The 72,089-nt window shown below is 33.0% G+C and overlaps 7 protein-coding genes across 9 annotated transcripts in view; 2 read left to right on the top strand and 5 right to left on the bottom strand.

Annotated features, from left to right (window-relative positions):
• Positions 1-571, bottom strand: part of LOC123268138 (protein maelstrom 2-like) — a 3,757-nt gene extending 3,186 nt beyond the window's left edge. The window contains exon 1 of the mRNA XM_044733005.1: positions 164-571. Coding sequence (XP_044588940.1) covers positions 164-295 — 132 coding nt within the window. The 5' untranslated portion in view covers positions 296-571. The remainder of the gene's footprint in view (positions 1-163) is intronic.
• Positions 572-12,857: 12,286 nt separating this feature from the next.
• LOC123268137 (catalase) lies at positions 12,858-30,436 on the bottom strand. The gene is made up of 7 exons (XM_044733004.1): positions 30,237-30,436; positions 15,298-15,472; positions 15,096-15,237; positions 14,637-14,967; positions 14,320-14,511; positions 13,397-13,633; positions 12,858-13,312 (listed from the first exon to the last, which is right to left on the bottom strand). Exons 1-7 carry the CDS (start codon positions 30,288-30,290, stop codon positions 12,911-12,913), a joined length of 1,533 nt encoding a protein of 510 aa, XP_044588939.1. The 5' UTR covers positions 30,291-30,436; the 3' UTR covers positions 12,858-12,910.
• Positions 30,437-38,868: 8,432 nt separating this feature from the next.
• Positions 38,869-42,458, bottom strand: LOC123267195. Of its 2 annotated transcripts, none has more exons than XM_044731739.1 (5): positions 42,366-42,458; positions 41,923-42,219; positions 41,602-41,676; positions 41,327-41,404; positions 38,869-41,216 (listed from the first exon to the last, which is right to left on the bottom strand). In XM_044731739.1, exons 2-5 carry the CDS (start codon positions 42,034-42,036, stop codon positions 39,561-39,563), a joined length of 1,923 nt encoding a protein of 640 aa, XP_044587674.1. In that variant the 5' UTR covers positions 42,037-42,219; positions 42,366-42,458; the 3' UTR covers positions 38,869-39,560. The 2 variants fall into 2 exon arrangements, with proteins under 2 accessions (XP_044587674.1, XP_044587675.1); XM_044731740.1 differs by having other exon boundaries at positions 42,281-42,376.
• Positions 42,384-44,358, top strand: LOC123267196. Of its 2 annotated transcripts, XM_044731742.1 has the most exons (5): positions 42,384-42,687; positions 42,884-43,011; positions 43,076-43,337; positions 43,419-43,565; positions 43,647-44,358. In XM_044731742.1, the coding sequence occupies exons 1-5, from the start codon at positions 42,492-42,494 to the stop codon at positions 43,664-43,666; spliced, it is 753 nt and encodes a 250-aa protein (XP_044587677.1). In that variant the 5' UTR covers positions 42,384-42,491; the 3' UTR covers positions 43,667-44,358. The 2 variants fall into 2 exon arrangements, with proteins under 2 accessions (XP_044587677.1, XP_044587676.1); XM_044731741.1 differs by having other exon boundaries at positions 42,387-42,687; positions 43,419-44,358.
• Positions 44,359-45,374: 1,016 nt separating this feature from the next.
• Positions 45,375-46,948, bottom strand: LOC123268036. Its single transcript, XM_044732916.1, has 4 exons — positions 46,854-46,948; positions 46,435-46,540; positions 46,109-46,370; positions 45,375-46,027 (listed from the first exon to the last, which is right to left on the bottom strand). Exons 1-4 carry the CDS (start codon positions 46,946-46,948, stop codon positions 45,837-45,839), a joined length of 654 nt encoding a protein of 217 aa, XP_044588851.1. The 3' UTR covers positions 45,375-45,836.
• Positions 46,949-50,726: 3,778 nt separating this feature from the next.
• LOC123267095 lies at positions 50,727-52,468 on the top strand. Its single transcript, XM_044731598.1, has 2 exons — positions 50,727-51,123; positions 51,204-52,468. The coding sequence occupies exons 1-2, from the start codon at positions 50,832-50,834 to the stop codon at positions 52,454-52,456; spliced, it is 1,545 nt and encodes a 514-aa protein (XP_044587533.1). The 5' UTR covers positions 50,727-50,831; the 3' UTR covers positions 52,457-52,468.
• A 1,283-nt stretch (positions 52,469-53,751) lies between these two features.
• On the bottom strand, positions 53,752-61,639 carry LOC123266839. The gene is made up of 5 exons (XM_044731279.1): positions 61,459-61,639; positions 55,419-55,694; positions 54,695-55,343; positions 54,077-54,609; positions 53,752-53,995 (listed from the first exon to the last, which is right to left on the bottom strand). The coding sequence occupies exons 2-3, from the start codon at positions 55,680-55,682 to the stop codon at positions 54,807-54,809; spliced, it is 801 nt and encodes a 266-aa protein (XP_044587214.1). The 5' UTR covers positions 55,683-55,694; positions 61,459-61,639; the 3' UTR covers positions 53,752-53,995; positions 54,077-54,609; positions 54,695-54,806.
• Positions 61,640-72,089: the final 10,450 nt, after the last annotated feature.

Below are 72,089 nucleotides of genomic sequence, written 5' to 3'. Positions count from 1 at the left end.
ATTTGTAGAAAAATTGAAAAACTATAAGTGCAATTTTTAAAAAATAATTGTTAGTTCTAATTTATTAAATTAAGCAAAATCAAAAAATCAAAGATGTCGGTTAACTTTATTATTATAACTATAAAAGTAAATAAAAATTTTTGACAAAATCCTTTGTTCTTACCTTCCACTCTTGCTCGCATTTACGATCGTCTTGAATTTGGTTCAAGTCGATAGTTTTACCATTTTTTTCTTCAGCTTTTTTAAAATCCAACATAAAATAATAAAATCCACTTTTCTTCTTTTTTTCTGGCATTTTAACAATTATTTTTTTACTAATTGTTAATAATGATTTAAAAACTCTTTGTAACAGTTGAGTATTTAAGCAAATAGTTGATTCAGAACCAGCTACTGAGTAACAATAGGACGTCACGCAAGCTTGTGTTGATATGTGCTTGAACTCGAACTGGGAGCTGACTAAAACAACAAAGAGGGGAGGAGATACAGTGGAATAGGGCGATTGTTGCTGGTGTCTAGCGCTCGGCTCTCAGCTCGGTATTAATGGTGGTAGTTCGATTTTGGTCACACGCTTTACCCAACCACATACGATTCTTTCTTCAATAACTGAATTGTCATTCGTGAATACTTTTCGCAGCTCAATTCAACTCTCAACTCTTGCTCCCGATTCCTAATATAAACCGCACAGTTGATTTTTCTTTCAACGCATTTAATAATAATAATAATAATAATAATAATAATAATAATAATAATAATAATAATAATAATAATAATAATAATAATAATAATAATAATAATAATAATAATAATAATAATAATAATAATAATAATAATAATAATAATAATAATAATAATAATAATAGTTTCTTTATTTAGCTTTAAGCTACAAATATATACAATATAAAAAATAAAAAATTTATAAAAGATCTTAGATCTTTTATTACAGATCACACTTGCTTCCCGTCTACATTTTAAATTTTTCCTTCTCTTATTTCTTCTCTTAACAATTTTTTAAAATTTACTAAATTTCTTGCATTTTTTGTGTTTATATTTAACTTGTTGAATAATGAAAAACCATACACATTTATTGTTTTTTGAGCACTCACAGTTCTTGTTCTTTGTACTAGTAGTCTATTTTTGTATCTTGTATTATAATTATGTTCATTATCAACAACAGTTCTATTTAAATATTCTGGTAACAAATTATTTTTCATCTTATATACAAACACACATACATTAAATTTAATTCTTTCTTCCACAGACAGAAAACATAGTGTATCTAGCATACATCTAATTGGCGTATATCTATTCACTCTTAATATTATTCTCATCGCTTTATTCTGACATTTTTGTAATTTTTTCACACATTCCTCATTAATATTAATCAAAATAGTTGAACAATAGTCAAAATATGGAGCGATCATCGCTTTGTAAATTAATACTTTTGTGTAATCACTTACATAACTACTCAGTCTGTACATCAAATTAATTCTAGTATTAATTTTTTTAATAATATAATATATATGACTATCAAAACATAAGAATTCATCTAGCATTACGCCTAAGTATTTAGTTTGACTACATTGCACAATCTTTTCCCCTGTTAAAAACAATTCTAAACTTTTAACATTCCTTTTTCTTCTATCTCTAACTAGCATAAAAACAGTCTTCTTAACATTTGGTTTAAGTGAATTAACATTAAGCCATACTCCAAGATCATCTAGTGTCTTATTTAAAACATTTTCTATTTCTGTTTCATCCTTAGCACTGTAATATAACATCTTATCATCTGCAAATAATTTGCATTGACAGCCATATTTTTTTGCAATATCTACAACATCGTTTATATATAAAATAAAGAGCAAGGGCCCCAAAATAGACCCTTGCGGCACACCGTGATTAACAGAAATCTTATCAGAGGTAGCCTCACCAAATTTTACCTGTTGAGTTCTATCATTTAAGTAACATTTGAACCACTCCAGTGCACTACCACTCACACCATACATTTTTAGCTTTTTTAACAATCTATTTCTATCAATCGTCTCAAATGCTCTTTTAAAATCTATAAAAACTACTCCTATCATATTGCCTTGATCTATCTCATTTCTCCATTCACACATTGTTTTTTGTAATGCTGTTTCACATGAATGTTGTACTCTAAAGCCAGACTGTTCCTCTTTTAAAATATTATTGCTATCAAGATGTTTTATTAATCTATTTTTAACCACTTCTTCTAAAATTTTTTCTAATTCAGGTAGGGTGTTAATCGGTCTGTACTCTTCTGCCTTATTAGTACCCTTAACTTTAGGTATCGGGTGAATTAATGAGTTCTTCCATTCACTTGGGATTTCTGATGACTCTAAACTGCAATTAATCAACTTTGTAATTATGATTTTATCTACACTCCATATTTTACTGATTATATCATAAGACAATACATTTCCTTTACCTTTATTTTTATCTAATTTTTTAATTATAGAATTCAATTCCTTCTCATCAACTTCTATTAACTTATCAAGTTTTGTCACTGATTCACCATACCCAAAGTCATCAACAATATAATTATACTTATCAATATGATTAACAATTTCATCAATACTTTGAACAAAATACTTATTAAATTTATCAGCAATAACTGTAGCTTCTTTGATTAGTTCATTACCAAAAACAATGTCTAATTTAGTATCTACTTGACTTTTATTTCCTAATATAGATTTCATATTTTTCCACAATTTTTTTGAATTACTTTTTTGAGAGTCGATCAAATTCTCATAATATTCTTTTTTTACCTTTCTTATTTCATTCACTACAGTATTTCTAAGACTTTTGTAATTTTCCCACGCTTCATCACAATTATCCTTTTTAAAAACTCTATAAGAATTATCCCTCATACTTATCAAATTTTTAATATGGCTATTAAACCATCTACTATTCTGCCATTTATTTTTAATTACATATTCTTTTACTGGAGCTACTGAATCTATACTATTAACAATAACATCTGTTAAAAGACTGATTTTTACCTCCGCACTTCCATTCTCATACTCTATATTATTATTACAAAAATTATCATAATAATTATGTATAATATTTCCTAAATTAGCATAATTGAATTGACTATAGTCTCTTTTATATTTAATAATATCTGCATCAATATTTGAACATTTTATTTTATTTTTAATTTTTGGAAGAGACACTTTCACTATAAAATGATCTGAGATTCTTGGCACCTCCAAAATTTTAGTATTTATACTTTCATTCGAGAAAACTAAATCAATTATTGTTTTGGAGTTTGATGTCACACGAGTATATTCCTTTACCCACTGATACATACCAACGCTGTTCATTTCTCTAATTAACTTTCTTGAATATTGTGAATCTTTACTCACGTCTATATTAAAATCACCCACTAGTATAACTTGTCCTTTTTCACTTAAATTTTCATATTCTTGTATCAATCTTTCAATAAATATACCATCACTCTGATTAGGAGAATGGTACACGTTACTTACTATTGTTTTTTTAAATATACCTTTCAATAATATGCTACACATCCACATATTCAGTTCGTACTCAACATTGTCAGTCACTGTATCTATTACATCGTATTCAACATCTTTTCTTACATATATAACTACTCCTCCTGTTCTTTTATTACATGAAAACATCTTAACATTATTATAATTACTAATCTCATATTCATATTCATTCACATCAGCTGTCAAATGTGTTTCATTTACACATACTATATCGGGCCTTTTGTTTACTAACAAACTTTTCAGCTCATCCAGATGCCATAGTAAACCCTGAATGTTTATAACCAACATCTGACCTCCTAGTGAATGCCTTCTACTTGTTATTCTTTGCTATTCAGTATAGTATTTGATACTTTTCTGCGCTCTGTTTCTCATTCTTTTGTAGTACTCACAATTAGTGTCATTCGCACAATGATTAACCTCAACATCATCCACTTTAAATACTTCTTTCATTTTTATACAGTTTACACACTTCTTATCCGTACTGCTACACTCCTCTTCCTTGTGATCACCAGCACACTTTCTACATTTAGTTCCTGTTTTACAATCTTTCGCAAAATGATAATAACCCCAGCATTTGTAACATCTTAATACACTAACACAGTCTGAGACACGGCATTTGTTCCACCCAAGTTTTATCCTGTTTACATCTAACAATTTTTTATGGATTATTGGATCGACTTCTAAAATAATATATCCATCTTTTTTCCTTCCAGCTGCTTTCTTTTTTATTTCCATTTTGCTGTTTTGATCCAATGTCAAATCATTTTGTTTTTGTATCATTTTTATAATTTCGTCTTCACTTTTCTCTGAAATTATATCCTCCTCTATATCAATTATCTTTACCTTGGGAAGTTTTTTATCATTTAATTTAATATTGTAATCCTTTCCAATATTCTTTTTTAATTCTTCTACTAAAACATGTGAATCTTTCGTTTGTTTACATCCAATGATCACTTTCCCACTCTTTGTCTTATTCAATCGGTCTACACCCAGCCCCAGTTTTCCAACATCCACACTCTTCTTAAGTTTCTCTACAGTAACTGTCGTATCTTGCTGTTTCTTTGGTTCAACGGTGATACTGTTCAACTGTGATTTCTTTAGCCGCTCCGCATAGGTGTCACTAGTTTCCTTTCCCGCCACTGTATTACGGTTCACTTCCAATAGTTCCTTGCGCACTACACTAGTTACTGCTTTAGTTACCTCACTAACTATATCTTTTGTAGCTGACTGCATCTCCCTCCTAACCTCTCTCTTAACTTCCTCCTTAATAAGTTGCTTGACTTCCATTTTGAAGGCATCGTAATTCACTTCAATATTATCATGAATGTTTAACAACAAATCCAGTTTATGATCTATATCACTTTCCTCTCCTTCTGTTCTTTTCCTTTTTACACTCCTCGAGCTTGAACTTTCCGTAGACCTAACACTCTCCGTATCCATGTTGTCATCTAAATCATGACCTGGACATTGCACCTTCTCACCCAGCATGTTTACATATCTGTGACTTTTAGTCCTACATCCCTTGTGGAAAACATTCTTACAAGATGAGCAGATGTATGGATTTTTCACTGTGTTCTGTTTACAATGACCACAAATCTGACTCATTGTCTGTTATTTATTTGTACTGGTTACCCAGCACCCACACACACAAAACAACAGCACTCTAACCTCACCGAGTTCAGTTTTACTTATTATTAGAATAACAATAAAACGATTAAGTTAATCAACCAAATTATTATGTTATATTGTTCAGTATCACTTTATTATCACAATAGTACATAATTTTCTTTTATTAATACACTATTATCTATAAAACTCTACAATTTTCAGAGCACTCCAAAAATCACATCCTCTCACGATAATAATAATAATAATAATAATAATAATAATAATAATAATAATAATAATAATAATAATAATAATAATAATAAGCGGTGCTTGCTACGTGGCCTCCAAGCGGCGCATCGCGGGAAACGCAGACCATAACACCAGGTCTGTAGGCGAACGACGTAGCCGATGCAGTGGGCCAACTACCCACTGCATTGAAATACTGAGTTACAACAAGGCGTAATCTCAGAAGTGCTCCCCACAACCGGTCCTTTTCGGATGAGGACCATTCATCAGGTGGGAGGAGCACGCCGGACCCGATGAACGATGACGACCCTGGCGCTTTAAGGACTTTCTTTAAGTGGACGGAGGAACTACGAGTCGACCTCTTGGTGTGCTACCAACGTAGCGAGCCGGGGGTGAGCGGTTATATGGCCCGGATGCACACTCTTTGGAGTGATATGCATCCGGAGCTAGAGCATTTTACGCCTAAACACCTGCGTAATTATGCCGCTTATCTTCGGCGTAATAGAAGATCGCTTGTGCCGGATAGAAGGCAGTCTAATAGACTTTCCTTTCCGGCGCAATTACACCAAGAGCGACGCCGTTCCTCCTTGGATGACAACAATCCCTTTATAGGACGGCAAGTAAGTATATCTAAAAAGATAACTTACTCCCAACAACAGCTAGAAGCGGTAAATGAAGATCTCCGTGCAAACATCCTGGAGGATTCCACCCTGCTCACTGTGAGCCAGGTTGTGTATGGTGCAGCAGTTTCGGCTTTTCCGAGAGAGAGACATTGTCTCTCGATCGAGGCAAGGTTGAGACAGCGCATCTCACAACTTGGACTCAAAATTGACAGATCCCGGAAACAGGTCTCCCGCATTCAGTGTGTGATTGAGTTTGAAACAACTCAAAGAGCATACACGCCCCGAATTCGGCGCATTGCTGCTGAACTTCGGTGGCGTCATCACACACTGAATAAGAGTACTCTTCTTGTCATCAAGGAAGAGTCTCTCAATAAATTGCGGGCTTTAGTGACTGCCAAAAAGTCACTAGAGAAAAGGCTGAAGCGGTTGGTCGACAACTCGTTGTTTCGATCCAGCCCTTCACGCTTTCTGACACCAAAGACCGATGTTACCGGGAATTATCCAACACCTGAGCGGGTGGAAGCTTTTGGACTGAGTTGTATGGAGATCAACCAAACGTGAACGCCAATACTCCAGCTCTGCACGACTTTAAAGCATTCTGTCGGGAACACCGTAGACAGAATGCTGATGAAGAGAGCCCTGCAGTCAGTGTGAATGAAGTTCGTTCAGCTCTAAATGGCAGCAAAAATTGGGCTGCCCCGGGACCAGATGGCATAAATGTCTTTTGGTGGAAGAAGTTTACTTCTACCCACCTCCATCTGGCCCGTATATTTACATCGTACATTAGAGCTGACGAACCGATTCCAGACTGGCTCGTGGAAGGGCGAACCGTACTGATACCAAAAAAGGTGACTTGTCTGACCCAAAGAATTACAGGCCTATCACCTGCTTGAATGCGGTTTATAAAATTTTTACAAAAATTTTAAACAACCGTATTTTGCATGAGATAGAACCTGTATGGCAACAGATATATGAACAGCGTGGCAGCAAAGGAGGCCTGTCAGGTTGCAAAGAGAACTTGATAGTTGATCGATGTGTCACACAAGATGCGATCTACTATCAACGCAACCTGTCAATGGCCTGGATCGACTATCGCAAGGCATTTGACTCAACTTCTCATGAGTTGATTTTATATCTCCTCAAATGCCTGGGGGTCAATCCTGAAATAGTGGAATGCATTCGGCGTACAATGCAGCTCTGGCGAACGCGTTTTCACATTGGAAGTGGAAACGCATTGCACATAACCGGAGTTGTAGAGTACAAACGAGGGGTCTTCCAAGGTGATTCCTTGAGCCCTCTGCTGTTTTGCATCTCACTGCTGCCTATATCTGTTGCTCTCCGTAAAACTCGTGGGTACTCTGTGGGGCCTCCGGGTGATCGAAAATACTCGATTACCCATCTGCTTTATATGGATGACCTGAAGCTGTATAGTGCTGATGAAGATCATCTACAGGCGGCCCTTAACATCGTAGCAGAGTACACGCGGGATGCCGGAATGTCTTTTGGGTTGGACAAGTGTGCGGTCGTACATCTGGCGAGGGGTAAGTGCTCTGTTACGGGTGATGATGTCGAGTTGGTAGATGGGAGCGTTTTAAGACAATTAGACGCCGGAGAGTTGTATAGATATCTAGGAATGGAAGAGCACCGCATGCATGCGGTCTCCGAAGTCCAAGCAACTCTCCGTAGCGAGTATGTTAGGAGACTCCGGAAAATTTGGTCCTCCGAACTTTCCGGCAAAAATAAAGTCTCCGCTACTAACACGCTCGCTGTCCCAGTCTTACTATACTCTTTCGGTGTCTTAAAATGGGCCCGAAAGGATCTGCGAGATCTCGACATCAGAACCCGTAAGACTATCAACATGAACCGGAGCATGCACCCCAATTCATCAGTCGCCAGATTATACCTCTCCCGGTCGATCGGTGGGAGAGGTTTGCAGAGCTTGGAGCGGCTTCATGATCGTTTAGTCCTGGGTTTAACACACGAAGTTGTCAATTTCACTGCAGATGAGGATGACTTTCTTATGCAAATTGTTCATAAACATGAGAATGCGCATAAGGGGTCGTTCTTATATAAGGCAGCAATATATGCGGCAAGAACCCTTGGTCTTGGAGAAATAAACGCTCTTATGGAACTCCGAAAGGAGGAATTCAAGAGCGCCATCAGGAACGCCGAGGAAAAACTACTCCTAGGCAAACTGATGGACAAGTCTATGCACAGCGTGTTCTTTAAACACGTGCGTGATCATGGCTTGTCCACCCAGCTGACGTTTTCCTTCTTAAAGTCAGCTGGCCTGATGTCCGAGACTGAAGGGTTCATATTTGCTTGCCAAGATGGTGTCATTAACACTCTAGAGTACCGTAGCAGGGTGCTCCAGGTGCAGCTCCCGGACACGACCTGCAGGGCGTGTAAACAACATCCGGAGACGCTTATGCACATTTTGTCAGCATGTCCTGTGCTGGCGAGAGGTGCATACATCCAGCGTCACAATGCTGCCCTGAGAGTACTGTACTACTATCTTCGTCACCGCTACGGTATTGACGTGACACCGGTGCTGCCTTATCTGCCAGGAGATATTCCCCAGGTTGTTGAGAATGACAGTTGCAAAATTTATTGGAACATGCCGTTTGCAACAACTCGGCGGATAGATCACAACAAACCTGATATTGTGCTCTTCGACAAGGCTACTCGTGACATTTATGTCATTGAGTTCTCGGCCCCGGCTGAATACAACATCTCAGCCAAAGAAGAGCACAAAAGACAGATATATCAGGATCTCCTATTTGAAATTGGCAAACTTTACCCAGGTTACCGTGTCAAACTAGTCGTCCTAATCGTTGGCGTCCTTGGAGGGATGAAACAGTCTTTTGTATCCTCACTTGCCAAAGTTCCAGCTTGCACGTCAAAATCTGAGTTCTTGGCTGTCAGGATGCAGAAGGCTGTAATATTAGGTTCCCTCCGTCTACTTAGGGAAATGACTTTGGCCTGCTGTGGCCGCTAACCGCCTTGTTGTGCGGAGTGGTCCAGCAGTAATGGATGGAGCTCAGGTTGGGCCCTCGGAGAGTCGGACTTCGGGGACAACCCCCCCTGAGCATTTAATAACATAATAATAATAATAATAATAATAATAATAATAATAATAATAATAATAATAATTAATTGTAACAGGGAAAATCGAACTTCCCGGGGTCATTATCGACCACTTAATTAACGCACGGTAGGTCAGGGCTTTCCCTTACCTTTCGATTTTTGACAAGTAGTTTCGACTTGTCACTGGGCGTGCTAATCGAAAGTCCCCACTACAGTCCCCGTAAAATAAAGCGGGGCATAGCAATAGGAAAGTTCGAGAGCCGGAGTTGGAGGGTTATAAAAGAGCCGACAGGAGGGACATCGAGGCTTTTTCCCTTCTGGAAGCCAGTGGCCTTTTGCCCTTGTGAATCAGTGACCTTGTTGAGATCAGTTTAAGTCAATAGAGTGCAAATTTGGACGTCGAGAATAAAGAGCAACTGCAGAGGAAGTTATCGGGGCATTTTTTTGGAATTAGACAACTCTGCCGCACCCTGGTTCAAGACGACAAGACGCCAAGCAGCTAAGCCCGCCAAGTTGGATCGGAGTATCAGTCGTCGTTGAATAAAACAATAATTGAGTCTCCAGGTATTTTTGATTATTGTAGACCAGATTTGATTATTGATTTAATTAAGAGGCTGAAATAATTAAATTTAATTTCTCAAGCGGTCATTTTTATATTAACGAATTCGTACTTTAGTTTTTATTGTCAAGGTCAAGTAGTTAGTTTTGTCGCTGAACTTTTATATTTAATGGATAAATTGTTAATTTATTGGTAAAGAATTTATTAGTAATTTATTATAGGCCTGTTGGCTATAATAAATTAATTTTAGTTAGGAATTTTCGAGACAGAATTTAATTAAGAAATATCGCTTAGAATTTATTTAAGGAGGATTAAGAATTAAAATCGAGGGTCGGAATTTTGTGTCAAGTAATTGTTAGGCGTAATTTTGGTAATTTTGGAAAATGCGAAGTTTTGAGATTCAGTTTTATTGGTAATTAAGATGTATGAATAAAGTAGAGAACTCTATAGAATGAAGTTAGCGTCGGTGGACGATTTTATATGGAAGTTAGGTAATTATGGTATTATATGGTATTTCGTCAGGTAGACGAGGTTGTTTATGTGAAATTAGTTCAGATAATTGAATAATTAAGAAGTTTTTATTGGGTAAAATATGTTGTTTGTTATTCCGTCAGTTGGACGAGGGTTTAAGAAATTAAGAATCTAGATGCGTAATGGTCTATGATTAAATTAAGAAATTAAGAATCTAGATGCTTAATGGTCTATGATTGAATTAGGAAATTAAAGATAGATGCGTAATGGTCTATGATTGAATTAGAAATTGAAGATAGATGCGTAATGGTCTATGTTGAGTTAAGAAATTGAAGATAGATGCGTAATGGTCTATGTTGAATTAAGAAATTGAAGATAGATGCGTAATGGTCTAAAAGTGAATTAGGAAATTAAGAAGATAGATGCGTAATGGTCTATGTTGAGTTAAGAAATTAAGAAGATAGATGCGTAATGATCTATGTTTAAAAGAATTTAATGATATTTAGTTGTAAGTTTTGGCAAGTGCCTGCGTAGGTGAGAGGTTCTCAAATTTAGTGATTGATAGGTTAATTTTACGGTCAATATTTTAAGAAATTTCGTTAGAATTAAATTGTTTATATTAAATAAATAATTGAATTGTTAATTGTTAATAATTGTTTCTCAGCATTACTTTTACAGCCTTTCTCAACTTCTCACGACCCGATCTTTCCTTCTCATGCTCCCCGGTTTCTGGGACACCGAGTATAAAATCCCAGTGGCGCCTTTTTCAAAGAGGAAAGGGGTGACCAATTGGACAGGGCTAACCACCCCGTTACATAATAATAATAATAATAATAATAATAATAATAATAATAATAATAATAATAATAATAATAATAATAATAATAATAATAATAATAATAATAATAATAATAAGGAGGTTGGCAATAGCCTAGTCGGCTCGGTGCCCGCTTTTCGAAAGAGTGGGACCCGGGTTCGATCCCGGCACGCACCAATATTTTTCAGTGATTATAGATAAAAATATGTGCGTTACGTTGCCAGCCTCTGAACGTGGCAGAGATAGTCGGGCGGCACACGTCTGACTTGAGCGATCACCCATTTTAAGCAACAACTTGAATGAGTGACCGCTCTAGTCAGCGTTGGCTAGCGCGAGGGATCTCTGTACACTAGGAGAAGGGCCTAATGCTTCAGTGGTCGATAAAGAAGAGTTTCTTATCAATCACTGTAGACTTAGCCCAGCACCGACTGTACTATCATGGGTTTTCTCTGTGGTTTCCCCATGATTCTGTTCCAACAGCCTGAGAGGCAAGGTGCAGGGTAAATACGGTACAGAAAGCACAAGTCGGACCACAGCCGCAAAAATAAAAAGCAGGAAATTCGATAATAAAAAAAAAGCAGGAAATACAGGTTGAGGATATAAACTATTGTAAAAATGTAACAGAGTTATTAAAATAACTGTACATCTGGAAACAATAAAAAAAAAAAAAAAAAAAATAATAATAATAATAATAATAATAATAATAATTTAGGAATAATAATTAACAAGGCACAATATTTTCATGAATTTTACTTACCATTGTTTTGTAACCATAAACATAATAAATTTTTTATTCACCCTAATCATTCAATTCTAGTGTCTATCATTCACGTCAAGTGATGAAACATGACATAATCAGTTCTATTTCAAAACTTATTAGTCTCTTCGATTTAAGATTTATGCTATACCATATCAATTTGAATGATAATTAGCTGGAAAAGACTAAATGTCGATTACCGTAAGCCACATCAAAATTACTTGATTTGTTCAAGGAATATTGAAATTCCAAATTTTCCAATACGTGTTTTACTAATACAACCACTAGATTTTCAAGCTCTAAGGGTTTGAAATTGTATAAAAGTTGTATTTTTGAGTTAGAAACCTCGCATTGATATAAAATTTTTTAAGCGTATTGAGTTTGAAAATAGCGGAAAGTGAGATAGAGCCATAAGTTTTAAAATAATACATAAATTTTAAATAACCTAAAAATTGTTGAAAAAATTTATTCATCTAATTTGTTGACAATACATATAATTATAAAAATGTCATTTGGCCACACTCCAGGTGGATAGATAGATTTCTTAGACGAATATCAGAAAAAAAGTAGGAATCGTAGTGATTAATATATGTTTATGACACCTAATTCGAAAAAATCAATAAATGTGGATGAATAAAATTTTAAATTCAAGATAATCGTGTAATCTTCACAAAGAATTTATCAGATTTGACCTTTTGAAGCTGAAAAACTATTTTTAGAAAATTGACTAAATTAAGACTTTTTTGAAAATCAGAAAAATTAATGAACGCCCACAACTTGTAAAATAACCAATCGATTTTACTTGTCTTCAAATTTGATCAAGATATTTGTTTATAGAATTAGCATACAAAATTTCATTAAGATCGGTCGCAAATTGTGGGCGCAATCCTACCGGCATGTCGCGTTTTATCATATATATATATATATATATATATATTTATATGAGACTTCACTTATGTGAACATTTTTCTTCAAGAATGCAATACTTTAAGAATTAATTTTCAAGTATCACCACTTAATTAAATAACATTTATACTTTTTTCATCCGTAGTAAAAATAAATATCTTTTGTAAATATAATAATAATAATAATAATAATAATAATAATAATAATAATAATAATAATAATAATAATAATAATAATAATAATAATAAGTAATTTCAAAATAAATATTAAGCCAAATGAAAGACAAGCAATAACAATATTTTATAAGCGTGCACTCTTAGCTGTGATATTAATTGATTTTCCGGCTTTTCGTAACTCATCAATTAATCTTTGACCGAGTTCGATGTCAACCTTTGAAAAGTTTCCTATAGCGCGTTCAATAATGAAATTTGATGCATCCGAAAGACTCATAGCTATGTTATTAACAAGTCTTGTTTTGGCATCTGCGTCGAGCACATTTTGCCAAAAGATTGTGACTTGGCCAAAATCATCTTCATCAATCGGCTCGTGACGATCTATGACACCAACAACATTGAATGGTGGAGATTTTGCCGTAACATGTACTTCAGGACCACTAAAACTATTAGGGTAGTAATTAGGAGCTCCCCTTTGATTATTAACAGACATGAAGCCATCGCGTTGATAGTTCATCAGTGACAAATTCTAGAAAAATAATATCAGGATTAAGACTACAATGGAATAATTAAACAATGCAAATATGATTATAGCTTGTATGACAATTGTTACTTTGTAGGGACAATTCACGGGAAGTTGAAAATGATTGGCTCCAAGACGATATCTTTGAGTATCACCATAAGCAAACAAACGCCCTTGCAGCATTTTATCTGGACTTGGTTCAATACCTGGTGCTAAATGTGCTGGGTTAAAAGCCAGCTGTTCAACTTCGGCAAAATAGTTTGATGGATTTTTATCCAGTACTAATTTTCCAACCGGGATTAATGGGAACTCTTTGTGAGGCCAGATCTGTTGAATAGTAACTATTTTAGTCTCATATAGATATGATTATAATAAAAAAGTGATAATGAGTAAAGTGGACCAAGATAATAGACTATTTTTTTAGCAAGTCTAAAAAAAAAAAAAAAATCAGTTAATCATGTTTTAAACTCCTTTGCCAAAAATCAGCTCAATAAAAATATTTTATACATTACTCAACATTTTCTAAACTTTTAAAGTAAAGTACTTAAAAAGTATGAGAACCCCTTCGGAATATGAATATTAAAGAACTTTCAATTTTTTTCTATCAAGTTGACATGCTGAAGAATAGAAATAAAGCACGAGGTATAAATAAAAGTTTGAAAAACAATTAATATTACATTAATTTAAGTAACAAATAATTATCTGACATCTTTGAAAGTCGATAATTTTTTTAGCGAATTCTATAAATTATAATTACGACTGTAAATTGACATAATTCAGAATTGACATAATTTTCAACCTAGAAAATAATATTATGATGAGAAGAAAAGTTGATGAAAGAAAAAAAATTAATTTGTTGACGATTTTCAAAATCTTCAAAAATCTTGAGCGACTCGTTAAAAAAATTTTTAAGCTGTTTTTCGGAGAGGGCTTTTAAACATAATAATTTAACATATTTTTCATCAAAAACTAAATTTTTTTTTTTTTTAAGCCCTGCCCGAATATCAAGTTACCTTAGTCACGTCAAAAGGATTCCACTTGAATTTCTCAGCTTGTTGTTCAGTCATTACTTGAATGTAAAATGTCCATGAAGGAAAGTTTTTTTTAGCAATCGCATTGTATAAATCTCTAATACTGTAATCTGGATCTTGTGAACTTATTTTTGCAGCTTTAGCAGAAAAGAGGTTTTTGATACCTTGGTCAGTCTGTAAATATCGAAATACATAAAATAGTTTATTAATTATAGTATTAACTTTGACAAAAATTTGATTTAATAAAAAATTCTAGCTTGCGAAGACTACAAGAAAAAATTAAAAATAAGAAGTCTTGCCTTATAATGGAATTTACAATAAACAAATTGATTATCATCATTAACAAGTTTGAAGGTATGCGAGCCATAACCATTCATGTAACGGTAACCATCCGGAATACCACGATCACTGAATAAGATCATAACTTGGTGAGTTGTTTCAGGTCGGAGTGAAATAAAGTCCCAAAACATATCAATGTCTTTTAAGTGAGTAACAGGGTTTCGTTTCTGAGTATGAATGAAACTAGGAAAAAGTATTGGATCTTTTATGAAAAATATTGGAGTGTTGTTTCCAACTAGATCCCAGACTCCTTCTTCCGTATAAAATTTCACAGCAAATCCACGAGGATCCCTGTAATTAAAAAAAAATTTTAGTTTCAATTTTTTTACATTTTGATTGAAATACTCATAAGAAGAGGGAATAAATGCGATGATTGAATTTGATGAAGCAAATAATAAATAAGTAAAAAATTCAGTTACCTCACCGTATCTGCTGATCCGTTTTCTCCTCCTACAGTAGAAAATCGTACTGCAATAGGTGTTCTTTTTCCAATTTTTGAAAATATTTTTGCTTTTGTATATTTTGTAATGTCATGAGTAACCTCAAAGTAACCAAAGGCTCCTGAAAAATCGAAATGTATAAGAAAAAATTTAAAAATTTAGTGATCTCAATGATAAATACCAGCTCCTTTAGCGTGAACTACTCTTTCTGGAATCCTTTCTCTATTAAAATGAGACATTTCATCCAAGAAGACATGGTCTTGAAGAAGCAATGGTCCTTGATGTCCAACTGTAAGACTTGCTGTTTTATGAGCAATAGGAGCTCCATTTCCAGTTAATAATACGGATGGCTGATCCTGATAAATATCAATTATAATCATGCACGTAAACATACTTCAAATTAAAATTTATACTAATTTACATATTCTAAGGTATGATCTCATTTCTATCAATTGAAAAGTGATTACGAGATACATAGATACGATATTTCTTCATTATGTCGATAATTAATCCCCTAACAATTAAACGCCAAGCGTATGACCTTGTGCACTATACTTCCAGCTTGTTAAGATCAAGCAATTCTTTTTATTATCTTGCATGTAAAAGATAAAAGAATATTTCATCGGACTATTGTCCTACAGCAATACGTACGACCTTGTTAAAAGGTGGCTGTTATTGATTATGGTCGAGTTGAAAAATATTTGTCTAATTATAACTTGTTCGATAATAGACACACAGAGTTAGAAGAAGAAATAAAAATTATGCAAATTGTTTTCTAGAGATTTGCTAATGATCCATGATCTTAAATGGTGAATTATTAAGGGGAAATCACCATTGAACTGTTTGTTAACATTACCAAGGTACTTGATAATATTGATAATTTATTGTTAATTTTTATTTAAATAATTTCTTTTATACAATTATTATTAGATACACCAAGAAGATTTTATTTCAACTATCCTGTGAAGGCAAGCAGTATAAATTTACTAACAATGCAATATCTCAGAGTAGGCTAATAAATAAGAACTCGGATGTTTCTTAGAGCGGTGTTTTGGGATCTTTGCTTACGTCAATAGTTTTTAATCATCTTATTGAATGTCTTTATTAGTGCTCATATCTTTCATACGCTAATGACATAATCAATTCACAGTTGATAAGTGTTTGTTATATAAAATAAATCTTAATCAACCTAGATCTTAAGATATGATTTTTGAAAGTCAGATTAACATATGCAAAATAATTTTAATCTAAATACTCTCTCAGATTACACTTAGGTAATGATCTAATTACGTTTAATTTTATATGGATGTACACGGAACGAAAATTAAATACTAAAAATTACGATATAAATATAGTAAACCAGAATTCGATTTTCAATATCTTCTATTCTATTATTTTACACCTAAAAATTTACCAATGATATATGAATTTCTACGATATAGAAACGAATTTTTACGATAATAAGGTAAAAGCCCCAATAGATGATCATGTACCAGTATATGATCACTCCATGTATTTGTATACCTATATTTGTGAATATAGATATACAAATACATGGAGTGATCATATACTGGTACGTGATCATCTATTGGGGCTTTTACCTTATATCATAAAAATTTGTGTGTGACTGGTAAATTTTGAAATCTACACGGAGAAAAGAAAATTTGAAAAATTACAGTATTCTTTTTTAACCCGTTCCTGCCTTTACGGTTATTTTTTTTTTCTGCTAGTATAAATCTAATTCAAGTGGATGGTAATATTCCATCTTCACTAAAAATTTGGGACAGATCTGACATGTAATCGGGGAGATCCAGGTTCGAAAAAACCGGAAATAAATTATTTTTCTTTTCTACACCCTTTTCTTTTGACTAGTCAAAATAAAAAATATATGTATATTGTGACATGGGAAAAATTTTCCATGTCAAAAGATTATTTTGGTTAATTGTTTAAATTTATTTTCTTTTATTATTTAATTATTTTGGCTCAGCTGAAGGAAGGCGGAGATTCGACGCGACTGTGTCGCCCCAAACGGTCTCCTGATCAGAGTGCGAAGCTCGAGGTAAGACAGGTTGGAGGGAAAAGCGCCGAATTTGAAAAGTATGCATGAATGAGTGTGAATATTGTAAAGAGTATGATAGAGTGAGAGCGAAAATAAGTTAGAGCGATCAGGCGAACCCGAAAATTTCACGGAGCCATCGACGACCTGTGAGATATCTGGACGACTACGTTAGAACGAGGCGAATTCAAATCGGCCAATGACGATAGCGTTTGAACAATTTCAGTCGAGCGAGACGCCATCTGCATCCTGAAATCTGAACCGAGCAGCATATCGACCAATCATCGATCGCAACGGAATACTGGACGCATTCCGTAATACAACGGCCGGCTAGAAGAAGCTGTGAGCTGATTGGAGGCGAGTTTTTGGAACCAACAGAAAAGTAAAGAGCATGTGTTGCCGAGGAGGCAGCCATATTAACAATCAATTCTGATCTGGACGCTGTACTTGTTGGTCGACTATCATTCTGATACGCCATTAACGAGATACTTTCACCGTAATTAAAAATTGGTGGAGTGATAAAATATTGCCGGTAATTAAAATTGTTGTATCGCTGAGAATATTTTTGACGATCGTTTGAGCTGGTAGATTATTACCGAGTGCCAAGGTATTTTGCCAGCACGTGCAAGTGGGAGACGCCATCGCCGAGAGATCGACGCCAGTCCGCCAGCCTTCCCGCCAATTAAGTTAGCGCCTTCTAACGAGCCAACACCGACTTCAAGGAGTTTACTGCGGCCACAGGGTGAGTTTGATCGATAATTCTAGCTTCAGGGTGTCCTCACCGCGACATCGCGATCAATTTTAGTAAATTTCACCAGTTTGATTTTTGGTGTAATTTTTTTTGTATTAATATTTTTTTTACGAAAGTAATTATTGAATTCCTTTCGGATTATCGAGACGTGTGTGATGACACTCTGAGGCCCGGTATCATTGGGTTGTGTGAACTTGTGTGTGTGTTCGTGACCTCACCACGTGGGAATTGATACCGTGCTTTAGCTTCGTGTTGTTTATTTTTGTGATTACTGAATTGGACGTTCGATAAATTTGGAGTTGTTACGACAACTAGCCCAACCGACGCGCCATCTCCGAGCGCGAGCCCAAATTACCTCGAGCTTCTTCATTTACCCTCGATTTAATTGATTTACCGACCGTGAGTGTTACCCGCCGCGAGCCGCCGAAAAATTGAAATAATTAAATGTGTCAAAATTAATTTCGATGAATATTTGAATTTTTCTTTTTGTTGTTTGCGGCGACAATTGACTTATTGATAGTTATAAGTAATTAACTTACTCAGGCGTTAATTTTTTTTTATTATCATTTTTTTCTTAAAATTGTTTTATTGTTACGATCGATCAATTTAAGAGTAATCAATTGTTCATTCAGTCGCATTAATGATTATTAACCAACTCAAGGTTAATTAATTGTTTAATCATTGAGTATTAGTACTTTTATTTAATTTAAAATGAATTAAATTGTTTCTTTCGCCGCACAATCAGTTATTAACCAATTTGAGGTTAATTTATCGTTTATTCACTAGTATTATTACTTTTATTTAATTTAAAATGAATTAAATTGTTTATTTCGCCGCACAATCAGTTATTAACCAATTTGAGGTTAATTTATCGTTTATTCACTAAAATTATTACTTTTATTTAATTTGAAGAAAAATAAGTTGTTTATTCCGCCGTATAATTAGTTATCAATTAATTTGAGAATTTTGTGAGCCGATGACGGACCGAAGTTAATTATTCTTTTGATTTTTTTTTCGTTTTACTTGGATTTCGACAATTTTTAGTATCGATTAATTGATTATGTCAGCGTAATACTAATTATAGTATATTATATTATATTATAGTATATTACTATTTGCGAATTATCGACTGATCACAGCTACAATTTTTTTTGTTATTATTGTCGTTACTTCGACGAGAATTAAATCGTTATTATACGAATTTGGCGACACCTTATGAATTATATTGGCGACTGCTAGAATAAATTGTTAACTGAACATTCGGTAATCAATTTTCTTTTACTTCTTCCCTCCCCGAGATCACGTAGATTTAATACTTTTGCGTTTCACCGATTATTCGAATTTTTGAATCTCTTCGTCGCCGACCCGCCGCCCGACGACGATCAACAACGACTTCGAACCTTGGAACGGTAAGTTCCTGGTGCCCAACCACCTTCGAAACCCAGGTAAGCCAGTTTAGGTGGTGCTCTCCGGCCCTGACGACGCCAGTGCCGGCGAAATCCCATTATAATATCTATATATATATAATTATATATATACGTGTGTGTATATGTATATAACTATATATATATAAATATATATATAAATATATATATATATATATATATATATATATATATATATATATATATATATATATATATATATATATATATATATATATATATTTGTATATAGATATATATATTGAACATGTTGCATCCAGTGCTGACATGTATCGTCAAAATAATGAATATGTTTATCATTATTTTGTTTTTTACCCATAGGTAAAGAAAATGAAAAACCAGAGGAGGAGGAAAAGGAGCTCTTTTTGACGGATGAGATGAAAGACATTCTAGGAGAAGACCCATCTGAAGAAAAGGGTCTTCGATTAGAACTGCATCCAAAAATAAAAAACCGCCTGAAGTTCTGGGCCGAGAAAGGGTTGAGCTCTGAAGACAGAAACAAACTACTAACAAAATACAAAAGGTCTGAAGGTTTCGAAGCTCCTAAAATTAATCTCCCAATCGAGTCCAAGTTATCAGTTAGCGCGAAGGAGAGAGACACTTTTCGCGTGCTGACTCAGAACTCCATCGGTTCAGCGCTGATGGCTGTAGGCTCTGTTGCGTCCACACTAATCATCTAGACAGAGGCTCTTGATGTGGACGATGCTTTCGAAAAACTATTTGAAGCAACGAAAATTCTGGCTGATACTTTTCATCAACAATCGCTGTCAAGAAAAGCAACCATTACACCATCATTTGACAAAATGACAAAAGAGATTCTGGAAAAGGCGAACGCCGATGAATTCCTGTTCGCTAAGATTTAGTCGAGAATATAAAATCGGTCAAAGCAGCTGACAAAGTAGTATTAGTGGCTAAAACACCGACTCAAGCCTTAAACAACCAAGGCAAATATTTAAACTCATCTCGCCCAGTGGGACGCAGACCCAGTCACTACCAGCAGGGCAATTGGAGCCAAGCTCGACGTCACTTGCCATTCCGGCCCAACCAGAGATTTCAGGCCAGGCAGAACCAGCATCCTCCGAAGAACGCGGGTCCTTCGACGAAGACCTACAAACCCAAACCCCAATAAACACCGTAAGTAAGGTAGCGGGATGCTTGAAGCATTTTTACAGGGCTTGGAAGGAAATAACGGATAATGAGTTTGTATTAGGCTGCATTAAGGGGTATAAAATAGCTTTTAATCGTCAGGTAGTTCAGGCGCGCGTAACTAAGGTATCCATTGAAGACCACGAGGTGTTGAAGTTTGAGAAGGCAATCAAAAGATTGCTGGATAAAGGTGCGATTGAAGAATGTCAATCGGAAGAAGGACAATTTCTATCATCTTATTTCTGGGTACCTAAGAAAGATGATTCAGATAGATTTATCCTTAATCTTAAAAGATTGAACGAGTTCATAGATACTTCTCATTTTAAGATGAAAGATCTAAGAACAGCTCGTGGCTTAGTATTAGCAAATGTCTATTTTGCGACCCTGGATATGGAAGACGCGTATTATCTAGTAGCAGTTCATCCGATAAGTAGGAAATACCTAAGATTTAGATTTGAAGGCAAAACTTACCAATTTACATGCCTAGTTTTTGGGCTTTGTACTAGTCCGTATGCATTTACGAAAATTGTAACAATACTTTTCCCCAGAAATTTAACTAAATTTAACCGGTGGCGGAGATACCGGCTGGGTAGAGTATTTTACGCTCGCCCTTTTCAAATGTATAATAAAAGTAACCCGAAAACTCCTCAGACTGGGTTAGTGCACGATAGGACGCCAGGTAATTTTTATGAAAATTACCAAAAGTAACCAAAATTCCAGGGGCCTCGCCGAACGGTCAATTAACGATTTAAATCGATATGAGTGAAAGATGAGCCACGAAGAAATCGAGATTCAGATTAAACTAGACCTCAGAATTGGAAATGACGAATAATTAATTATAAGATACTATTCTATATTAATTGATCGTGACAGGAAGATGAGTCGTAGGAAAAGAATACAGGAAGGTTAAATAGTTAGCATAAAGGAATTAATCCAAGAAAATAGTTAGAGATAAATTAAATAAGTCTCCAATTACAAATTTATTTAAATTATAGCCTAAGAGGTTTAAATTACTGAGATTCTCCGTAGGCTAACTTAATCCTATTTTCGGATACAAATTAAATCCTTTGTGGAATTCTTGATTAACACTAACTTTCTTCTCAACTTACAATATAAAAATATAACAAGGCAATATTCGAGAATAACAATATCTGCAGTGAAAAACAATAATCTCAATAATAATTAGGATTAAATAATATCGAGCATAACTTACGCTCAAGATAATACTCGCGATGGTAATTAACACTCAACAATAATAATTGTAAGCAACGCAAAATAATAATCGCTTCAATGATCAACAATATTTATCGGTTAAATCACAATAATAATCCTAATATTCGACATCTGGTGTCGCAAATCGCAATAGTCTCAAAAATAGTTATAATATTAACAAAATGCCAATAATATTGCTCGTTACTTGCGTTGATTAATTTTCTTACAAGATTGGTTGCAAAGTGTAAATAATTATAAAGATTAATAATATTTATTAATATTATTCGTAAATTAAATCCAGATTAACAATTATAATATCAATCAATATCTGACTGTATTAATTATCAGTAGACCTTAAAATTATTACAGCAATAATTAATAAATAATATTAATTGCGGATCGCACTTGAGAAATCATATATATAATAATAGTAATCCGCAGGGAAAATAATAATCACACAAATACCGCAGTATCGATTTTAGATCTCAGTAATTGCGCAATAAGTCGACGCGACCAGGTAATCAGCTGCCGTGAAATTTCCCTCAAAAGGCCTTTATTTAATTTTAACAAATAAATTCACCCACGTTTGATCATAATCGAATTTGATTTTATTAGCAAATAATTCAACGCAATTAATTTATTACGTGTTAGCCACGTGGCCAAGATGGCGGCCTCACGCGGGAAACCGGCTCTGGATCCCGCCCGGGAGAATCTCAATAATTACCACGGTGGAATAATATTCAAGGACTTACCGGAGTATGCCGGATCACTCGACCAAAACTGCCAAATTAATTCTTAAATGAATTAAATAATAAATTTATGGACAATTGTCGACCGGCTTAGGCAACAATTGCAAAAATAGCAAAAATACCAAAACTATGATAGCTTGAACACACTGATGCTTCCCATCTCGGTTCACGCCTGTGACTACTACACCACTCCGCCGGCAGCATGCTGCCAGCTGCCGCTACCGACCTGCCCTCATGAGGGACTATCCGTCACCTCGGCCAACGCCGGTATCGTTTTTTTGAAATGTCCAATTCCACCAAATATTGAGCAATTCTCCCCCGAGGCGTAAATCGAGCCGGTATCCGCGTGAAATAGTAATTTGGCAACAATCATAATCATTATTTATACGATTATTTAATAATTTAAATCAAACGTGAGTTTAGAACATAAATTTGAGCTGAGCGTCAGGCTCGTCTGCTCTAGACTGAGGACCTCGGGCGTCCTCAGGCCCGTCGGCCGCTCACTTGGGCCCCGTCTAATTTAGTAAATTAAATTAACTAGATAAATTAAATCTTTCAAATTAAATTTTAAATTAGTTTCGTACTAATTTTAATCGCCGGCGACTATCCTGATCGCGTTTTGGGCTGAAATAAAATATGAATAAACAGTATTATCTTAAACTAAATCTTATTTCTAATAAATTTTTATTTAATTGCCCGGGAGGTGCCGCCATCTGGCGGAACCTCCAACACCAGTGTGCTCAAGCCCGGCGGGAAATGCCACAGCGTGTAAACACTGTGACAAAATTCTAAAACCAGTAGTCAAATTGCTTAGATTGAGAGGCTTTAAGTCGGTTATTTATCTAGATGACATTCTATGTATTGAGAATTCCCCAGAGAAATGTTCAGAGAATGTCATCGCCACAGTCGATCTTTTAGAGTCTTTAGGGTTCTTAATAAATAAAAATAAAAGCAGGTTGACTCCAGAGACAAGATGTGAATTTTTGGGTTTCACCATAGACTCCGTGAAACTATCAGTAGAACTGACTAGTGATAAAAAAGCTCGCCTGAGCAAGTTATTAAGTACGTTTACGACAGGTCAAAGCCACATGTTCAGTGAACAGGCCCACTTAGTGAGCACTACGTCACTGTGGGCTCCCCAAATTTACAATACGCACCTGACAAGCGCTCGTTCCCGCTAATTTTCACACGCTTGCGCCAATCGACCGCTCGATCACGCCACATGTATTGAATTTTACTATTGGCTATCGATGTCGACATCAATAGAACGAATTATTGATTGGCTATCGCTCTCGCTGGACATGCGCATTAGCCTTCTTCTCCAAGTCAACGAGGAAGAAGACGAATTATCTTTATTATCTTTCGCTTCTACGCTTTCGCTGCATCAAGTCGCCATTAGTATTTCTTTACTTTCGTTTTTTGTTAATAAACCGCATTTCGCTTATTTTATAATTTAAATTGCTTAAATTAACCGCTAATAATTCGCTTTAATTTGTTATAGGTAAATTGTGTTAACAGTGCATTTATTTCACCGCTTTTTCAGTGCCGGCAAAGTGTTCAACCACGTGTCAACCGGCTTCGCTTTTGCAACCCACGCTGTAATTTACAAATCCGCTTTTATCTTAACAATCCGCTATTAAGAATATTAAATATTGAGTGTAATTAATGTAAATAAATTACTAGTGTTATTTTTGATAATAATTAACGCGTTTTAATTGAGATATCCAACCCTAAACCTGATCCCCGCTTTTCCGCTATTTCTGTAATTATTCACCACTCAATTAGAGAGTTATCAGAGCTAATAGGGAAATTAGTCGCTGCGTGTCCGGGAGTAGACTACGGTTGGTTATATTTGCGGCCTTTAGAAGGCTTTAAAAGTTTTAGTCAAGGGAAAAATTTTTTTGATTACGAAGCAATGGTGGTAGTACCAGATAGCTTAGTGCCAGATCTATTATGGTGGCAAGAAAATGTCCAACTAGGGAAAAGCAAAATTAAATCTGTAGTTTTCAGTAAAACCATTTTTACGGACGCTTCGAATTCAGGTTGGGGCGCGACTGATGGTCAAAATAGTATACATGGTTTCTGGGACGAGAGACAGAAAGAATGGCACATTAATTACAAGGAATTATTCGTAGTAAAATTAGCTCTTGAGTCATTAGCAGCAGAAGTGATTGGAAAACAGATCCTTTTGAGAATAGACAATACAACGGCGATAGCCTATGTTAATAAAATGGGCAGGACTAAACACCCGGAGTTTAATAAACTGACACGCGAAATCTGGCAATGGGCGGAAGTGAAAGATAATTTTTTATTTGCTTCGTACATACCGTCTGAAGAAAATGTAGAAGCTGACGGTCTATCAAGGTTAGCTAACGACGATACGGAATGGGAGCTGGCTAGTTACGCATTTGAGAAAATCGTAGCCAGGTTCGGGGCTCCAGTCTTGGATCTTTTTGCAACAAGGGCTAATAAAAAGTGTGCTAACTTTTGCTCACGTTTTCCGGATGCGAGCGCTTTGGAAATAGATGCGTTCACAATCAGTTGGAGAAATATAGATTTCTACGCTTTTCCACCCTTTGCTCTGATACTCAGAGTCCTTAATAAAATTAAGCTGGAAAAATCTTCGGGTATAGTGATCGTACCTAATTGGCCAAACCAAGCTTGGTATCCGTTTTTCCTTGAGCTCCTGGTAGAAGAGCCAATATACCTGAGACCAAATAATAATCTATTGTTGTCTCCTTGTAGGACAAAGCAGCATCCCAGGGCAGAATCGCTAGAACTGATTGCAGGACGATTATCCGGCAAGCCTTTATTAAAAAAGGCTCGCCAGAGGAGTCAGCAGACATCATGCTAGCATCACTGGCTGACTGTACACTAAAACAATATCAGTCAGCGCTCCAGCAATGGAGCGAATTTTGCACAAGGAACGCGCTGGACCTTTTGGAGCCGGACAGTCATGGTTTGCTTCGTTTCCTCACAGAGAAGCAGAAAAAAGGAGCCTCATACTCAGGACTTGACACTCTGAGATCTGCGGTTTCTCTCATAGCAGGAGCTAAGATTGGAGCAGATCCACTGGTATCGAGACTGATGAAAGGGGCATTCAGGTTAAAACCATCAACACCAAGATACACAACTACGTGGGACGTCACGAAAATGCTCGAGCATCTGACTAAAGATTATCCTTTAGGAAACTTATCCTTGACGAAGCTGTCTCAAAAATTAGTAACGCTACTGGCTTTGTGCACCGCTCATCGAGCGCAGACATTAGCAAGCATTGAAGTGAAGAACATAACAGTCCGAGAGAATGCATTAGAGATCAAGATCTCAAAACTAATAAAGACTTCGGGATCAGGGCGAGCACAACCATTGCTGGTAGTACCTTTCTTTAAAGAGAAACCGGAGTTATGCGTAGCTACGACCCTAAACTTTTACGTGAAAAAGACCAAAACAGCAAGAGGAAAGCTGGGAAACCTTTTTATTTCAACTGTTAAGCCTTACAAGGCTATTACCAGTCAAACTATTAGCAGGTGGATTAAATCAGTCCTGACAGAGAGTGGAATAGACACTACAGTTTTTTCGGGACATTCTACTCGACATGCGGCAACCTCAGCGGCTTATATCAAAGGTATCAATTTGGAGTCGATAAGAAAGACTGCAGGTTGGTCTAAAGGATCAGAGATGTTTGCTAGGGTCTACAATAGGCCAATATCGGCTGACAATCAAAGCTTTGCAAGAGCTGTGTTAGGTTAAATAATATAAATACTCTGTATGAACAAGCCTAAGTAATAAATATCATACTAATATTTAAAAAAAAAAAAAAAAAAAAAAAATTTGGCCAAGTCTCTAAACCGCTACATGGTTATAAAATTATTAATATTACTATTAATCTCAAGAACGAGGCTCGTAGTATAATTTGACGATTAAACGAGTACGCCGAAGGCGTGCGAAGTTTGATCGTAATTATACTACAAGCCTCGTTCGAAGAGATTAAGGTCCCACCCTTAAAGAAGATGTTTGAAGTCCCGACCCCTGGAAATAAGGAAAGCTTGTCCAAATTTTAACCTTTAAGGTAAGTTTATCTCTAAAATATGAAGAGCAGAGGGAGTAACCGAGGTAGGTGAACCGATGTTTTTAGTTTTCTCTAAACAAGTTGTGCACTCTAGTGACCAAAGAGGTAACTACATGGTTATAAAATTATTAATATTACTATTAATCTCTTCGAACGAGGCTCGTAGTATAATTACGATCAAACTTCGCACGCCTTCGGCGTGCTCGTTTAATCGTTAAATAGATCTTCACCAAACTCTTCATACTTCTTACTTGGTTAAATACGAAGGTCAAGTTCAAATTTGAGCGTGATCGACTGAGTAGTTTATGAATTTTATAGTTGTGAAAATAATGAAAATTCAAATTTTTATTTATTATTTCTTAAATAACTTTTGATTAAAAAAATTCACGAAAATTCTGTTAAGTGCATCTTAAAGCTCTTTTAATAAGCTTTACTTTGAATAGATCACTTTTACGATTCAGCCAGAAATCATATGTCTTAAGTTATACCATTGGAAAATTTAAACGAAAAAGTGACTAGACGTTAATAAATGTATTTAAAAAATCTGTTATGTTTAATCATTCATATTTAGAGTATATCAATAACAACATAAAAACTGTAAGAAAATACATTATTTTTACTTGAAAAGATTGTTAAATAAAAAAAACTAAATAAATAAATAAATAATATTTTTTTAATTATGGTAAAGGAAAATTTTCAACTAATTACATACACTGGCCACTTACACCAGGAAAATAAGCTTTAATAGTTTGTATAGATATTTTATTATCTTTTACAGGTAATCTAACTGTAGCCTTTCCATCAGAAACTCGAATATAATTCATTTTAAAGTTTTTTTTATTTATTAAGTAGGTGCCAATTCATATATTATACTTTAATTGTGATGTTTTTGTTTTGCATCTGCACACATGTACTTAATGACTGAGAAATGACACCATTTTGTCCCTATTTTGGATCCACAAGTAACATAAGTGCACAAGTTGGAAGTGCACTAGTGACTTTTTTACTAGTTACTTTTATACTTATGAGTAGTATACATGTAAACAACCCAGTAAACACGTTTACGTCAATGTGACATCAAAATGACATTGGGCTATGTCAGGATTTACGTAAGATACAAGTCACGAATGAGTCATATGTGACTCATTATTTCACACTTCTTGACGTAAGATTCTGACGTAAAAATATGACGCAGTCATGACGTCAGTATTATGTCTCAATGACATTTATGACGTCAATATGACATACCTGTGATGTCTATATCATGATAATGATGTCATTATGACGTAAAAGTGATGTAAGTGATGTAAAAATTGTACCTCAGAAAAAATATTTTAAAAAAAATTTCTCAAAAATAAAAAGATGGCAATTTTGAAATTAATTATAGTGTTGTGGACTTATTACAAAGTTTGAAACACTAGTTATATGTTGATACTTGATGAAAAAATCCTGAAATATGCTGGGCTCGAACTTGGGTCCTCACGTATCGGAGTCTGGAACGCTGCTCACTTGTCCAAGTAACGGTTCATGTCACGTAGTAAATAACTTATGTGATAAGCCTTACATGATGAAAAATGCTTATTTCATAATTTTTTCTGAGATTAAATGGATTCTAAGAGCTGGAATTGCATAAAATTCAAGTCTAATAATTTATACAATTTCATAAAATTTCATTAAACTCATGAAATTTTATAAAGTTCTATAAAACTTTGTAAAAACTCTTATAAAAGGCTCGCTAGTGAAACTTGCGGTAATGAATAGGCAATTTCTAAATTTTCATAAAAATTGATTAAATCTTACACTTTTAAAAATTTTCGTCTAAAAGCGGACACAGAGAATTTTAGACTCTCTGCGGACACAGAGAACTTTCACAGAGTGAAATTTTTTCAGAGTAAACGATGTATCCGTGTCATTTGAATATTTTTTAATACTTATTGATTTCTCAAGACTCGAATTTTTTTTTTATTTAATTTTTTCCGAAAATCTAGTATTTTTCATTTGGATTTTTCTTCTTCAAAATTTCAATTTACAAAATTTAGATTTTTTTTTTTAAATTTCAACTCTTTTAAGTATAACATTTTTTAAATCTATATTTCCTTTTAATTTCAATTTTTTTCGAAATTTGAATTTCTTTAATTTAACATACTAACAACATTATGAAACTTGATGTACACAGTAAAAAAATTTTGCGTCATTGTGTCAAAAAATTTTGTGTTAAAAATTTTTATGTTAAATATTTAACATTTTTTTATGTTGATTTAACACAATAAATGTTAAATTTACACTTAAAAAAGTCAAATTTTTAACACAAAAATTTTTAACTAAAGTTTTTGACGCAATGACGCAAAATTTTTTACTGTGTAAAATACTATTAGTCTCGTCAATAACAATCATGGAACTGTTTGAATTATTTCAAATACAATGTTTCATAAGTAGCAGCACTAATGTCAGAAAATTATTTTTCAAGTAATAGTGCAATATTTAAATGACTGACATTTAATTTCTTGACGCGAAATCATAAGAAATTATATGTTTACTCGCTTGACGGTTTAAAAATTTAGAGTTCATGCCACATAAATTGAACTCGGTATTTTGTTATCAGTTTCACACCAAGTCATTTATACGGACTGAAGTCGAAAATATTTTTACAATGGATAAAAGTACCTAAATTCATGGAAAAAATCTTGTTAAGACATCTTGTTAAAGAAGTTTTATATTTGATAAATTTTGATCAATCGATAATATTAAAAAAATACATCCCCCAAATTTTATCAATATTATGGAAAATAATCGTTTGTCACTGATTTAGAAAATAACTTTCAAATTACGTCAGTATTATGTACAATTGTGACAAATTATTGATGTTAAATAATGGCTCACAAATGGTATCGGTATTACGTACGACCGTGACTTGTCACTGATGTAAACACATGATGTTAATCTTACGTCAAGATTACGTACAACCGTGACTTGTCACTGATGTAAACGCATGATGTTAAACTTACGTCAAGATTACGTACAGCCGTGACTTGTCTTTTTTACCAATAGAAATGTAACTAAATCAGGAATTGCGAAACGTCCCACTATTGCTGTGATTTTTACGGCATTTTTTGAAGAAAATTTTTTTTTCGCATACTGACCGAAATTTTGTATAAGAGATAATTTGCAGTCTTGCATAATTTGATGTCTCAAAATGAATATATTTTTTTCTTTATATGATTCAACTTTTGATTTCAAAATCTCGTGAAAGTAATCTTTTTTTTATTTTATTTGCAATCCATTTCATAATGAAAACGGCATCGTTCAAGGTTCACAAAAACTTGACACTTTGATTAATGACATCAATAAAAAAGAAAAAACTTTACTGCAGTTAGCAGCTAAGAAAAAAAAACCATTGATAGTTTTTGAAAATTTCTGCCAGTAGATTTGTTTTTAGTTTTCGCAATAATTTATTCGTTAAAGAAATTCTAATTCTTATCAAATTTTTGTTAATTTTTCCTTTTTTTAATCAGAAATTTCAGTATTCAAATATATACACGGTTCTAAAACATTTTTACTTAAGTAGTTGTTTATTCATACCTTATCATAAGAAGCTGCTATTCTAAGGTTATTAGCACGATAATATAAGACGCAACATTCTATTCGAATAGAGTTAGAGATTTATTATTAAAAATAATTTAATATAAAAATACCTTCACTTTTTCTTTGTGTTCATGCATTTGTGTGGAAGTAGGATCTCGATCCATTTTTTAACTCAGTGCAAGTTCAGTCACGTTTATTTTAAAATGGCAACTAAATACTTGGAAAGATAACACACAAATAACAATGATACAGCCTCACGATGGTAGACCACACCGACTACACTGACTGGCACGTCCCGACATCAACTTCAAGGTTTTATGCATTATGTCCGGTTCAGTACAGTGGGGGGAAAGTAAATATTATATGATTCGAAAAAGTAGCTCATATGTTTATGTACGTAACAAAAGACAGTGCATTTTTCGATGAAAACAACCACATGGACCAATTTCAGCTTCAGCAATGTTTTTTTTCTCTTACCTGTAAATCAATCGCAATTGTAAAACTGTTTACTCATGATTGATTTTATCATTAATGGCATGCACTCAAGTTATCTGATTGACGCATTTGACAATCGTTTGCAATGGCTTCCTGGAAAAAAATTTTATATCTTCACAGTTCTGACTGACCATTTTTTTTAATTTTATTTTATCATTTTTTTTTGTATAGAACTAGGTCGATCTGATTATATCTCGGGTTATTTTACGAAATGAAATAATTTTTATGGATTGAATCAATCTGATCTTTTTAAAATGAACAATCTGGGAAAATGGATATTTATGTCATAAGGCCGTGAAGTGGCGGTTTTCTGACAGCGACGATATTTCGATATGAGCTTAAGGTTTGTGGCGGAAAGGTTCGAAACAGGCGTAATTTTAACGTCTGAGGCGTAGCCGAGGACGGAAATTTACACTCGTTTTCGAACTTTGCGTCACAAACATTAAAGCGAATATCGAAAAAAAGTCGTTGTCAAAATCGCCACTGAATGGCCGAACGACATGCAATATTTTTTTGTTATTATCGCTCTATAAGTTTAACTTTTGAGGGATAGGAGGCAAATAATGACATATTTAAATTTCATGAAGTTTCACAAGGGCAAAAAAACTTAATTTTATGTTAATTATCTTTTCGTTAATATTTATTTATGGCATATATATATATATATATATATATATATATATATATATATATATATATATATACATATATATACAGAGTGTCCCAGAAGTAACGGACGCCATTGTAGCATCTGATAAACAAAATAATTCTGAGACGAAAAGTCCTTAGCCATTTTTTAATCAGACGCATAGATAATTAATTATTAATTAAAATAACGTCCTTTTATGCGTTAGAACGAGAGCACTAGTGTCCAGTCAAGTGCGTTCCAAACGAAGACGCTTGCACGTGTGAATGTGTAAGTAAATGTGTGTGACTACGTTAGCTATAGAAGCTAGTTAGTCATATAGTTAGTTGTGTCTTTGTTTGGCATATACTTTACTGGACACTGGCGCTCTCTTTCTAACAAATAAAGAGACGTTATTTTAATTAATAATTAATTATCTGTGCGGTTAATTAAAAAATGACTAAGGACTTTTCGTCTCAGAATTATTTTTTTCATCAGATGCTACAATGGCGTCCGTTACTTTTGGGACACCCTGTATATATGGGGCATTCCACGCCAAATCGGATAGCATTCTGCCTTTGCATCTGCGATTTTTTTGAAAATTTTTTATGTTATAGTACCCATTGAAAAAGATCTCCATGATTTTTTTCAAATTTTTTTGCCCAGCCGTTTTCGAGATATCAATTTTTGAAAAAAATCGTTTTTCTTTTTTTCAAATGTCTGTAACTTTACGAAAAATGGGCCAATCGGGACGTTTTTTTTTTGAAAATTTTTGTTTTTAAACACACTTTTAGGATATAAAATCAAAAAAAATTTTTAAACTGTATTTCTATAAGATTTTCAAATTTTGACTTTAAAATGTTGATTTCCAAAAAAAACGTACTGATTGATTTTCTTGAAAATTTTTTCTAAAAAACTGTCAATTATCCATCAAATTTTAAGCCCAGTCCCTTAATGGGCAATCGATGGAATCCATTTTTTTCCGATTTTTCAAAATTTCAAATTCCAACTTTTTGTAATAAAAAATTTCTAAAAAAATTCTATGCTCAGGATTTACCATAAATAACTTACTGACACAGTTTTCATCATAATTATTTAATTTTATTTACACTAAACGATTATTATTATTTCACATTTATTTCTTTACACGTTTAAATATTTTATAAATACGAGATTCACTGGATGTTGAAAATTCTCTAAATCGCAAAGTATCTTTTCCGTCTGGAATGACACAATGATATTTCTGCGTCCCTGTGATTGTTTTTGCTCGTGAATATCGTTGATCTAATAAAAGTTTAGCCTGATCATACTTTTCATTTGAAAAAAATTCAATATTTATATTTGGTAAAAAATTTGGTTTTTCCGCCTGAATAATTACTGAAAGAGCGGAAAAGCGGGGATCAGGTTTAGGTCTGGATATCTCAATTAAAACGCGTAAATTATTATCAAAAATAACACTAGGAATTTATTTACATTAAATACACTCAATATTTAATATATTTAATAGCGGATTGTTAAGATAAAAGCGGATTTGTAAATTACAGCGTGGTTTGCAAAAGCGAAGCCGGTTGACACGTGGTTGAACACTTTGCCGGCACTGAAAAAGCGGTGAAATAAATGCACTGTTAACACAATTTACCTATAACAAATTAAAGCAAATTATTAGCGGTTAATTTAAGCAAATTAAATTATTAAATAAGCGAAATGCGGTTTATTAACAAAAAGCGAAAGTAAAGAAATACTAATGGCGACTTGATGCAGCGAAAGCGTAGAAGCGAAAGATAATAACAATAGTCCGTCTTCTTCCTCGTTGAGTTGGGGAAGAAGGCTATTGCGCATGTCTAGTGGGAGCGATCAGCCAATAAAGCGGTCGATTCATGACGTGATCGAGAGGCTGATTTTCTATTGGCGGTTCGATTTTTGCGGGAACTAGCGGTGGACAGGTGCGTCTCTTGAATTTGGGAGTCCCCCAGGAGCAAGTTAATCGCTACTGGGCCTTGTTCACCGAACATTCTCCCCCGGGTTGGCGGCTGCGTCGACAAGATCATCTTCTTCATGCGTTAGCGGCAGGACACAGAGCTTTGTAATTGGACGTACCAGCTCTGTGTTAACTGTCTTAACAGTTACTACGCGGATTTGTCCATCTTCACCTGGATGGACAGCAATTACTTTGGCTAATGGCCACTTGGTTGGCGGGAGATCCTCAGTGGTGATCAGTACTACTGAACCCACCTTGATCTGGTTGCGTCGATGATGCCACTTTGAAATGGCCTGGTAGCGGTGGATGCAGTCCTGGTAGTAGCGTTTCCAGAAATGTTGAACCATTTGCTGGACTTGTTCCCAGTGCGAGAGCCGAGCAGGTTGTAAATCTGTCAGCGATGGCTCTGGGATAGCGGTCAGTGACTGTCCGATTAAGAAGTGACCTGGAGTCAGTACAGCCAGGTCAGCAGGATCTTCATTCAGCGGTGTGAGCGGTCTGGAATTCAATATGGCTTCAATTTGAGCCAGTAGCGTTGAATATTGCTCAAGCGTCAACAGCGAGTCTCCGATTGTTCTTCGAAGGTGAAATTTGATAGATTTCACAGCGGCTTCCCATTTTCCTCCAAAATGTGGAGCTCCAGGCGGATTGAATTTCCAGTTCGTGCCATCTTGAGCGATCAAGGTTGATAATTCTCGTAATGTGCGGGATCCTGCAGCGAATAGTCGTTTCAGCTCTTTATCTGCTCCTACAAAATTGGTTCCACAGTCTGAATATAGCGTGTGGCAGATACCTCGGCGACTGGTGAAGCGGCGATAAGCGGCGATGAAAGCGGCAGCGGTGTAGTCAGTTACTTGCTCTAAATGTACAGCTGAACTGAACATGCATACAAAGACTGCAATCCAGCCTTTGTATGTTTTTGCTCCACGTCCTTGAAACGTTTTCAGCGTGATAGGTCCAGCGTAGTCGAGTCCTGTATGCAAGAAGGCTCGAGTTGGCTGTACTCGTGCGGCGGGTAGTTGACCCATCAACTGTTGAGCGCGTTCTCCACGGTGTCTCGTGCAGATAACGCAGCGTAAAATAAATGATCTGACTGGAACACGGCCTCCAATGATCCAGACACTCTTGCGTAAGTCAGCGAGCGTAAGCTGAGTACCTCCGTGAAGCGTTTTGCGGTGTGAATCATCAATCAAAATTGATGTAAGCGGTGATTGTCGCGGTAGAATCGCTGGATGCCTCTCTTCTGGGTCCAGCAATGCGTTTTTCAAGCGGCCACCGACTCTCAGGACCCCCTGATGGTCGATGAACGGAGTCAGCTTAGTGATGCTGTTATTTTTAGGCAGACCATCACCATCTTGTAGCGTGTGAATCTCTCTAGCGAAGTATTGTCCTTGAGTGAACTTAATCAAGGTCAATTTAGCGCGCTCCAGGTCTGATGGAGTAAGCGGGTAGGCCAGCGAAGATTGTGGAACTCTTTTAAGGCGGTCGATGGCACGATGCCAGATGCTAAGCTTCCGTAGCAGTGGAAACAGCTGCGTGTAATGCGACACTAATTGTTGGAGCAGGCAATTTTCTGCTTTCCAAGTTACTAGTGTCAGACCTTGGCGTTCTTCTCGATGCGTTGCGTTGTCGGTTGGAGGCTCCAGAGTGGGCCAAGAGGATTCTGGTTCATGAAGCCAAGTTGGTCCATGCCACCAGAGAGCGTGTTGTTTCAGTTTTAGCGTAGGTATACCTCTTGAAGCGCAGTCAGCGGATTCTTTCAATCCTCGGAGATTGAAAGAAAACCAAAAATTTTAAAATATATCAGACACAGTATAAGTTACGCACAGAAAATAAGTGTGAGACATTCAAGTTAGTCAGGATTTGTAATTAATTTTATAAAAATAAAAAAGAAAAATGTTAAATATTTAACTTGTATTCAAGAATAACTAAAAATATTCAAAATAATTACTGACCAATTTAAGAAAAGGTAATACTGAAAAAAAAAACGTTTAAAAACATAATTTTATTCAATTGTTAGAATTCAATAAATACTTCGTGCATAAAAAATCAGTAAGAAGATACGTAATTTTTTTGCTGATAATAAAATTATCTTTAAAAAATTTTGTGGAAATGAAATAATGCTAGGTTTATAAATGACTATTTTTTGAGGATTTTTGTGCTATTTACCCTAGGTGACAATTAAAAATAAAAAACACTCACCAATTCTATCTTCATCAATATTATTAGCTACCGTTTTTACTGGAGGATTAATATAATGGAGAAAACCTCGTCGATTTGACTGTCTTTGGCCTTGCAAAAATAACTTTTGACTTTCATTAATGAGTTTCATTACTTTGTGATGTGCTATGTCGAATAATTTCTCAATATCGGCACAAAAAATAGAAACTTTTTTTTTTTGAGTAGATGACAGCTTTTGATTTTTATTTTTTAGCAAATTTTTCCAAACAGTGTGATGGCGAATGAGTTTTCTTACTGCAGAATTTTTCGCACAAGTCGGAATTCCAGCTTCAGACCATAAATCGAATACATTCTCAACCGTAATTAATGCACTTTTCTTAATAGTCAAGCTTTGAGAACAATGATAATGAAAGAAAAGAGACATAACATTTGCTTCCTACAAATTTTGTAATTTGATAACCAATTAAATAAATTTGCTTCTCCATCTTAAGCTTAACAATGAGATTTTATAAACACAATTACAAATAATTATAAATAAATTAAATATAATATTAAACTAATTTTAGTTTAAAACATTAACAATTACGTTGTTTTACTACGAAGTAATGTAAGATAAAAAAGCTCTGAGAGAGACAGGTTTGTGACGGCAGAAAGCGGAAATAATTAATGTATTATCATTTCTATAAAAATCATACTAACAATTCAATAAAAATTGATTGTTCAATTCAAGTACTATGTAACTATATAGCACTGAGTTAAATTACATAACCTAGAATTTTTAAAACTATTTCGTTAATAACAGTACATGACAATTTAAAAAATATGATAATTCATAAATTTTATCAATTAATAAATAATTTTCTTTTTCATGTTTATAATTTATTTTTAAAAAAGCAAAAAATTTTTTAAAAATAGTGAAAAATTATAACTTCGTAATTCATGAAATTTTATCATAAATTTATCATTTTAATTTTTTGATATATAATATTGTTTATTTAAGTCGATTTTTCGTATTTATAAATAAATATTATTATTTTTTTAAACAGTTCGATATTTAAGGCCTGATAACTCCGAAATGGTTCTCCGTACGCATATATTCATTAAGACAATTTTTGTAGATCGTTAAATTTCCTACAAGAATATGTATCGATCATAGTTATAAAATGCTTCGTTGTTGACTAGCAAAATTCAAAAGTAAAAAAAAATTTTTTTCTATGTTATTTAAATGGAAATAAAAAATTAATTACAGCCACCTCTATACATTAATATTAAGGGCTGAGATTTTCACAATGTCTTTGATTTGGGTTCCTCTGAAGAATTTTCAAAGTTCTTCGAAAAAAATAGTTTGTTTTTTTTGAAACACTCTAATATATATATATATATATATATATATATATATATATATATATATATATATATATATATATATATATATATATATATATACTAGCTGTTACCCGCCCGCTCCGCTGGGCACTTTATAGAATTGTATTTTTAGATCTAGACTTGAAATTTAATTGGAGTATTGTTTTGACTTGCATAGATTCCAAATTCCATCGGATTGGCCTGTATTTTTTATCCATGTGATTATTCTAGCTAAAATGCATTGTAACTTTCAATGTGCAATCACTATAACATTCCTGTATCTTTCTTCCAAAAATGAATATCAATTGACACGAAGAAAAAAATTTGAAATGAGCATTGAAAGTTTCAGTTAAAGTTATTGCAGGTCTCATAATTGTAGTTGAAATCTTTCTAGCTTAAAGTGCGACTAATTTTGCCTTTGATTAAAAATTCCTCCGTGACATCAATTATTCATAGAAAATTATTTGTGCATGGTTTTTATAAATTTTCTTATAATAAGTAGCCAAATTTCTTTTCCATACCTCAAGTGTTTAGAACATGCATTGATTTTAATCTGTTATATTCCTGCGATCCCGTAATAAGAACAATTTATCGATTATGTGATCAATAAAAATAAAATGTATGTAAAATTCTTAGTCCGTTGACCGAATAGCTACATGTAATATTAAATTTTGAAAACCTTACAATGACTTTTTCGCCGCTGCCAAAGAGACGATTGTTGAAAGAAAATATAATTATTAAGAAAGCAAAATATTTAATCCGTTGAACTTGGAGGCCATCCCGGTAATTGCCTGTTTCTCTTAAAATTCTATCAAATTTTATATCTGTAGGAACTGTATTCGAAGAATATGAATTTTTTGACAATTGTCACTCCCGCACGCCTATGTAGGGGAGGAATTTTGTAAAATCCTATTCGAGATGATTTCTACATTATAAATAAAAGATTCCAACAAAACTTCGAGTCCATAGAAACTATTGATTGGAAATGAGAGATTTTCATTGTTAATGCCCCCGCAATCCCTTTTATATTTAGAATTCGAGAAAATCCATTCTCAGCTGAATTTGACATCGTACAAAAAGATTCCTACCAAATTTAGAGTCTGCAGAAGTTACAGTTTGGAAATTCAAGTTTTAGATTTTAACACCCACCCCCGCAATCCCTATCGGAAGTAGAATTCTTTGGAATCTGCTTTGAGATGATCTCCTCATGACAAATAAAAGATTCCTACCGAATTTCGAGTTTGTAGAAGTTACAGTTTGGAAATGGAAATTTGAAATTCTTACACCCACCCCCGGAATCCCTGTCAGAAGTAGAATTTACTAAAATCCGTTTTGAGATGATTTCTACATGACATATAAAAGATTCCTATCAAATTTATAGCTTTTAGAAGCTATACCCTATCAAAAAAATCCATGTGGATTTATGTAGGAATCCATGGGAATCCACATAGGAAAGTATGGATTCCTATAAGAACCTATAGAAATCTACATAGGAATATATGGATTCCTATGGGAATCCATATAGGAACCTGTGGGTACATGGATTCCCATGTGAGAGATTCGTATAGGAAGCATGGATTCCTATGAGAACCCATATAGGAAACTGTGGGTATATGGATTCCCATGTGAGAAATCCATATAGGAAGCATGGATTCCTGTGGGAATCTACCAAGGAACCTGATGGTTCATGGATTGTGAGAAATCCATATAGGAAATATGGATTCCTATGGGAACTCATAGGAACCTGTGGGTACATGGATTCCCACGTGAAAAATCCATATAACAAATATGGATTCGTATGGTAATCCATGTAGGAAACTGTGGGTACATGGATTCCCATATGAAAAATCCATGTAGGAAACTATATGAGTTCGTTTGGGAAGGTATTGGTACATGGAATCTATTGAGCTAAATTCTTTTAGAACTAATAATTATATATGTATCATGATAAAAAACTAATAACCAATCTATGTGGATAAGATAATTTTTTAATAAAAATTTATCAGTAATTTTTTCATAAACGATTATTAATTTTTACATTAAAATTTCGTGCAAGTATTTTTTATAATTTAGAAATTTATTTATTAGTATTGCATTATACATTTATCACAAATAATAATTTTAATAAAATAGTAAATTAGGAAGGTTACAAAGATATTGTATCTCGGGAAGATTTATAAAAACACATATACTTTTAATAGTTTTTGTATCAATAACATCACATTTTGTCCTAATTTTAATTACTTCTACTCTTGATACCGATAAACTATTTACTATTATTCTTTTGCATAGAGTTAGTTCTCGATTTGTTCCTCGGTCTACAATAAATGATTCTATTCGAATAAACGAGCCATCTTCAAGTACTGCGAAAGAATTGTCAGATCGCTTATTATTTTTTTTAAATGTTAAATAGGCACATTGATCTTTAATCATTTTTGTAAAAAACGATATTTCAGTAGGCTCCAATCCTAATTTCAAAGCAATATTAAGCAATTTTGCACTACTAGTTTCACTAAAATAACGACTTTTACTAGTTACTGCAAGAGTCATTTGTACAGTTTTAGATTCTAAATTTAGACAGAATTTATAAACTTGAGGTGATAGTATGTCTCCTTTTTCTGACAATATTAATTCGACAGCTTTAGACATAAATAAATTTCGACATACTTGTTGATTAACCCCTTTTGCGGCTTTAATCATTTTCAATAAATAAAAATTTCCTGATTCAAAACCAAATGAAGAGTGTGCCCATAATGGTCCCCATTCTTTAACACTTTTAGCTAAGTGTGTTCATTGATGAACGTTAAATGTCATCGCATTTTTGGTGTAAAGCTTCTCTGTCTCGTGAACGAATTGGTGCAGTAAATTGTTAGCTATCCGGATGTCATCTAACGTCATATTTGACTGAAGCAAAAGATGTAGTGCTTCCACAAATAAAGCCCAATGAGATACATAGGTGTCAGGTAAGCTTGTCAAACTCAACAAGGGTAAACTATAATACAGGATCCAATTTTCATACTCGCGAGCTTTCCAGTGAGATTGATCTTCCAATGTACGCACTAAACGACTAACCTGATGAGGAACTCTAATATATTTCATGTGCGCATTAATAATTCGTTCATCATTTGCCGTTAATGAAAACAATCTATCAGTGGTATTGCGCCAGTAATTTAGAAATTGTTTACCGATTCCTAGTAAGCAACAATGAAGATAGTCAGGTACAAATCCATTAATTATATTAAATAATTCTAAATCACATAAAGGTGTCCTTGATTTTATGCCATACCGGTCAGGTTCCAATTCAATATCAGATTCATTATCAGATTCATCATCAGCTGCTGCTTCACAATTAAGGCTGTCCATCACAAAAACAGTATCTTCTTTATTTCGAAGCTCCGGAACATAAGCAGAAATATTAGGATATTTAACGCTTCCTCTTGCATTATTATTACGCTTAACCCATTCTCCTGGATGAAGACACCAATTGCATCCATAGTACCCATTAAACTGATTAATACCTTGCATTGGTGCTCGAGCTTGCGAATCAACACAGCAATTTAATGCATATACTTTTACATTTATTTTTTCTCCTTGAAAATCACACATAATTCCAGAAGTAGACAAGATATTCATATTTTTCACAAACGGAGTCAAAAAAACATTCATATCTGGCTTACTTTTACCAAACCATAATGCCCCAAGTAAGGGATGATGTGTTCTTACATGGATTGGTAACTCGTTTATCATTATCTGTATGGGCCAGATGCTTGTGTTGGAGCTCTTGAAAACTGGTGCACCATCAGCGTTAAAAGTCAGAGTGGCATATGAATGACGATGCGTCGCTGGTAACATACCCAAAAATTTTCTATACTCCGACCCATCATATATGTCACTATAAATATGCTTGGTATGCTTTCTTTCATTAACAACATACTTATAATGAACTCCATATTTTTCTAAACAGCTAGCTATTTCATGAGCAATATTTAATGTAATAAAAAAATCTCTATCTTTCATGTTTATCTCCATGGTACAAGATTTACAAATTATCTTATCACTCAGAGATTTAAATTTCGTAATTTGCTTACAAGATGAACATTGTGCATGATATTGAATCGTTGACGATGGATTAAATAATTTGTCAATTAAATATCGAGTCTCTGCAATTACTGGTCGATCATATAAACGATTAATCATTTTAAATAAATTTTCTGTGGCTGCTTGAGACAAAAAATTTATCAATGCATATTTTAATAACATAACATATATATCTCCTATAGAAACATTCACACGTTCTTTAATTATAGTAGAAAAAGTCTCCGAGTCCATAGCCTTTTGCAATTCTGTGAACATAGTATCATCAAAATTATCATTATGTGTATTTTTAAATAATTGTTGATGTGGTAAATTGTTTTCCTCACATTCTGCTTCGCCGCCATTTTCGCTCTATAAAAAACAAATAGAAAAATTTTAAGAATTTAATTCATTCATAATATTATACAGCATTAGATTTTGATTTTAATGTAATCAAGTTTAGTTAACCAAAATGTTCTTACCGAATTGTTATGTTGGTTAGTCTCAATTGGATTCTGTTGTATTGTTTGATCATCATTACATGAATCTATTGAAAGTTCCTATAGTTTGAATTATGGAAAATTAAATACATAACAAAAATTATGAATTTATACTTGATTAGAAAGCTTTAAATTAACTAGGATTAATTAATAAAAATATTATTAACAGCTTAAGTTTCTGTCTCAATTATTTTTTCCATAAAATCCACTAGTTAACAATTTTACTAATTTTTATTGAAACTTTGTCATATTCTTACCGAATTGATGATTTGGTTAACTTGCAAAGACTCTTGTCGTAATAAGGGATTATTTGAACTATTTAATGAAGATTCCTGTAATAACAAATATTAATTAAAAAATTGGAACTCATGTATTGCAAAAAAGTTACAATTTTATTTTTATTCAGTCAATTTTCGTCTTATAAATTAAGAAATAATGCAATTATCTAACTAAATCAACGTATGTCGCAGTGATGTACATATACATATAAAATAATTACAATTAAATCGTTCAGTTGACTTAATAATAATAGAAAAGATGATTTACAAAGTTACGATAATAAAATAATTTATAGTTACCAGCAATTGTTTCTGTTTATCACTCCTTTTTTTCATGTCATACTTCGTCGATAAGGGTATTGATGCGCCGGAATCTTTTTCCAGATATAATTTATATTTATTTGGTCTATTCATTTTATTGCTTCAAATTTTTTAATAAATCATTTATTATTAAATATTTGAATAAAAACGAATTTTCATTTATGGACGAGCTTATATTTGAATTGTCAATAAAGATCTCAGATGTACATATACCAACTATCATATTTGTATATACATATATACTCTACATGTGCATATAGTTACTGCTCCCGTATACTATAATGATAAAAAATGTTAGCCAATCACATTACTACTATAGAAAGAAAGAGTCGCAAACTTGTTATAAGGATTTATAAGATTGGTGGAATGTTTCATTAGAAGAGCCTAAAATCATATATTTATAAATCAGCCTTAAGGTTTACACTACAACGGTTGGCTTTTCTGAGAAAAACATTTTCACATGACTATATCACGAATGTCTTTAAAATTTTAGACACTTCATCTCCATTATTAAAGTAAAATATTAAAGTGAATCTTGAGATATAAAAATGAGTAAAGTTACTCACGCGTACGTTTGTTATCTCGATGATAATGAGAAATTAATAGTCAAAGTATCAGATATTAAAGCCTTCAAACCTGAAAATGTTGAGGACTTCGACAATACTAAAAAATACCAGGTTTTATGGTATGACAAAGCTACGAAAAAATCAAATTACTATAGTGCCAGTATTATACTACTTGGAAGTAAGTACATCAATTAAATATTTCAGTTGTGAATAAATACAATTATATATTTAATATATGACTAATGTACAGAATGCATAATTGTATTATTTTAGAAATAGCAATAGTATTATCAGGCTTAACCTCTAAAGTGATAAATAGTTAATAATTTGTAATAATTATAATAATAAATAAATTAATCAACACGTATTTTCAGGTAGTAAAAAAAATCTTGAAGAAAAAATTAAACAAGCAGAAGATGATGACAATTCGACAAAACTCCGCCAGACGCGTATCTCATCCAGTGAGAGTGATAGGTCATCAGATGATGAAAAACCGTTAAAAGTAAGACGATTATACTAAAAACTATATTCATTATTTATTGTAACTAAATTTATTTATTTTACAGAAAAGAAAGAAAGATGACTCTCTGAAAAGTAACAAGTCAACTCTGAAATTATCTAAAGTTGATACTAGCACTCCAAACATTTCATTAGAGTTTTCTAGTAAAAAAACTGTAGTCGATGAGATCTATGAACAAATTTATGAACTCAAAAACCGAGTTGTATCATTAGAGAATGAAAATACAATTATTTTGTCAGATGTAAGCATTTTAAAGGAAGAGTTAAATAAGGTTAAGCAAGATTCTATCAAAAACAATCATCGAAACGGTAAAAATAAAATAGTTTAAAATAAAATAATTTAAAATCATTAATTTAAATTAAAAATAACTATTTCATTCAACTATTCAGATGGATACTCCAGAAAACAGTCAGTTCTAGGTAACAATGAAAAAATCGAAAATGATTTAATGGTGCTACCTGAAGATCCTCGTTACAATAAAACCCTGGGACTCTATGAAACGAGCACACCTGATTTGACTGAATATAATACACCAGGTATGTTTTACAAGGGTAATAAAATAATATCGAACGTTCAGTAATTTAAAATAATCATTCTAATGATAAGTTATACTTTAGCGAATATCATATACAACTAAAAGTAAAAAATATTTATTGCCGGTTGTTCATAATGTAGAGATTGAATCCTCTCCGAAAATTACTGTTGATGGAAGTTCATCTTTAAATAATAACAAGTCACTGCTGCAGCCTTCGTACAATCGTTACCAAAAAGTAATGATTGATGACCCGATATCTGGAGGAAAAGTATGTGATTTTCGGTTTTCGTTTTAAAAATTCATGTTTACTTCAAAGTCCAATTATTGATATTGTTATTACAGGTTGAAAAGATCTATTTAGATAAAGATATTTTTATTAGTTCTGAGAATTGGGATTCAATACAGAATCAAAAAGATGATTCTAAATTTGTTAAAAATCTCCCTATCAAAAAAATCCATATGGGAATCCAGCCTAGATTCCCACATGGATTCCCACATGGCGTTTTCGGATGGATTCCCATATAGGAATCCATATGGAAGAAAACAAATTTAATATGTTTTTTACGAATTCTATTTAAATAAGTAGACAAATTTATTTTTCACATATCAAGTGTTTAGAAAATTTATTCATTTTAATCTGTTACATTTCCGCGATCCCGCAATAAGAACAATTTATCGGTTATATGATCAGTAGGGCCAGGACTTTCGCAGCAGTTCCTGGCCCTAGTGATCAGCAAAAATAACATGTATGTTAAATTCTTAGTCCGTTGACTGAATAACTACATATAATGTTAAGTTTTGGAAACCTTACAATGACATTTTCCCCGCTGCCAAAGAGACGGTTGTTGTAAGGAAATTTTTAGTAAATTTTATTGAAATTTAATAGACATGTCTTAAATTTCATGTTTCAAAAAGTTCTAATTTATAAACAACAACATTTTTTCTATTCTACTCATCTCTCTGACACAGCCTGCATATGAAATTTATGCATATGAAACTATTGTTTGGAAATAAGAATTGTTCGTTGTTAACGCCCCCACAATTCCTATTAAGGTTGGAATTTAATTAATAAAATCCATTCCTAACTGAACTTGACACGAAGATTTCTACCAAATTTGAAGTCTGTAAGAACTATAGTTAGGAAATTTGAAATTTTAATTGTTAATATCTACCCCTGCAATCCTTATTTAGGTCGGGTTGTCGTAAAATCCTCATTTAGATTACTTCTACATCACACAAAGAAGACTCCGACCGAATTTTGGAGTCTGTAGGAGCTATAGCTCAGAAATTTACAATTTTCATCGTTAACATGCGCACCGACCCCCGCTATCTATATTGGGAGTAGATTGTCATAAAATCCGCTCTTAGATCATTTCTTCATCATTTTCGCTCTATAAAAAACAAATAGAAAAATTTTAAGAATTTAATTCATTCATAATATTATACAGCATTAGATTTTAATTTTAATGTAATCAAGTTTAGTTAACCAAAAAAGTTCTTACCGAATTGTTATGTTGGTTAGTCTCAATTGGATTCTGTTGTATTGTTTGATCATCATTACATAAATCTATTGAAAGTTCCTATAGTTTGAATTATGGAAGCCTAGATTCCCACATGGATTCCTACATGGCGTTTTTAAATGGATTCCCATATAGAAATCCATATGATGTTCCCATGCAGGAAACCATATCGATTCCCATGTAGAAAACTATATGGATTCCCATGTAGGAAACCATATCGATTCCCATGTAGAAAACCATATGGATTCCCATGTAGGAAACCATATGGATTCCTATATGGGAATTCATCCGAAAACGCCATGTGGGAATCCATGTGGGAATCTAGGCTGGATTCCCATATGGATTTTTTTGATAGGGAGATTTTTAACAAATTTAGAATCATCTTTTTGATTCTGTATTGAATCCCAATTCTCAGAACTAATAAAAATATCTTTATCTAAATAGATCTTTTCAACCTGTAATAACAATATCAATAATTGGACTTTGAAGTAAACATGAATTTTTAAAACGAAAACCGAAAATCACATACTTTTCCTCCAGATATCGGGTCATCAATCATTACTTTTTGGTAACGATTGTACGAAGGCTGCAGCAGTGACTTGTTATTATTTAAAGATGAACTTCCATCAACAGTAATTTTCGGAGAGGATTCAATCTCTACATTATGAACAACCGGCAATAAATATTTTTTACTTTTAGTTGTATATGATATTCGCTAAAGTATAACTTATCATTAGAATGATTATTTTAAATTACTGAACGTTCGATATTATTTTATTACCCTTGTAAAACATACCTGGTGTATTATATTCAGTCAAATCAGGTGTGCTCGTTTCATAGAGTCCCAGGGTTTTATTGTAACGAGGATCTTCAGGTAGCACCATTAAATCATTTTCGATTTTTTCATTGTTACCTAGAACTGACTGTTTTCTGGAGTATCCATCTGAATAGTTGAATGAAATAGTTATTTTTAATTTAAATTAATGATTTTAAATTATTTTATTTTAAACTATTTTATTTTTACCGTTTCGATGATTGTTTTTGATAGAATCTTGCTTAACCTTATTTAACTCTTCCTTTAAAATGCTTACATCTGACAAAATAATTGTATTTTCATTCTCTAATGATACAACTCGGTTTTTGAGTTCATAAATTTGTTCATAGATCTCATCGACTACAGTTTTTTTACTAGAAAACTCTAATGAAATGTTTGGAGTGCTAGTATCAACTTTAGATAATTTCAGAGTTGACTTGTTACTTTTCAGAGAGTCATCTTTCTTTCTTTTCTGTAAAATAAATAAATTTAGTTACAATAAATAATGAATATAGTTTTTAGTATAATCGTCTTACTTTTAACGGTTTTTCATCATCTGATGACCTATCACTCTCACTGGATGAGATACGCGTCTGGCGGAGTTTTGTCGAATTGTCATCATCTTCTGCTTGTTTAATTTTTCTTCAAGATTTTTACTACCTGAAAATACGTGTTGATTAATTTATTTATTATTATAATTATTACAAATTATTAACTATTTATCACTTTAGAGGTTAAGCCTGATAATACTATTGCTATTTCTAAAATAATACAATTATGCATTCTGTACATTAGTCATATATTAAATATATAATTGTATTTATTCACAACTGAAATATTTAATTGATGTACTTACTTCCAAGTAGTATAATACTGGCACTATAGTAATTTGATTTTTTCGTAGCTTTGTCATACCATAAAACCTGGTATTTTTAGTATTGTCGAAGTCCTCAACATTTCAGGTTTGAAGGCTTTAATATCTGATACTTTGACTATTAATTTCTCATTATCATCGAGATAACAAACGTACGCGTGAGTAACTTTACTCATTTTTATATCTCAAGATTCACTTTAATATTTTACTTTAATAATGGAGATGAAGTGTCTAAAATTTTAAAGACATTCGTGATATAGTCATGTGAAAATGTTTTTCTCAGAAAAGCCAACCGTTGTAGTGTAAACCTTAAGGCTGATTTATAAATATATGATTTTAGGCTCTTCTAATGAAACATTCCACCAATCTTATAAATCCTTATAACAAGTTTGCGACTCTTTCTTTCTATAGTAGTAATGTGATTGGCTAACATTTTTTATCATTATAGTATGCAGGAGCAGTAACTATATGCACATGTAGAGTATATATGTATATACAAATATGATAGATTGGTATATGTACATCTGAGATCTTTATTGACAATTCAAATATAAGCTCGTCCATAAATGAAAATTCGTTTTATTCAAATATTTAATAATAAATGATTTATTAAAAATTTGAAGCAATAAAATGAATAGACCAAATAAATATAAATTATATCTGGAAAAAGATTCCGGCGCATCAATACCCTTATCGACGAAGTATGACATGAAAAAAAGGAGTGATAAACAGAAACAATTGCTGGTAACTATAAATTATTTTATTATCGTAACTTTGTAAATCATCTTTTCTATTATTATTAAGTCAACTGAACGATTTAATTGTAATTATTTTATATGTATATGTACATCACTGCGACATACGTTGATTTAGTTAGATAATTGCATTATTTCTTAATTTATAAGACGAAAATTGACTGAATAAAAATAAAATTGTAACTTTTTTGCAATACATGAGTTCCAATTTTTTAATTAATATTTGTTATTACAGGAATCTTCATTAAATAGTTCAAATAATCCCTTATTACGACAAGAGTCTTTGCAAGTTAACCAAATCATCAATTCGGTAAGAATATGACAAAGTTTCAATAAAAATTAGTAAAATTGTTAACTAGTGGATTTTATGGAAAAAATAATTGAGACAGAAACTTAAGCTGTTAATAATATTTTTATTAATTAATCCTAGTTAATTTAAAGCTTTCTAATCAAGTATAAATTCATAATTTTTGTTATGTATTTAATTTTCCATAATTCAAACTATAGGAACTTTCAATAGATTTATGTAATGATGATCAAACAATACAACAGAATCCAATTGAGACTAACCAACATAACAATTCGGTAAGAACATTTTGGTTAACTAAACTTGATTACATTAAAATCAAAATCTAATGCTGTATAATATTATGAATGAATTAAATTCTTAAAATTTTTCTATTTGTTTTTTATAGAGCGAAAATGATGAAGAAATGATCTAAGAGCGGATTTTATGACAATCTACTCCCAATATAGATAGCGGGGGTCGGTGCGCATGTTAACGATGAAAATTGTAAATTTCTGAGCTATAGCTCCTACAGACTCCAAAATTCGGTCGGAGTCTTCTTTGTGTGATGTAGAAGTAATCTAAATGAGGATTTTACGACAACCCGACCTAAATAAGGATTGCAGGGGTAGATATTAACAATTAAAATTTCAAATTTCCTAACTATAGTTCTTACAGACTTCAAATTTGGTAGAAATCTTCGTGTCAAGTTCAGTTAGGAATGGATTTTATTAATTAAATTCCAACCTTAATAGGAATTGTGGGGGCGTTAACAACGAACAATTCTTATTTCCAAACAATAGTTTCATATGCATAAATTTCATATGCAGGCTGTGTCAGAGAGATGAGTAGAATAGAAAAAATGTTGTTGTTTATAAATTAGAACTTTTTGAAACATGAAATTTAAGACATGTCTATTAAATTTCAATAAAATTTACTAAAAATTTCCTTACAACAACCGTCTCTTTGGCAGCGGGGAAAATGTCATTGTAAGGTTTCCAAAACTTAACATTATATGTAGTTATTCAGTCAACGGACTAAGAATTTAACATACATGTTATTTTTGCTGATCACTAGGGCCAGGAACTGCTGCGAAAGTCCTGGCCCTACTGATCATATAACCGATAAATTGTTCTTATTGCGGGATCGCGGAAATGTAACAGATTAAAATGAATAAATTTTCTAAACACTTGATATGTGAAAAATAAATTTGTCTACTTATTTAAATAGAATTCGTAAAAAACATATTAAATTTGTTTTCTATAAAAAATGGATGTAACTAAGAAAATTTTAAGTAACAGAAAAATTCGTCGCACTTGAAGGTAGATAGATTTCAATTTCACTTATGAGACTTGCAATGACTTTAACTAAAACTTTCAATGCTCATTTGCAATCTGTGCAAATCAAAAAAATTAGGAAAACGGTTGACCCTAAAGGCCATTTCTGCAACTTCCAGCTAATTCCATACGTAACCCTGCTGGAAAAAACTCATACAATCTCATAAAAAAAATAATACAAAAATATTCTATAAGATTTTATGTGTATTTGACCACGAAATTACTCATAAAAACTCATAACGGTCATTATTCATTAGAATCTAAGAGATCTTATGAGTAGCTTCAGAATCTCATATAATCTTACCATATTTTAAGTATAAATCTAGAATCTTATGAGTTATAATGGATGTAATGTAAAAGTTATGACAATCAATGAGCTCATGTTTAGATTAGAAATATTCATGAGATTTAATGAGTGGAATAAAAACTCGTAAAGAAGCAATCGGAGAGATTTCGAAATAATGTTGTATTGATGAGCTTTTTAATTTTTAATTCAGATGAACTATGTTCAAAAAAAGGTAGTGATGAAAAAATACCCTGTAATAAAATATAAAAAAAAAAAAAAAACGTTAATAACTGGTTCTGAAGATTAATAAAAGTTGAACAAATATATATACTCAACACATATTATTCATTATTTATTAATTTAAATAAGTTAGAACAATCAATAAAAAAAGTAATTTTAAACAGTACAGTAAAATATTAATGCCATAGAAAAACTTAATTTTTAATTTTGACAGAACGAATTTTAAATTTTTTATATATATAAATAAATAATTTAAAACTGAAAATAAAAAATTGAAATCAAAATGTTTTTAAACAGTATGGAAAAATATTGACAACAGCAAAATTTTTCAATTTTTAATTTTAAGTGAGTCAATATCAAATTATTTATTATTTATTTATATAAATAAGTAATTTGGAATAATAAATAAAAATTTGAAGCTTAAAATGTGCTTAAATAGTATGATAAGGTGTTAATGCAACAGAATAATTTTAATTTTTTGATTCTGACAGAACTAATTTCAATATTAGTAAATGAAAAAAAATATATAAGGAATATTAAAGAAACATAAAACATTATTAAGAACGATATTATATAAGAGAAATCATAAATCAAATGTATTATTCATATCCAAAAGGCTCGTATTCTTTGGAATTGACTTTATCACCTAATTGTGAGGTAGTTTTACGTGAATGATCAGAAGAGATATCTGAATCATTTGAACTAGACGATGCGTTACTTTTACGAGACTTTACGTTACTTTTCCTTTGGTTCAGCCTTCTCTGAATCATCTGAACCAGACGAAACGTTACTGTTACGAAATTTTTTCTTTGGTTCCGCGTCATCTGAATCGCTACTACTGGAGCCAGATGAGTCATCACTAGAAGACGAGGATTTTTTGTTTTTGGGTAGCTTTGCTAGTCTCGCTTTTTTCTCAAATCAGATATTTTTCTGCGGATATGGTCATCGCATTTATCAACTTCTGCGTTAATATAAGCTTCATCTGTATTGGTAAATGGTAAGTACAAGTGCTGCCGCGTGGTGTTCATAATTTAAACTAGTGAAAGCGGGTCAGCTGTCATAAGTGTATTGTTAATTTTGATGGTATAGTGAACTCTAATTAGCAATTTTTTTAATTTTTTCAAATTGTTGGTCGAAAATCAAAGTAAAATTAAAATGGAAGATACTGTTGATAATTCGGGTGTACGTTTTTCCCCGAGAGAAAATAAAAGAAAAGCTTATTGTTGTGTTTATGGGTGTAAGAGTAAAGCTTATAGGGATCCAGATGTTCGATTTCATTTTTTTCCAAAAAAAAATAATTTCGTGAAAATTACTAATGCTTTTGGTGAAGAAGAAAAAGTTGAATGCAGAAAAATGTGGCAAATCATTTTGAAAATTGGAAAAACTGTTACAGATCACATGCAAGTTTGTTCTTTACATTTTAAAAAATCAGATTATTTTTTACCAGGTAATTATAGTTGTTTTTTAAAACTTTCTTAATTATTTTATATTAGAAAAATAAACTAAAATTATAACTTTGTTTTTTAGATCTAGGTTCCAAAGGTAAAAGACGGTTAAAACAAAATGCAGTTCCTTTGTATAATTTACCCTGCACAGACAAAACACGACGATTAATCAACAATAAAAACAATGACAGAGAGGCAAGAAAATTACGGAGAGATAAACGTAGGAATGAATTATTTCCAACAGATCTATCTAATCATCAAAACCTAGATGTATCAGAGGACTTACATACTAATAATATGACAGATGAACCAGATGATCAAGATGCAAACAGCTTTATAAATTCAGTTGAAGCTACATCCCTGTTAAAAGAAAGTAACGAAATTTCGGCTACAAAACGTTTAGTTGATATTGGTGTTCAGGTCAAAAGTGGTGATTTAATTACAAATTTTTGTGATATTATAAAGACTGAAATGGAGCTTAATACACTAACTGGGATTATTAATTTTGATGTTTTAAATGTTATTACCGACGTTGTTAAGGATGGTTTTCCAAAATACAGACTTGAAATGATGCAGCTCCGAAGTAAAATTATTATGACATTTATAAAGTTGAAGCATAATCTATCATATGCAATTTTAACTGTTTTGTTTAAATGTTCTTCAGTATCACATTGTCGAAAAGTAATTCTCAAAACAATCGATATGCTCTATGTCTGTTTAAGAGAAGGCATTCCTTTTCCAGATAAAGACGAAATTTCTAGAAACCTTCCGGCATGCTTCGATGATTTTAGAAATGTGAGAATTGTTCTAGACTGTACTGAAATATTTATTCAAAGACCAAAATCGTTATGCTGTCAGCAATCAACTTATTCTCGATACAAAAGCACCTACACTATAAAATTTATGACTGGAGTAACTCCTGGAGGAATATTATCATTTATTAGTCCAATGTATGGGGGAAGAGTTTCAGATGATGCAATATTTGAGCAATCCAAAATTTTAGATCATTTAGAAAAAGGTGAAGCAGTGATGGTTGATAAAGGCTTTCGAATTGATAAATTATGTATGGAAAAAGATATTCAGCTCATAAGGCCTCCATTCAAAAAAGAGCAGCTCCAATTTTCTAGAGAAGAATCACGATTAAATGCCAAAATAGCGAGAGCTCGTGTGCACGTGGAACGTTCTAATCAACGACTTAAAGTCTTTAAAGTTTTGGGCTCGCGAATGCCAATTGGCTTAGTAAAAAAGGGTAAAGAAATTTTAACAATTATTGGCGCAGTTGTCAATTTAAGCTCTCCAATTTTAAAGGATGATAAATTTTTATCAGAAAATTAATATTTTCATCAAAAATTTAAATGATAACATGTAATATTTAATTAAAACTACGTAATTTAGAGTGTTAATAAATAAATCAAAATACAATTCAATATGTTGTAGATATTTATTTAAATGTAAACATATTTTCAAAGAATAGTTATTCACAAATAATCAATTTTTAATTCTGTTCATGTTCATCTGTGCATGCATAATGTAACATTTCATTAAAATATATTAATTTCAAAGATCTAAATAAATCATTAACAAATTGTTCATCAAAATCAACAGTTATAACTTTTATGCTTTCGTCATACGAAGAAAATATGATGAAGTCAGTCTTTTTAACATTTATAACACCCATTCCGAACTGAATTTGGCCATAATATTTATGATTTTTTTTTAAAACTAAATTATTTTTATTTTGAGGACTTGTTTGGATGTAATTGAGTTTAGGAATAACTTTATTTATAGGCAAAGATCTACCATCATATGGACATTTAATCTCTATCAATTTAGCTGGTGTATCATTATCAAAAATAATACCGTCAGGAGAATAACCTAACCAAGGATTGTCTTTGGAAACTATTAGTCCGCATTGAATTACATCCGTAGATGGATTTAATTCTTGATAGGTTTTTCGAGCAACTGGTTCAAATTTTAGATCATGTTTTATTGCTGTAGTAGTAAAGTTCGTAGGATGGAAATATTTTATAGACTTATTTTCCCAATTAGGTTTTGAATTTTTACGATAAGTGTATAGCTCGTAACACCGAGAGCCAGTTATTCGAAATTTACGTTCTTTTTGCCAGTTACTGTAAAATTTTTGAGTTTCTAAACAAATATTGCAAGGATTCCCGATTAATTGCTCAAAAAGTTTCTCGCAACATTCTCTTAATGGTCGAAAGGGTTGTTCAGAAAGATTATGTAGGATTGATGACGAGGATGAGTGTGAAATCAAACTTTGGATGTCGTAAGTTCTCAGGAGAGACAGTTTCAACAGGAGATTGTAGTGGAGCATGTCTTCCAGTTCTATGAAAAATACATTCAAAATATTGTGTAGAATAGAAAGTAAACATAACAACATGATTAAAGAATCGGAAATTTTGATGAAGTAAATGTTACGTATAAATCATGATTAAAATTGATTAAATTATTCCATAAAAATAGAAATAAAATTGAAATTAATTGGTGAATATGTACAGAATTAATTAAATTAAAAACAAAAATTTTTCATATAAACAGTGAATTGGAAAACTGTTTATATGAAAATTTACTTCAACAAAATTTTCATTAAAAAAAAAGAATCAATCATAAATAAATCATTCACGCTTGTACGCATGCACTGATAAAGCTGATTTCAAATTCTTCGAAAAAAGTTTTTCTCTGATCGACTTCTTGACATCATCACTTAGTTCCTCATGATTTTTTTTTATATCAAAACAGCTGTGTTCACTCAAAGGCTTCGGATGATATTGTTCCAAACAAGCGTTGCGAGGTGCACTCCAAAGACATTTTCTATCTGTTGATGAAACGATTTTGAAGCCAGTCAAATCGTTACTAAAATAAAGAAAATATAATTTATTGAGCTTAGCAGTAAAAATTAAACATAAAGAAATATTTTCAATAATTAAAACCTACCGTGAACAAAATATCAAAACACCAGCACTATGTTTACATCTTTCACTTAACCCAGCTGTACAGCTGCATACTGAGGAAATAACCTTACCAGTTTTATTGATAACTGTATAGTTATTTCGTGAGGATCTCCTCGGGTATTAGATGATTGAATACAATAAGATAATAATTCGTATTGCTCATTATTTTCATTCAAAATTCCCGTGTAGATTAAATGATTAGAATTAACGACTTGCTCGCCTTCAATAAAGTTTCGGCTTTTCGTTGTAGAGTCCAAATGATCTAACACTTCACACATTGATAAGAACATTTTTTTTAAATTTATTTTTAACTTAAATTTTATTTTTAACTTAACTCAATGTTCTTTCATTAAGTTAATAATTAATAAGACTTTAAAAACGGATTTGTTTACATACAATTTACATATGTCATTAATCAACTGACCCGTTTTCGCTAGTTCAAGATATAGCCACCAGTTGGCGGGACCGCAACTCCCAGTTACCAATAACTGGCACTTAAATAATATCGGAAAATTCCTAAAATTAAATATTTAATTATAAATTTGTAATTAAATTCAATAATAGAATATAAAAAATATGAATTCCATTAATAATTTCATACCTTTCACGGCTAATCTGATCGTTGGATCAAGTCCAGGTTTGCGGGACGTCATTTTAATTTTATTAGATTTTTCACCTTTAACACTATAAGTTATTATTTCTTCAGGAGTATACTAGGTCATTGTAATTTTTTTCACAAAAACAGCATTGGAAGTAGCATCGGACGCAATTGAATCATACATTTTCTTAGAGATGTAAATACCTTCTCCTAGATGTATAGAATTATCGCTTCGTCGAACAAACCCAGATTCGGGAAAACCAGTCTTTTCTTCTAAAACTCGAGACGATGAAGTAGATGGCATACTTTTAAATTCATTCCAATTATCTATCAAAATTTGAACCAAGCCTCTTAATTCCTTAAGTTCAGAACTGTATTTACTCTCTATCTGAGCTAATGTTTTTTTAATGTCAGCAAAACTTTTATTCATTATATTTTTTATATCTGTTAGTCTTTTTGTAATTGGATCAGATGAAAAATCAGAACCTTTTTTCATTCTTTCCCTTTCTTTTGAAATACCTGCGATTTCTGTAAATCTTTCTTCATTGTCTATTGATTCATCGTCATTGTTTTTCTTCTTCTTCTTTTTTACAATTTTAGCTTTTTTGTCTTTTTTTTTGTTCTCTTTAGAATCACTGTTTTTTCGTTTACGCTGTAATAAAAAAAATAATTATAAATTAAACTATAAAAAATGAATAATAATTTATCTTACAAAATGTGTGCTTACGTTGCTTGACGACTTTTTTGGAGCCGTTAGAGAGTCAAAAACTGTAGAATTATCATTACTAACATTTAAAGATCCGTGAGAGGCAATATTCAATTGAGAAAGTGTGGATTTATGACAGTTAATCATACTTGCATTATTCCCAGCGCTTATTAATACTTCCGGTGTCGGATCACTGAGGCAGTGCATGAGTGGATCATCTTTTGAAGTATCATTTAACTCTTCAGTTTTGTCATTTGTGGTACTTTGACTGGTCCTGCCTTCCATTTCAAAGCGTGCCTAATAAACCAATGATCAAGAAGAAGTTTTAACGAAAAAATATTTAACATTTTAATTGTAACACATACTTTAATATAAATTAATATTGCTAATCATTATTAAGTTTTTTTTAAATTAATTAATACACCGTTATTATACGTTCTAAATATATTAGCTTAAAAATAATAAAAATGAAGCAAAGAAAAGTTTTGAAGCTTTTCAGAATATTAATATAATTATCATTAAAAATTAAGTTCAGTACAAAGTTTTGTTAACACAAAGGAACAATGTTCTTTCAATCATTGAATTTCCACAAGATTTGGAAAAAAACAAGCGTAAAACTTATCATCATCGTACACGTATATAATTTTTTCCTGAATACTATTAATGTCACTTATAAAAATTTCTACTGTATTATCATTATTAAGTTCAAATATGTGATCTAAATTTACAATGATTGAAAATGAACTTGGACCATATTTATGATTTCGGCCATAAATATAACAATTTTGACCAACTTGAATGAAATGATAGATATTAATAATTTGTCTTGATTGCAAAAAAACAAATGTATCGTTTGTCTTATTTGCACGAGCATATGAAGTGGAATGGAAAATTTTTTGTTAATAAATGCACTTAGAAAAAATATGAATTTCAATGTTCTGGTTTTGTAAGTAGTTTTTCATAGCTTCCTCAACTTGTGACGTCTTCAGTTTTTCTCCAATAAGTCCAATATTATTAGGAAGTTCAACACAAGTTCTTAGATTTTCTTCAGGCTATGACCCAAATTTTACTTTTTGTAATTGAGTATTTTAGTTTATTCGTTGTTAATTGCTTAAAAATTAATAGAAACAATTATTGTTATTAGTGCGGCGATTATTATTTAATTATTGTATTTATTTAGTTAATAATTTTATATTATTGTTACCGAAGGTATGATTAAATTAAGAAAATAAGCGTGTGAGAAATTATTACGAAGCCGAGCGAATTAATTGTAAAAGAAATTAAAAGACTGGGAAAATTATTCTAAGTTCCGAACAAGATTTAGTATGGGAAAGTGATGAATGGATATAAAATGAAAGAAATGACGATTATTATTTTGTAAGAAATAAATTAGGTAAGCGAAAATTTTATAAGTCCCGAGGACAATTTAGTATGGAAAAATCAACGAATGGATATATAATGAAGGAAATTGCGATTAAAATAATAAAGAATTGTGAATTTGACGAAACGAATGGATAGAGAATGAAGAAAATTGCGATTAAAATAATAAAGATTTGAGTTTCAAAAATAAAAACTTAGAATTTGGCGAGACGAATGGATAGAAAATGAAGGAAATTGCGATTAAAATAATAAATAATTATTTTTGAATGCTAGTTCGAGAACACCGGACAGGTGTCTAAAACGACTCTTCCTTTTCGTTACAAGAGAGTTAGGCAAAAAATGATAAACGCCAAAATTTGGCTCGATAAAGCAAGCAGTTCTTTCTCGGGAGAATTACTCGGGCGAATACTCTTCACCAAGTAATTCCAGAGGATGATACTCTACCTGGAGTCTGACCAAGGCCCAGGTAAGTATCATGAACCGACCGGATGAAAGTGCTTCTCCCCGTGCCGAAGCCTTCAGTTGAGGTACGGTAGGTGATCATAAGCCGTGTAGGTGGGGGCGAAGAGGACACTCTCCATTCGCTCTCGGGGTAGAGATTTAGGCCCAGGGGTGACGGCTAGTCTCCTGGGGAAGCGGGGAACCAGCTTTTGAAGTTTAGTTCGCGATTTTGACGCTCACGGCGAGTGAGAGTATGTGTGAGAAGAGTGTTCTAATATATTGTTTATATTGTTTAATTTGTTTATATTGTTTATATCGTTTATTAACATGATCAGGCCAATAAAGAGGTTTTTCTTTTTTTCTTTGATTTATTTAAAATAAAGTGTTTTGCTTATTATTTTGTTATTGATAATGTAATCCCCGTTTATGACCCTGGACTCCGGCGAGCAAATTTCGAGCCGGGGACAAATAAATTTTTTTATTTATTATAATTTTTGAAAACGTGGACGTTACAAGGCTCAAATAGTTTGTGACAGTAATTCGCACATTCATTAGAAGTTGTTGAAGCGTTGATCTTTTGGAACGCAGTCGAATTTTTTTCAACCGTTTGCAGACCATTTGAAACTGACACCTTTTGGTCCGTTGACATTCAATTTATCATAAAAGATCCCATTTTCAAAAGGAAATGCGGATGTTCCCCATAATGGCCCACTTCTTCTCACTGATTCGCCCAAATGAAGAAGTGAGTGGATGTTAAATGTCATTGCTCCGAGACCATAAATTGACTGGAACTCTCCAACGAATTTTAACAGATCATATTCTGATCGTAAAATCTTACTTTCCGTTATTGTACGTTTTAGAAAAGTATGAATGCTGCGCACAAGCAGTAAATAAGAGTCAAAACATTCTTTGTTTAAAATGCCATTTAAACAGATTGGGCTCTAATACAACAGCCAAGATTTCAGTTGAGAAGCCTTCCATTTACTAAAATTTTTTATCAATCCTGGAAGTCGATGAATTTCGTGAAGTGGCTTTATATTATCTAAACGTTTTTGAATTTCATCACGATGATCCTTTGTTAAGTAAAAATCAGTCCCTGCTGTAGTCCATAAAGCCCATAATTGACGAACAACACCGAGTAAGCAACCGTGCATATAATCGATAGGATATCCCCAAACAATATCAAATAATGGTAATAATTTTATAAATGGAGTCGAGCTTTTCACTCCATTACATGTTTTTATTTTTTTTGCAACATAATTAGTACTTTTATAAGTTTTTTTTCTGCTGGGAACATAATTTTTATTCAACCTGACAGCATTTTTTACGTCTTCTTTGTATCGCGAATTCGTGCGCAAATCTGGATCGTTTTCAATCAAAGAATAAGGCATAGAGTTTGTGAAATATGTTCCAGGTGCGTAACACCAACTACATCCCCAATACGCATTGAATTGAACACGATTTTGGCAAACTGGACGTGCAACAGAGTCTACACAAAATGCAAACAATGTGAACTTTAAATTTACAGTTTGATTTATACTTATATTTTAAATATTTATCCCTTCCGTCATTAAACAAACTATTTGATTGCATAACTCCGTACTATATAAATTCATTAGGTTCGGTTTCGGTTCTTTATGAGTAACAAAAATACCACCAATAATAGTATATTTGAATCGTAATTCTGGTGAAAGCTCGTTAATTATTAATTGTTGAGGCCAAAAACTAGCTGTTGAACTATTACAAATTGGTGTTCCATCTACATTACAATTTAGCGTTAAAACTCCCGGGATATGGCGCATTAATTGTTTATAAAGAAGAGAACCGTGGACATCGAAAATAACATCAGCATCGGATATATTAGTTTTTATAATTTCAATGTAACGAAAAAGATTGGCATTTATCTTCGGTTCTGATAACAGCTGTTGCAATTGATACTTGATATCAATAGTCATGAAATAATTGTTACCGAGCGATGAAAGAACATATTTTTATTTACAGATAGAACACTTAAAGGTTTCTTTTTTCTAACTTTTGCTTAAATCTTTTCTTGTTAGAATTAAATTACATTTTTCGCAAAAGAAATGTAAAATTATTAAATCCGAGGGAGTATCATAAATTTGGGAGATTTTGTATTGACTTGAATTACAATTTTCAAATTCCGGTTCTGCAAGCACTTTAATTAAGTTTATTAAGTCTTCGTGGTCGGTTCGCGTTAAATTTTTTGAAGTAGAAAAACTTTCAATCATTAATAGGACATCTGAAGCTTTAAGCTGAGAAGCTGCTAACATTTCGCGGTTTCCTTGCAAGGAATCAGTATTAAAACTTTGTGTGGTGTCATCAACAATACCATCCTGCATTTGGTAGTTACTATCAGTGTCAGCCCGAGAAAAAATATTTATATATAATTATATATATTTATATATAAATTGGTTATACATGATTATATATGAAAAATGGCCAAATATGATCATATCTAATTATATATAACTATATATAATTATATATAATAATATTTAATTATATATTTATTACATCTAATTAATTATTGGGTTAATTTTATGGATAGACTATTTAATATGGTCCTACGCAATTCTGTGTAACCAATTAAAATGCAAAAAAAAATATCTAGATATAATTTTATAGCTATATCACCAGTGGTCACCCATCCAACTATTAACCCTGCTCAATGCTGCTTAACTTTGGTAATCTCCGTGCGTTTTGGTGTCTGTCTGTTGTGCTGCTGTCTTAGATGATAATGATTCTATGATCTACATAATGTATCATATGAGTTTAACATAAATGGAATATAAAAATTGATTTTAATATATATTTGGATAGTCATTATTCATAATTTATTTATTTTACCGAATTTCATTATAATATAACACTTATTTAAATAATAAAATAAATAATGATTTTACTATTAGGTAGTAGCAGAGCAGACCAAAACATCTCATAGGAAATGTGACAAATTTTGTACTTCAGAATTATTTAAACGTAATTATAAACATCATTTTACACTTTTTGTGATTACCAAAAAAAATTTTTTTTCAAAGAAAAAATTTTTATGTCTGTTAATTATATATAAGCATATTTAATTATATATACTTATATATAATTGTATATGGAACTATATATAATCATGCATGGTTGTATATTGCTCCATATATAGTCATTCATAATTATATATGATTATATATAACCTCATATACAATTCCATATATAATCATGTACGATTATATATAATTATATAGAAACATTTTTTCTCGGGAGACCAGCTGTCATCGGAATCAGAATACATAGTAGTATCTGTAGAATATTCGGTGAGAACTTCTTCACTACTATTTTGGCTACTTGAGCTACTTTCATTCAGAATACTTGTGATATTATTTATGTCATTGCTAAGTGTCTCTTCATCTGCCACGGATAAATTATCTGAGGGTATTTTTTCCGCGTTCTCGAAATCAGGTTTACAAAATGATTCAGGAATCAAATTGCTATTTTCAAATGGATTTACATCAAAATCTGAAATATTATGAAGTGAAAATTAAAATCAACTGTAAAATAAGTTAGTATTTGATTTTTAGATTTATTTTCATAATGACGAACCAATGTTTAGATCAACAGGGGTATTTATTTTTTTTTCCACCTTCGAACCGTGCGTAACTAATAACTCGCTACAAGAAGGATTTATTAACCGGTTGTAAGCTCGCTTGCGCATTTGAGAAGTCTGCAATAATGTTTGATTATTATAGACCTTTGTACTAATCATTTTCTTTTAGAGGTTTGTGTGTGTATCGTATATCAATGAGTAGACTATTGACATTAATACCGTTACCGTCTATTAATCTTAAGGTTACGTATAAATTTTTGAAAATAAAACGAATTTTCAGAAGTAAATTATTATAACTTTGGCTACGTATACGATAAGAGTTAATGTTATTGTAAAAATTTTCTAGACCAAGTCTAAGTTCAATTAATATTTGTTTCAACACCTAAAGTCATGTCAATTATATACATGTTCAACTAAAATAAAAAAAAATCGCTTTTACACAAATTACGTTTTGCATAAATAATAAAATTGATTAAATAGAAATGGATTATAATAAATATTGATTTAAATATCAGGAAAGAAAAAATTTTAACTTAAAATATAAATTAAAATACTGATTTGATAAGAAGTAAATTCTAGAGATCCAATAAATATTGCGATTTATTATTATATTAATATTATTACCTTATCCTTTAATTTAATGCTAACTTCTTGTCGAGTAAAGCTTGGGTATTGGTCTTCTGGTGGTCTGAAGATTTAGTTACTTTATTGACTTAGGTATCGTCCTCAGAAGCAGTTACACATATATTTGCAGGTGGAAACCTAGCTCGATTTGACTCTATAAGTTTGAGCAACTCCTCTTCAGTTTCTGTAAAAAAAAACAAAAAATTAATTCAAAAATCAATTCATTTAAGTAAATATAAAAACAAAATACTTTTTTTAAATGATTTTTTAAATGTTTTTGTATGACAAAAAATGTGAAACTCTAAATTAAAATTAGTTCTTGAAAGAATACTGAAATTATTTTTCATATAACCTGCATTGAAAATGTGAGTTTCAATGCCTGTTGAGCCAACCGAAACTAGACAATTTCAGACCAATGCGACTGTGCCGGGCAGGTATCAATTATTTCTTCCCGGCGGACAGAAATAGTATATTACACACCTAGGGGAGTAAAGTAAGAAATGTCTCAGATCACATGTAATTGTTGGCCGAGGCGAAGCCGAGGTCAACAAACATGTGATCTGAGGCTTTCTTATTTACTTCCCGAGGAGTGTATACTATTTTTTTGTCCGACGAAGGCGGAAAGCGGCAACTTAGTTTAGCGCAGCGGGACGAAAGTTGCCACTTTCCGCCCGGAGGGCAAAAAATGACGATTTTCTGTCCGCGAGGTGAAGTTGCAGCTTTATTTTCAATCCTATCAATTGTTTGTTTATTTTATACCTTTATAATTGTCATTCTAACCGTTAACTGTACTGACATATTATAATTCTGTTATTAAGCATAAATAAGAATGATAAAAGAAAACTTGTCAATTTACGAATAATGTTTGGTAAAAAATAAACTATTACTTTCTATTTTATTATAAGTTTCATAATAAAATGGTATTTTCGCTGTTCGTCTGAAACTATCTAGTTCTGGTTGGCTCCAGACATTGAAACTAGCATTTTTAATGCAACTTATATGAAAAATATAATGTGTGACGCGGGATGAGACACGATTTCAGACCGAGTGATGCCAGTCCTCGCTTCGCTCAGGCAGGCAACTTCACTGGTCTGAAATCGTTTTGTTTCATCCCTAGTCACACAATATACTATTGAGTAAAAGACAAAATGGAAATGAAAAGTTTATAGTTAATTTACATAAATTCGGATTGACAAACATATAAGATTGCAATTTAGTATATATTTTGTTACATTAATTCATCTTTAGTAATGTTCGATTAATTCTTCTGACAGATGGAAAACAGAAAAATAGTACATTACACCCCTAGGGAAGTAAAGTAAGAAATGTCTCAGATCACATGTAATTATTGGCTGAGGCGAAGCCGAGGTCAACAAACATGTGATCTGAGGCTTTCTTATTTGCTTACCGAGGAGTGTATACTATTTTTTTCCTCGACGGAGGCGTAAAGTGGCAACTTCGTTTAGCGTAGCGGGGCTAAAGTTGACGCTTTACGCCCGGAGGGGAAAAAAAATATTTAAAATTAAAAATAAGTCCAGAAGTTCATGTTCAGAGTTGCATTTTTTTTTTTTTAGTTGAAGTAATTTTAAACATTGAAATGTAAAAATGATAGTAAATAAATGATAAAATTCTGAGTATTTAACAAAAAACAAATAGAAATCCCAATACTAAATAATTTGAGAGGAACAAAGGATACCATAGGATCTCATAAATTATTAAATTGAAATGAAGTACGATAGAATCTCATAGCTTTCCAAAATTCGAATGTGAGAAAATATTAAAAAATTTCTGAAATTATTACTATAAGTCTAAATATCTCGTACAAAAAGAATAAGAAAGTTATGTAAAGTAGTTGAATGGTTAAAACAATTGTTATACTTTTTTTTATTTCAGGTTTAGTTATGGGAAATTGATATATATTTATAATTTTTGTAAATTAAAAAAAATCTTTTGAATGCTACTATTTTTTGTAGTCAGAAATTATGTTTTACGATGCTCTCAAATTATATACTACAAATTTTTTGAGAAAAAAGAAGTTAAAAACATTTTTTGCATTTAGACAAAGAGCTCACAAGATCTTTAAATTGTTTGAAATCGAAATAAAATGATGAGATTTTATAAATTATGAACTCAATATCATAAAATCGTTATACATTCTCATAACTTCTGAAAACTGATGAATAGGACTAAAATTATTATAAGCTAAAAATCTACAGATTCGGTAGAATCTGGCGCCAAGTTCCGTTCAAAAATCCCGTTGCAAACGGAGCGCCAGACTACCGAATGTGTTTACAGTAAGCAGAACGGTTTTTTGAGGTTGTATAATTTTATTTAATTATATGGTACTTTTTTTCACTAATTTGTATATTATAACAGTGGGTCATAATTAATTTTACCGTATTAATTAATTTATATTCACTTATAACAATTTATTTACTTGAAATTATTAAATTTTATCAGCACATACTATAGCGCGCTCACATTTTTCGATCCTGACTTTTTTTTGATGGAGAAAAGTCAGCGCCACAGACTAGATAAAATAAAAATGTGTAGTAATCCTGCTATAGATACGCAACTACAGTTAAAAAAAGTATTGACAGCTTACATTTACGGCCGCCAGGGCGCACTGGAATTATATCTATATAAACTGTAGCTTCAAGGGGATAGTTTGCGGTAAAAAATGCAGCCAACACGAGATTTAAGTTAGTAAACTCCAATCTTAAAAGTGCTCACACACGTGTTAATGAACTAAGGTAAATTGCTTGCAGTTATCCTTTTATTTATTTACTTTGAGATCACTGCGAGAAAGTATTGTTGTATATAATTCTATATAATAAACTAACGATGTGGCTAAAGTACAGCAAGCAAACGATACGACTCCGTACACAAACAGCACCGGAGCATACGGAGTGTTACAAAGCCCGGGAAATTCAAATTTTATACGTAATACACGCTTGTAGAATGGCACATGTACGAAGTCGTACACATACTACAGAATAAATGAAGTAATAATAATAATAATAATAGTTAAAAAATGGAAATAATTATAATGTTAATAATAAATTGATAAATATAATAGCAACGATATTTCCCAGTCAGCATCCAAATCAGAAAGATTTCTATATGGAGTCTTATAAAAAACTTCCCATAGAAGTCTTAATATGAACTCTTAAATAGTTCATTTTTAAGAACTTGGAATTCGGAGCTTATCATGAACTTATAAATGGGAAGTCAATTTATTGACATCCGAATAAATACCTTTTTCGGACCTCTTTTTGAATTGCACCTTATGAGCATTTATAGACATTATAAATAAGACCTCATATTTATGGGTTCTCAATGAATTCATTTTCATGCGTTGTTTGGCGCATGCGCAAAAGTTTTTATGTCTATATATAATATTTATATTTTTTATTTGTAAATTCCAACCTTTTGGTTCGGTAATAATAAATATCTTAAATATTTATGATCAATAAATAATAATATAATTAAGTTTTTATCTGTACTAAAAAAAGTAATCGTGTTAAACTTGGTTACCTAAATCAATTATGATTTATTTGGTAGTTATACATTGTTTTCTAACTGGATGTAAGAGTAAGTAAACATGATTTTATAATATACACTGGTATCGTGAATATATATATTTTATTAATTTTAACACGTCTATGATATATGTTACAAAAATTAGCCGCCCGGGAAAAAATGATCAGGACTGATCAGACCTGTTCATATCTGATCAGGCCTGAAATCCGACCTAATCAGGCCTGTTCATGTATGATCAGGCCTGATCAGACCTGTCCGTGCCTGTTCATGTCTGAACCGTTAAATATGCTCAGACCTGATCAGACCTGTCCATGCCTGTTCATGTCTGAAGTGTTAAATACGCTCAGACCTGATCATGCCTGCTTATGTCTGTTCATGCCTGTTCATGTCTGAAGCATTTAATACGCTCAGACCTGATCAGATCTGATCAGACCTGTCCATGCCTGTTCATGTCTGAACCGTTAAATATGCTCAGACCTGATCAGACCTGTCCATGCCTGTTCATGTCTGGAGTGTTAAATACGCTCAGACCTGATCAGACCTGATCAAGCCTGTTCATGCCTGCTCATGTCTGTTCATGTCTGAAGCATTAAATACGCTCAGACCTGATCAGACCTGTCCATGTCTAATCATGTCTGATCTAGCCTAAAATAGATAAGGATTAAAACTCCATATATCAGCTGACAAGAACTGTTCATGCATGATTTGCCCTCTTAAATGATATTTTAAGTCTGGAAGAAAAATTTTATCGAACTATAGACTGCAGTTCTATTTTTAAAATTAATTTGTTCCGTATGACGTATCAGTTTCTATCCTATTCTAAGCATAAACTTTTTAATTTTCCATGCCAAAACGATGATTTTTAACTATGAATTTTGACGCAGTGACATAAAATTTTTTACTGTGTTCAATTGAATACGCGAAAAATAAGATTATTTATTAAAATTTTGAGTTTGATAGCGTGAAAATACCAAAATATATCAGTTGATATCGATAGGCGATAAGTCCTTTCAAGGTGTCTGTTATTATTTTAAGCTACCACCTTGGTCCATTGCAGTAGTGTCAAAAGCTGCTAAATTGTAGAACACACAAATAATTTTTCATTTCCTATACGTTTTAATTAAAAGAAACTTCAATTTTAAAAGAAAACAATAAAATTATAATTGCGGAATAAACCTTGAAGAAATTTTTTTTTTTACTTTACAGAGAACCATATGTTAATGGATCGAAAAAAATACATTGCCGTCCCAAATAAATCACTCTAATATACACAGTAAAAAATTTTGCGTGATTGTGTCAAAAAATTTTGTGTCAAAAATTTTTGTGTTAAATATTTAACACTTTTATGTGTAAATTTAACATTTATTTTGTTAAATTAACACAAAAAAGTGTTAAATATTTAACATAAAAATTTTTATCACGAAATTTTTTGACGCAATGACGCGAAATTTTTTACTGTGTATAATTAATTATTAATAATTAATAAATTAAGTATAGAACTCCGTTAACTATAAGGATAAGTCATGTATAAAATTTAAATTACTTAAAGTAGTTTGAAAGGTACGTCAGAGATAAGATGAGTCATTGGGTCAACAGGTAAAGTATCAGTCTGAAGAGCGCAACGTACATGGTTCGAATCCCCGTCGGCACCAATTTTTTTTTTTTTTTATGGACCTGATCGAGTCAGACATGAACAGGTCTGATCAGACATGAACATGCCTGGCCAGGTCTGATCAGACCCGGTCATTTTTCATATCTGATCAGACCTGAAGACTCATGCCTGTTCATATCTGATCAGATCTGATCATTTTTTCCCGGGCGACGATCAACAATTTTGTCCCTTTTTTTATTAATTAAATTATAACTAAAAAAAATTGCACGATGCGGAAGTTTGCTGACAGCTGTCAATTTTTTAAATTTTTATGACACATCCATTACAACGCTAAAAGTGCTTCTAAAAATTTTCACTAATAATTTTCTTTAATTTAACAAGTGGAATGTTTTTATTAAATTTTTTTCATAATAATTAAATTGTTAAAAAATTCTAAAAAAATTTCTAATGTGTCTGTTAACTTCAGTGTTATAAAATTGCACGTATAGTTTTTAAAATGTTCTACATGTGAAATTTTTTCTTTTAATTTTTTAAAGACAGTTTTTCAATAGAATAAATTATAAAAATTTCCAGATGTCGGCTAATTTAATTTTCATCTATGATATTAATGATATTGTTTATTTATTAATAGAAACCAATGATGCCAAGAAAGCCTTTTAAGGAATTATCGAAAAGCCAAAAAAATAGGCGTCTGAAACAAGTAGCTTACGATGTACCACTTCAACAAGTTTCCTCATTTTCGGTTCCGCCAAGACAAAATATAACAGCTGTTATTATTAGTGATAATACTAAAATTGATTCCGATCATGCAGTCATTATAAAACGTAAAAAAAAATTTTGTATTGATCTATCTATATACGATTATTTATTAATTCTAGAAACGGTGGCTGCTTCCAACTCTCGATGTTCCCTTGATGATTGCAAGCTAGCAATTATGTCTTGGCTGCAACATGCGAGTGATCGAGTCAAAAAATCTAGTGACAAACACAGCACTCAATAATTTTTTAATTTTTTTTTTTCTTAATTTTAAAATGTCATTAATTATTTTATTTTTCATACTTTTGATAGCATTTTAGATATATTATAAAATAATATAACTGAAGTTCATCGCTAAATATAATTATTAAAATAAATATCACTTATTTACGTTCATTGCTTTATAATTATTAAAATAAATAAATAAATTTGAGTTTCATTTAGAACAAATTCGTTTAAATTCTTTAAATTTGTCCAGTACCTGTATCGGTTTTGGATATTTTATTTAAAAGAGAATTTTCTGTAGTTATTGTTTGACATTTCTAATACGTGTAAGATTTTGTTATTATTGTGAATTTACTTATAGCTTTATTAACAAAATAGTTAAAATATTCGAGAGATTTAATAAAAGGAGTTATATTTCGAAGATTCAAAAATTTATATAAAATATCAATAATCGATACATTTACCCTACTAATTTACATCTGGAAAACGAATTCCAAATGAAATCATATTTGAGACTTCTTAGGTATGAATTCTTTTTAACGTCTTTTTTAAGAACTCCAAAAAATAATTCATTAAGAACTCTTCTTGTGAGTTCAGTTAAGAGAGCTCATTAGTTATTCATTTTTGTGAGTTAAAAAAAAAGAGCTCCTTAAGAGCTCTTTTTGATGAGGTCCTAATGTCTACGTTAGGTGGCGCATTCGACTTCTTCAGGAGGTCTTAAAAACGTCTTCTAGACGTAAGATCTGACGTCCAAATCATAAATCTGAGTTCATACGGACTGACTTGGTACGTCATTTTGCTATCTGGGTTATTATTATTATTATTATTATTATTATTATTATTATTATTATTATTATGTTATTAAGTTATTAAATGCTCAGGGGGGTTGTCCCCGGAGTCCGATTCTCCGAGGGCCCAGCCTGAGCTCCATCCATTACTGCTGGACCACTCCGCACAACAAGGCGGTTAGTGATCACAGCAGGCCAAAGTCATTTTCCTAAGTAGACGGAGGGAACCTAGTATGACAGCCTTCTGCATCCTGACCGCCAAGAATTCAGCTTTTGATGAGCAAGCTGGAACCCTGGCAAGTGAGGATACAAAAGACTGTTTCATCCCTCCGAGGACGCCAACAATCAGGACGACGAGCTTGACACGGTAACCTGGGTAAAGTTTGCCAATTTCAAACAGGAGATCCTGATATATCTGTCTTTTGTGCTCTTCTTTGGCTGAGATGTTGTATTCAGCTGGGGCCGAGAACTCAATGACATAAATGTCACGAGTAGCCTTGTCGAAGAGCACAATATCAGGTTTGTTGTGATCTATCCGCCGAGTTGTTGCAAACGGCATGTTCCAATAAATTTTGCAACTGTCATTCTCAACAACCTGGGGAATATCTCCTGGCAGATAAGGCAGCACCGGTGTCACGTCAATACCGTAGCGGTGACGAAGATAGTAGTACAGTACTCTCAGGGCAGCATTGTGACGCTGGATGTATGCACTTCTCGCCAGCACAGGACATGCTGACAAAATGTGCATAAGCGTCTCCGGATGTTGTTTACACGCCCTGCAGGTCGTGTCCGGGAGCTGCACCTGGAGCACCTTGCTACGGTACTCTAGAGTGTTAATGACACCATCTTGGCAAGCAAATATGAACCCTTCAGTCTCGGACATCAGGCCAGCTGACTTTAAGAAGGAAAACGTCAGCTGGGTGGACAAGCCATGATCACGCACGTGTTTGAAGAACACGCTGTGCATAGACTTGTCCATCAGTTTGCCTAGGAGTAGTTTTTCCTCGGCGTTCCTGATGACGCTCTTGAATTCCTCCTTTCGGAGTTCCATAAGAGCGTTTATTTCTCCAAGACCAAGGGTTCTTGCCGCATATATTGCTGCCTTATATAAGAACGACCCCTTATGCGCATTCTCATGTTTATGAACAATTTGCATAAGAAAGTCATCCTCATCTGCAGTGAAATTGACAACTTCGTGTGTTAAACCCAGGACTAAACGATCGTGAAGCCGCTCCAAGCTCTGCAAACCTCTCCCTCCGATTGACCGGGAGAGGTATAATCTGGCGACTGATGAATTGGGGTGCATGCTCCGGTTCATGTTGATAGTCTTACGGGTTCTGATGTCGAGATCTCGCAGATCCTTTCGGGCCCATTTTAAGACACCGATAGAGTATAGTAAGACTGGGACAGCGAGCGTGTTAGTAGCGGAGACTTTATTTTTGCCGGAAAGTTCGGAGGACCAAATTTTCCGGAGTCTCCTAACATACTCGCTACGGAGAGTTGCTTGGACTTCGGAGACCGCATGCATGCGGTGCTCTTCCATTCCTAGATATCTATATAACTCTCCGGCGTCTAATTGTCTTAAAACGCTCCCATCTACCAACTCGACATCATCACCCGTAACAGAGCACTTACCCCTCGCCAGATGTACGACCGCACACTTGTCCAACCCAAAAGACATTCCGGCATCCCGAGTGTACTCTGCTACGATGTTAAGGGCCACCTGTAGATGATCTTCATCAGCACTATACAGCTTCAGGTCATCCATATAAAGCAGATGGGTAATCGAGTATTTTCGATCACCCGGAGGCCCCACAGAGTACCCACGAGTTTTACGGAGAGCAACAGATATAGGCAGCAGTGAGATGCAAAACAGCAGAGGGCTCAAGGAATCACCTTGGAAGACCCCTCGTTTGTACTCTACAACTCCGGTTATGTGCAATGCGTTTCCACTTCCAATGTGAAAACGCGTTCGCCAGAGCTGCATTGTACGCCGAATGCATTCCACTATTTCAGGATTGACCCCCAGGCATTTGAGGAGATATAAAATCAACTCATGAGAAGTTGAGTCAAATGCCTTGCGATAGTCGATCCAGGCCATTGACAGGTTGCGTTGATAGTAGATCGCATCTTGTGTGACACATCGATCAACTATCAAGTTCTCTTTGCAACCTGACAGGCCTCTTTTGCTGTCACGCTGTTCATATATCTGTTGCCATACAGGTTCTATCTCCTGCAAAATACGGTTGTTTAAAATTTTTGTAAAAATTTTATAAACCGCATTCAAGCAGGTGATAGGCCTGTAATTCTTTGGGTCAGACAAGTCACCTTTTTTTGGTATCAGTACGGTTCGCCCTTCCACGAGCCAGTCTGGAATCGGTTCGTCAGCTCTAATGTACGATGTAAATATACGGGCCAAATGGAGGTGGGTAGAAGTAAACTTCTTCCACCAAAAGACATTTATGCCATCTGGTCCCGGGGCAGCCCAATTTTTGCTGCCATTTAGAGCTGAACGAACTTCATTCACACTGACTGCAGGGCTCTCTTCATCAGCATTCTGTCTACGGTGTTCCCGACAGAATGCTTTAAAGTCGTGCAGAGCTGGAGTATTGGCGTTCACGTTTGGTTGATCTCCATACAACTCAGTCCAAAAAGCTTCCACCCGCTCAGGTGTTGGATAATTCCCGGTAACATCGGTCTTTGGTGTCAGAAACCGTGAAGGGCTGGATCGAAACAACGAGTTGTCGACCAACCGCTTCAGCCTTTTCTCTAGTGACTTTTTGGCAGTCACTAAAGCCCGCAATTTATTGAGAGACTCTTCCTTGATGACAAGAAGAGTACTCTTATTCAGTGTGTGATGACGCCACCGAAGTTCAGCAGCAATACGTCGAATTCGGGGCGTGTATGCTCTTTGAGTTGTTTCAAACTCAATCACACACTGAATGCGGGAGACCTGTTTCCGGGATCTGTCAATTTTGAGTCCAAGTTGTGAGATGCGCTGTCTCAACCTTGCCTCGATCGAGAGACAATGTCTCTCTCTCGGAAAAGCCGAAACTGCTGCACCATACACAACCTGGCTCAAAGTGAGCAGGGTGGAATCCTCCAGGATGTTTGCACGGAGATCTTCATTTACCGCTTCTAGCTGTTGTTGGGAGTAAGTTATCTTTTTAGATATACTTACTTGCCGTCCTATAAAGGGATTGTTGTCATCCAAGGAGGAACGGCGTCGCTCTTGGTGTAATTGCGCCGGAAAGGAAAGTCTATTAGACTGCCTTCTATCCAGCACAAGCGATCTTCTATTACGCCGAAGATAAGCGGCATAATTACGCAGGTGTTTAGGCGTAAAATGCTCTAGCTCCGGATGCATATCACTCCAAAGAGTGTGCATCCGGGCCATATAACCGCTCACCCCCGGCTCGCTACGTTGGTAGCACACCAAGAGGTCGACTCGTAGTTCCTCCGTCCACTTAAAGAAAGTCCTTAAAGCGCCAGGGTCGTCATCGTTCATCGGGTCCGGCGTGCTCCTCCCACCTGATGAATGGTCCTCATCCGAAAAGGACCGGTTGTGGGGAGCACTTCTGAGATTACGCCTTGTTGTAACTCAGTATTTCAATGCAATGGGTAGTTGGCCCACTGCATTGGCTACGTCGTTCGCCTACAGACCTGGTGTTATGGTCTGCGTTTCCCGCGATGCGCCGCTTGGAGGC

Source organism: Cotesia glomerata, linkage group LG6, assembly GCF_020080835.1.
Source record: "Cotesia glomerata isolate CgM1 linkage group LG6, MPM_Cglom_v2.3, whole genome shotgun sequence".
Classification (NCBI taxonomy): domain Eukaryota; kingdom Metazoa; phylum Arthropoda; class Insecta; order Hymenoptera; family Braconidae; genus Cotesia; species Cotesia glomerata.
Note: the sequence above shows the minus strand (reverse complement) of the source record. Positions and strands in the feature narration are given on the sequence as shown.

What these genes read in the sequence shown, in the direction of transcription:
- LOC123268137 (XM_044733004.1), bottom strand. Translation starts at nt 30,290, where the DNA reads ATGGATCGAGATCCTACTTCCACACAAATGCATGAACACAAAGAAAAA. An exon ending in GGATCAGCAGATACGGTGAG is followed by an intron (nt 14,968 to 15,095) that starts GTAACTGAATTT and finishes TTTTAATTACAG; the next exon opens with GGATCCTCGTGGATTTGCTG. An exon ending in ATCCTTTTGACGTGACTAAG is followed by an intron (nt 13,634 to 14,319) that starts GTAACTTGATAT and finishes ACTATTCAACAG; the next exon opens with ATCTGGCCTCACAAAGAGTT.
- LOC123267195 (XM_044731739.1), bottom strand. Translation starts at nt 42,036, where the DNA reads ATGAATAGACCAAATAAATATAAATTATATCTGGAAAAAGATTCCGGC. An exon ending in TTAACCAAATCATCAATTCG is followed by an intron (nt 41,405 to 41,601) that starts GTAAGAATATGA and finishes TTCAAACTATAG; the next exon opens with GAACTTTCAATAGATTCATG. An exon ending in CTAACCAACATAACAATTCG is followed by an intron (nt 41,217 to 41,326) that starts GTAAGAACATTT and finishes TGTTTTTTATAG; the next exon opens with AGCGAAAATGGCGGCGAAGC.
- LOC123267196 (XM_044731741.1), top strand. Translation starts at nt 42,492, where the DNA reads ATGAGTAAAGTTACTCACGCGTACGTTTGTTATCTCGATGATAATGAG. An exon ending in ATGATGAAAAACCGTTAAAA is followed by an intron (nt 43,012 to 43,075) that starts GTAAGACGATTA and finishes TTTATTTTACAG; the next exon opens with AAAAGAAAGAAAGATGACTC. An exon ending in CAAAAACAATCATCGAAACG is followed by an intron (nt 43,338 to 43,418) that starts GTAAAAATAAAA and finishes TCAACTATTCAG; the next exon opens with ATGGATACTCCAGAAAACAG.
- LOC123268036 (XM_044732916.1), bottom strand. Translation starts at nt 46,948, where the DNA reads ATGAGTAAAGTTACTCACGCGTACGTTTGTTATCTCGATGATAATGAG. An exon ending in ATGATGAAAAACCGTTAAAA is followed by an intron (nt 46,371 to 46,434) that starts GTAAGACGATTA and finishes TTTATTTTACAG; the next exon opens with AAAAGAAAGAAAGATGACTC. An exon ending in CAAAAACAATCATCGAAACG is followed by an intron (nt 46,028 to 46,108) that starts GTAAAAATAAAA and finishes TCAACTATTCAG; the next exon opens with ATGGATACTCCAGAAAACAG.
- LOC123267095 (XM_044731598.1), top strand. Translation starts at nt 50,832, where the DNA reads ATGGAAGATACTGTTGATAATTCGGGTGTACGTTTTTCCCCGAGAGAA. An exon ending in ATCAGATTATTTTTTACCAG is followed by an intron (nt 51,124 to 51,203) that starts GTAATTATAGTT and finishes TTTGTTTTTTAG; the next exon opens with ATCTAGGTTCCAAAGGTAAA.
- LOC123266839 (XM_044731279.1), bottom strand. Translation starts at nt 55,682, where the DNA reads ATGGAAGGCAGGACCAGTCAAAGTACCACAAATGACAAAACTGAAGAG. An exon ending in CAAAAAAGTCGTCAAGCAAC is followed by an intron (nt 55,344 to 55,418) that starts GTAAGCACACAT and finishes TTTTTATTACAG; the next exon opens with CGTAAACGAAAAAACAGTGA.